Source organism: Euphorbia lathyris, chromosome 7 (assembly GCF_963576675.1).
Source record: "Euphorbia lathyris chromosome 7, ddEupLath1.1, whole genome shotgun sequence".
NCBI lineage: Eukaryota > Viridiplantae > Streptophyta > Magnoliopsida > Malpighiales > Euphorbiaceae > Euphorbia > Euphorbia lathyris.
In genome coordinates this window covers 24905983-24966930 of record NC_088916.1, presented here as the reverse complement: position 1 = coordinate 24966930, position 60948 = coordinate 24905983, and the positions used below count along the sequence as shown (strand labels likewise).

The 60948-nt window shown below is 37.4% G+C and overlaps 2 protein-coding genes across 3 annotated transcripts; both read left to right on the top strand.

The window, feature by feature from the left end:
- The first annotated feature begins 19197 nt into the window (after window positions 1–19197).
- Window positions 19198–27583, top strand: LOC136235827 (histidinol-phosphate aminotransferase, chloroplastic-like). The gene is made up of 11 exons (XM_066025876.1): window positions 19198–19559; window positions 20119–20367; window positions 21613–21696; window positions 21882–22036; window positions 22144–22241; window positions 22614–22722; window positions 23570–23727; window positions 26489–26631; window positions 26724–26864; window positions 27011–27148; window positions 27267–27583. Exons 2-10 carry the CDS (start codon window positions 20125–20127, stop codon window positions 27140–27142), a joined length of 1263 nt encoding a protein of 420 aa, XP_065881948.1. The 5' UTR covers window positions 19198–19559; window positions 20119–20124; the 3' UTR covers window positions 27143–27148; window positions 27267–27583.
- A 21985-nt stretch (window positions 27584–49568) lies between these two features.
- On the top strand, window positions 49569–51499 carry LOC136234907 (uncharacterized). Of its 2 annotated transcripts, none has more exons than XM_066024407.1 (5): window positions 49569–49811; window positions 50093–50170; window positions 50434–50516; window positions 50601–50806; window positions 51191–51499. In XM_066024407.1, exons 2-5 carry the CDS (start codon window positions 50106–50108, stop codon window positions 51251–51253), a joined length of 417 nt encoding a protein of 138 aa, XP_065880479.1. In that variant the 5' UTR covers window positions 49569–49811; window positions 50093–50105; the 3' UTR covers window positions 51254–51499. The 2 variants fall into 2 exon arrangements, with proteins under 2 accessions (XP_065880479.1, XP_065880480.1); XM_066024408.1 differs by having other exon boundaries at window positions 49570–49811; window positions 50604–50806.
- The last annotated feature ends 9449 nt before the right edge of the window (window positions 51500–60948 follow it).

Below are 60948 nucleotides of genomic sequence, written 5' to 3'. Positions count from 1 at the left end.
CAGGACTGCTTCTGTTCCGTATACCAAGGAGAATGGCGTTGCCCCAGTCGAGGTTCTGACTGTCGTGCGATAAGCCCACAACGCGAGTGGGAGGTGCTCATGCCAATTCCGATGTGATTCCACCGTCTTTACGAGGATCCTTTTAAGGTTCTTATTAGCTGCTTCTACTGCCCCATTAGCCTGTGGACGGTACGGAGAAGACCTGTGATGTTCAATGTCATATTCTCGGAAAAGATTCCTTACTTCCCCCTGAAACTGGACCCCATTATCCGTGATCATATGATGAGGCACTCCGAACCTGGTGATCAAGTGTTTTTCAATGAACTTTCTCATCTGCTTGGATCCCAGTTTGCTAAACGACTCTGCTTCTACCCATTTGGTGAAATAATCGATGGCGATTGCAATAAACTTATGTCCATTTGAAGCATTAGGCCTTACTTCGCCGACGATGTCAATGCCCCAGGCAGCGAATGGCCAAATAGGTGCTAGCACATGTAGTTCCATGGCCGGAAGATGACTGCAATCGCCGTGGATTTGACAATCGTGACATTTCTTCGCATACTCGTTACAATCTCTTTCCATGGTGAGCCAATAAAAGCCTTGCCTAATAATTTTCTTAGCTAGTATTGCTCCTCCCATATGGGCTCCACAAATTCCCGAATGTACTGATTCCATCGCCTCGCGGGCTTCTCCAGCATCCAAGCATCTTAGTTGTAATCCGTCAATGTGCCTTTTGTAAAGCAAGTCGTTATGGATGACGAACTGACGAGCTAGCCTTCTAATCACAGCTTGATCCCTAGGTTCTGACTCTGCCGGATATGTTCCATCTTTCATGAAGTTCACGATATCGAAATACCACGGTTTTTCATCTGCCCCTAACAGCATTACGTCTTCGTAGCACGGTTTGTGAGATCTTCTCAATACCAATGGTTTCGAAGCAAGGTTCCGGGGGTTGTCCCAAACTGACACCAAAGTGGCCAAGGCATCCGCGGCCTGATTCTGAGCTCGAGGAATGTGATAGAAGCGACATTCTTGGAATCTCAATGCCAACCCTTCTAGCTGATCTAGATACGGACGTAGCCTTTCTTCTCTCACTTCCCAGTTTCCTTGTGCCTGTTCGATGATCAACTTGGAGTCACCCCAAATTTTGACATATGACGCTCCCAGTGCTGCTAATGACTCCAAACCATAAATGCATGCTTCGTATTCGGCCATATTGTTGGTAAGGGGGAAGGATAACTTCTTCGCCATCGGGATTCTTTCTCCTTCCGAGGAGATAAGTAGTACTCCTACTCCAGCTCCATTCGAATTAACTGCTCCGTCGAAGAACATTTTCCACGGTATAACTTCGATTGCATTCAAATGTTCATCGGGGAAATCATAGCTTATCTCTTCTTCTTCTGTATTCAGGGGTTGATTAGCCAAAAATTCTGCCACGGCTTTTCCTTTGATAACCTTCTTCGTCACATATTCAATGTCAAACTCGGACAAAAGCAACAACCATCTGGCTAACTTCCCCGTCAAGGATGGAGTTCGGTATAGATACTTCACGGGGTCCATCCGAGAAATAATGATCACTTTATACGATTGGAAATAGTGCCGCAGTTTCTTCGTCAACCACACCACTGCCACACATGTCTTTTCGATCATGTTGTATTTGAGCTCATACTCTAGGAACTTCTTACTTAAATAATACACCGCGTGTTCCACACCGATGTCTCCCTCTTGAGCTAACATTGCTCCGATAGATCGCTCCTCAATTGCTACATAGAGGAGAAGTGGCTTTCCCAGTTTAGGCGGTCTCAACACTGGCGGATTAGACAAGTAACTTCGGACACTCTCCAATGCCTGTTGACACTTATCATTCCAAACGACGGGTTGGTCTTTCCTTAACAACTTAAAGATTGGCTCGCAGATTATGGTGAGTCTTGCTATGAACCGACTGATATACTGAACTTGCCCCAGAAACCCCCTCACTTCCTTCTCATTTCTCAGCGCTGGCATTTCCTTTATAACCTTCACTTTATCGGGATCCACCTCAATTCCCTTATTTCCGATTACATAGCCTAAGATTTTCCCCGACGAAACGCCGAAAAAGCACTTCTTCGGGTTTAACCTTAGCTTGAATTCTGCAATTCGGGCCAAAAACTTCTCGAGTGCGGCAAAATGCCCTTCTCTTGTCTCTGATTTGACCATCATGTCATCCACGTAGACTTCTACCTCCTTATGTATCATGTCATGGAACAGGGCTGTGGCCATTCGCTGGTAGGTTGCCCCGACATTTTTCAAACCAAATGGCATCACTCTGTAACAGTATGTTCCCCACTCTGTTATGAACGAGGTTTTCGCTTTGTGCTTTTCGGCCATCTGAACTTGCATGTAGCCCATGAAACCATCCACATTTGTGTGTAAGACGCTTGATGCTGCACTGTCGATCAATACATCGATATGAGGCAAGGCGAACTCATCCTTGGGGCATGCCTTGTTAAGATCTCTGTAATCCACGCACATCCTCACTTTGCCATCCTTTTTCGCAATGGGCACTACATTTGCGACCCAAGGGGGATAGTCGATCACTTCGATGAATCCTGCTTCTAACTGCTTCTTCACCTCCTCTCTGATCTTATCTGCCCATTCGGGTCTCATACATCGGAGCTTCTGCTTTACGGGCCTCGCCTCGGGATATGTTGGAATACGGTGAGTTACGATTGATTGATCGATTCTAGGCATGTCTTCGTATGTCCACGCGAATACAATTTCGTATTTTTTAATTATTCTCTCAAATTCTTTTCTCTCTTCAATAGTTAATTCTTGAGCAATTTGTATAAGTTTAGGATTTTCATCCGTACCAAGATTGAAAGTTGACATTTCTATTGTATTGATTTCAAATGTAGGCATGTTATATGAATGAGAATGCATGGAATGATCATGATCAACATCAAGCAAGTAAGCAAAATCAGAATTCATTTCATTCATAGCATGGGTGATTACATCATCGGACTCAAACAAAGCAGTAATACAATTTTCATCCTCAATATCTTCGGACTTCTCATATACTCTCGAGGTACTAGGCTCAATTTCAGCTCCTGTAGCCGCTTCAATGGTAATGACCTGCTCCTCGGCATTTGAATCCAGCATCATGATCTCCTCGACAAAGCAGCTTGCCTTTCCTTTGCCCCAGTCGACGACATCATTGAAGATTTCAAACCCTGGCAAAATCTTTCCTTCCGTGCTAGTCCACGACTCGGAGGTTCCCGAATATGGCTTTCCATGCCCCTCCCTTACAAAATGCTTCCTCAAGCCTATTTTTCCTTCTGCACTCATGTTGGATGGACTCCCCTGCTCATATCCCAAACCCCTCCGGGTTTTCTGACTTTTAAAATCCGGAAACTCCGACAACCCTTGATGGTGTGCTCCTAATCCCATTCCCGGGATGAAACCTCCTTTCATCATCTTCACCACATCGGTGGTCATGCTCGACTCGTAAATCCCAGAGACTTGGAATCCGGAGAAGAGTTGAGGCTCAATTCCCAATGCTGCCACCGAGCTCAATTTCTCAGCTCTAATTGTTACTATCTCCTCCCCGAAAGGGAACTTGATCATTTGGTGGAGCGTGGAGGGCACACCTCCCAGCTTGTGGAACCAAGGGCGTCCCAACAACACAGCAAAAGTTACCGGGATGTCCAACACTGTGAATTCAGTCTCTTCCTCATGCGACCCTACTTTCAATTTGGCCTTGAAGACTCCTTCAATATGCCTACAACTGTCATCGTATGCTCTGATCACTGTTTCAGAAGCTGTCAAGTCTCCTCTCTCCACTCCCAACTTCGACAAGAGTTTCAACGGACAAACATTAATGGCCGATCCATCATCGACCATCACACAGCTAGTCTTCTTCCCGTTAATTTCCGCTCGGATATACAATGGCTTGTTGTGAGCCTTCCCCTCTTCTGGGAGATCCTCGTCGGTAAATGTGATCTCAGTCTTCTTTCGGGCCATTATTGCCCCTACTAGCGCTGCCGGCTCAGTGTCGGTGGAGATCACCAAATTCTGCAACTCCTTCATCAGGTTCTCACGATGGTACTTAGAGTGGCATAAAACTTCCCAGACCATAGACTTAGCTTGCGTCTTCTTCAACTGTTCAAGAACTTGGTCGTCGGGCTTAGGAGCCGAACCTTCTCCAATCTCAGTCTCTACCATTGGTGCCTTTCCCTCGGCCACATGACCTGATCTCGTCATCACCGCAACTTCCGGCTCGTCATCCGACTCATCCCAAATGTTAATAGGAACCCTTCGATTGGCATCCTCCTCGTCCGAGGAACTCGCCCAAATGTCTACGACCATTAAATCCATGACGTGAGGAACACTCGGATTCAGGAAAAAGGGATCCGCCGATCCATACAAGGCCCAACCTATCAACTCATCATAGTCACGGAGGGACACTCTACTCATCCTTCTTGCGGCCAACGGAATAGCGCCTCGTTGTATGCACATAAGCTGCACCTTATCACTCATTGTCTCATTACACCGCTCATAACGGTGCCTCCACCTCCTAGCATAATCCACAAAATGTTCCTCGGGGAATTGCCTAATCCTGTCCAAATCATCTAGGGATCCCGTCCACGGAATGTACATTTCGTATCTCACCACAAAGGCATTTCTGAGTGGTACCCAATGACACATCTCTTCCTCCGACAGACCCTGATGCCACAATAAGGCTTCACCCATCAAGGTTTCCGGAAAATGTTCATGCAACTCACACTGTGGAAATCCAGCGTTATACATATGATCGCGGAATATCCTTGTATGCTCCACAGGATCCCGATATCCACCATACCTAGGCATCGTTAACACCGCATCGGGTGTTTGGTAAGATGGGGAATCAGGGGTTTGCTCTGCTAACATCCATACCGTATATTCCTCGATAAATCTCTTCGTCATAGCTGCCCAATCGGTCTTAACATACATCGGCAGCGACATGTACCACATCAGCGGTTCACCCATCAATGAATTACAAAACAAGCTAGTGATCTCTTCCTCTTTGAAACTCAAGGCTGTCATAGCCGACAAATAGAAGTGAAGGTGCTCCATAGGGTCCTTATTGCCGTTATACTTGCTCACCCTTGGCAATGGACGCTTGATGGGTCCAATCTGCATTGCAAAGTGCTCCGCGGTTCTATCCTCTACTCTCTGATATTTTTCAAGAAACAAATCCGACAACCGATCCCAATCATGCTTGCAAGAGTCGGGCAATGAATGGAACCATTGCAAAGGCTCACCTACCAGCGAATGGTGGAACCACTGAGCAATTTCATCTACCCCGAAGGATTCAATAAACATGTCGTGCATATACTCACGCAAGTGCATTTCGGGATCCCTTCCTCCACTGAACAAACCCAAATTTGGCACGATAGTCCGAGACGCCCCTTCAACGGTCTCTTCGGCACTATCCTCGTCATATGGTGCTCCACCATCTGATCCCTCCTCCATTGGTTCTTCCTCTTGTTCCTCACCCAAGAAGGACACATACAAACCATTTCCCACATTGCTTCTTTCGACGGAGTCCAACAACTCCTCTACATCTTCCTCAAAAGATTCCATCACTACAGTTTCCGTCAAACCAACTCCGATCATGCTCACCCTATGATTAGGCAATGGATTGCGCCTAACGGAAGGGTTTGCTGACGAAGGATCAGCTATCTTCTTCTCCTCAATCAAATCTTGGATTTCGTGTTTCAGCCTCTCGCAATTCTCAATCGTATGTCCATAACTGCTGTGGAATTCACAATACCCTCTAGCCTGAATCTGCGGAGTAGGTTGAGCTTTGTTATACGGGGTAAGGGCTTTCAACAACCCCTTCTTCTGCAGACGTTCAAAAACTTTCGCATAGGTCTGATCGAACTTGGCGAACCGCCTCTTTTCGATAGCATTAAGATCAACCACTTTCACTGTCGCAGATTCCATACTCGCGCTAGGCCCTCCGGCACTATATCCAGACTTCGTCCACTTGGTATAAGCTTTCTTCGGCTCCCCATCGCCTTCGACAGTCAAGGCACAACTATACATCTGATTGAAATCTGTGAACGACATATATCTCAACTCATTCTTAATATACGGCAACGTATTGCCAATCACCATTCGGATCTGATCTTGCTCAAGCGGCTTCTGTTTCATGACCGCGGCCTTAGCCCTCCATCTCTTCACGAAGTCTGAAAGGGATTCCCCAGTCTACTGCTTAGTGCTCTCTAACTCTTTCAAAGTGACTTCCAACATGGTGTTAAAACTATACTGAGCGATGAATGACTTCGCTAACTCCTTCCAATCCTTCTTTGTCACCATTGGCAGCGCATGGAACCATGTGAGGGCAGCCCCCTCCAGGTAAGTGTTAAACAGCCCCAAGACTTGATCCTCGGTCAGGATCGTGTGCTTCATTACCGCAACGTACTGATTCATGTGAGCGGTGGGATCTCCAGTTCCATCGAACTTTTTCATGTCAGGGAGCCGGAATTTCAGAGGCAAAGCTGTTGCTGTCAAGCAATTCTTCAAGTTATAGAAATCCTGACTTCCGGAGCTTCCTCCGTGCAAGTCCTGCACTTCCTGTGTGATGTGTTGCCTCCACTCCTCTTCCTTAGCTTTCTCCTTCTCTAACTGTTTTCGGACATAATCCTGATAATCCTCCTCATTCCCAAAGCGAGGGCCATCGTTCACCTCATTCTCAGCACGCTTACTACCACTCTTGTTGTCCTTCAGTGCTAACTCAGCTAGCTGGGCCAAGATTGCGGCCAGCTGGTCGTTGATATTGTTCACAGAATTCTCCAATTCAGCCACCTTCTCGTCGGTTGCAGACATACTGACGGAAGACTGAGTATACTCGGATGAAGATGATTCAAAAGCCGCAACTACTGATTCGGGACTGTCTACTCGCGACTGATCAAACTGTCTGACAAGCCGATTACTCTCGCGAAACCACAACCGCTTAATGATGACGTCTGCGCGAACGGTATCCATTAGTATGTATGTATGATTTCATATGCATGATTCGTGGTGTGTGCGTTTATTTATTTGCGATTATAAGATAAGAAGAACAAACGTTAGTTCTAATTACACGTATCACAACATCTCTCTTCCACCCTTATTCCTCCACACACTCGTTGGTCCAGGTCTCTTTCCTAGGATTTTGGTTTTTTTGGCTCACATTGCGGTCCAGGGGACGCGTGATGCCGTCGATTATTGCGGGAAAGTAAATCAACCATCAGAAAATACAGTTCGTTTCGACGTATCCATATTCAGTGACTAAGAAATCGACCAAGTTGGATTGTCCTTTCGGAATAACTCGTCTTTTGTCCTTTCGCGAGATGCGTTAATTCGGGTTTTGACTCCCTTTGAGCGCATCTCGGTTTTTAGACATGGTTCAAGTTATTCTTCTAGTCCAATCGTTCGTTATTGTCAATGACTCATTCCCTTTTATTCGCGTGGGTTCATGTCTCGATTTTTGGGTTACAATGGGGATTTTATCGAGAACATAACCATGCGTTTGTTTAGTGATGGAATCACTTTTGGATTTATTTTAGGGAACGGATTCATTGCGTAACGTGTTTGTTTTTAGCGTTGAGATTCCGTTTGCTCATTTTGCTACATGAAAAGACGGCGAGTCTTATTTGAGCGCACGATAATCTTTCGGCTAATTACAACTCTTTGTTCCTCCCAATCCACGGGATATATCATCTCAGTGTGGTTATAGAAAATCAACGTTTCGTTGAATCGCATGTTTATTCGAAGCGAGGATATCACCGTTTTCCTTCCTTTAGGCGCGAATTTAAGCAAACACGTATATCGGGCCATATTTCTTGCAGTTTTGGTAACGGTCGAAATGATCGAGTCGTTAGCCAAAACCCGCAGTCTCGTCCATATGGCGCAATTATATGGTTTGGCTTAATTCGGCTTCGAGATTTTAAACGGGGTATACTCTCGTCCGAGGCACGTATTCAACGATATTGGTTTATTTTCTTTAACTACTCGCGGGATTAACATATATCGTAGATTCAGAATGATTTTGGTCGATTAGTTCCTTTTTGTCTTTTTATTTTCTTAGTCACCTTTTGCGGACACGTCCATTTCTCTTAAGAATGACACCACGCATAACGTAAAAGCTCGTCTTTTATTCGGAAGGGACGGGCTAATTGTGCGAAACTTTTCACGTTACAACAAGGTCGTTCGAAACAGAAATGTTCTTCGTTTTCGTTTCGTCGTGATCTCGTTTTATCCCAATTTATTTAAAGAATGTGAATAACGGCTACCGTTAATATAGTCTTTTGTATCGAAATGTAACTATCCTTAACACCGAACCGATTAATACTAATACGTGCTTACGTCATAACGTATTTCCTGAACACGTGCCTTCGTCGGGACACCGAAAGGGACAAGGCGGGTCGCACATGTTCATTCATATGAGATGACTAAGTCGTCTTTAGTTCCAATCGTTTCGATGTTTTAGGGTAATTAGTATGTCGATTCATGAGTATATATTAACGCATCGTCTCATTTTCTTTACATAATTTAGGATTAGACACGTATCATGGCGGTTTGAAAACACGAACTGATTCATTTATCACATCAAAAATAGTAACGGGTAATCCTATGGAAACTTCTAAGGCTACTATATGCTGACATGGCTGACCGCGGGACCTCACAGGACCGCACAGATTCGCCCCTAACGAATGGATGGGGACCCTCTGGCGCCTTACTGTAAGGGGGAACTTACGCTAGCCTCTTTCGAGCAACGAATGGAATCTCGCTAGAGGTTTCGCGGAAATTACCCAAAGGGTTTGCAATAATGCTCGTGAATGCATACGAAAAGAAGTAAAACGATCTGTCCCCGTTAAGGGCTTAGTGCATGCCTTCCGGAATCAAATTTCTCGCTTCCCCAGCAGAGTCGCCACTTGTTAGACGAGGTGCCGCGGCCTAATCTCCCGGGCGGACCGGGGGGTGGACAACCTCATGGCGACGTAAGCGGTGATTGGCGCCGAAAGCAACCAATCGTGGAATCAAGCTGCTCGGCAGGACCGGAGCTCGAAGATATGGAAGAGTCGCCACCCACGAATGGGAAAATGAACACCGATCCCTTGCGGGAGACCGGTGTGGGTTCGGGAAACTTAGGTACGAGCCGAGAAGGCTAGCTCCTTTCCGGAGAAAGGCTACTAGGCACCCCGACATCGCCCGGTTATGAACCACCGGCCTCCTACTCAGCATGTTAGGCGATAACGGACTAATCGTATACTTTTTTAAGTTTAAAATTCATTTGAAACCCTTTTCTTTCTCTTTTTAGAAACCGTTTTGAGCATATGATATTGAAAAGCCACATCAGTAAAGAATCACCCATTTATGTTTATACATACACAGAGAGGGGGAAGAAAGAAGTGATTTATTTACAACCGTATTAAATATTATATCGTGTGTTTATTCTACACTAACTTATTTCCCAAAAACGGATTTATTTACATGGTTCGCACCTTAATCGCCGTTGGAACGATTCATGTGCGTTTTAAAACCCCGTTTGAAGAAGTTTACCCGAATCGCCGTTGGAACGACTCGAGTATTTGAAAACGTTTGAGATAAAAAACCTTTTAATGAGAAAACATGGTTAAACATACAAGTCAATTTTATTTTGTACAAATTCTTTAAGAAAATGGTTCAAAACTCTATTATTCGCAAAGAAAACGATTTTAATTAAAATGATCCTTTAATCCGCCTTTGGAACGGATTAGGGTTTTAAAACTTGGTATTTTGAAGACGATTTGAAATATTAACAAGAATGACTCCATTTATTTACATTACAAATCTAAAAAAAACATTAGTTTAAATAATTCAATTGAAAACTCTCTTTTTGGTGATTTATTTTCCCCACTTACTTTAATGGACTCTTTAACTATTATAATTACAATAAACTAACATTTACACTCAAATGAAGCCCTTTTGAAACATGGACCCTATGAATGAGCCAAAAGAATAAAGAAAATGGTTTTAGACCATATATATATATGTATACATTTAAATAAAAAAGGAAGATAAGAAAATAAGATTTAACCAAAAATCACTATATGTATATGAAGATAATAAACACAATATATCTTATACTTTGAAATGTGAAAATAATAAGTAAATCCTATAACTAAGAAAGTAATACTTATCTAAAAATAATTTAACTCAATAATCACTAAAATAACCCAAATATTCTAAAAAAAACTATACATATATATACATAATTAATATAGTTTAAATATCAAAAATACCATATGCTAATGTCTATTCATTATTTCTCAAAATATCAAGTAACTAATATTTAAATATAACCTAAGTTAATAAAAAAGGGAAATACATATATATATATATATATATTTATACTTATATTACAAAATAGAATAAAAAGAGATATACAAATATTCTAAAATAGATATATATACTAAAGTTCTAAAATAAGTTGAAAAACATGTATTACATAATCATATATATATATACTAAGGATTAAAAGTCTAAAAGTTAAGAAAAATGGACTGAAATGACATTTTTTACATTTTGGCAGATTTACCGACGGAAAATCCGTCGGTAAACAGCCTTTAGTGACAGAATTGGCAAATTACAGCAGCACTCCAATATTTTCCAGATTTGTTCAAAAGCCTTAAATTAAATCTAATTCAATCGTTTTGGACTTCCGAACTACCGAAAATGGATCATAGTTGAAAACGGAAATTCCTAAAACGATGTTTTTATTTTAAAACATTATTTGGAAATATCTTTTAAATTAAAAAACTTATAATTACAACGTTTTCGACACCCGAACTACCTTTTTATCGGATCACGGTTCGTATTGGGATGTCAAAACGAGGTTTTTATTTTAAAACAAAACCGAATTTTATTTAACACGAAACGAAAATTAAATAAATATGCTAACTAAATAAAACGTGACAAAATAAATAAATGACTAAAGGAATAAAAAACTATAACATAAAAAAAAAATAGAAGGAGAGAAATAAATTAAATAAAGAGTCTAGTCCTCGGATAATACCTTTAATTCGGTATCTGACAGTCGAAGCCGATTGATTCCCGAACCGCGAGCTTCCGTTTTTTAATGAAAATTTAGTAAAAATTGAACTTAGGAAATTTGGAATTTTTGAGAAAAAAAATATTTTTCTCAAAAAAATCCACACTCTCTCTCTAAAAATGTTTAGAGTGAGAAAGTTTTCCTCTTCTAAAATCCCTCTTTTTTCACCTTGGGATCCGTGCCCTTATATAGGGAAACGGATCCCGGAACAATGGGCGACGCCCAAAAAAAATTGGGCGTCGCCCATTGTGGTTGGGCGGCCGCCCAACCTAGTGTTGGGCTACCGCCCACTTTCGTTGGGCGATCGCCCAACGGCGTTGGGCGAGCGCCCAACGCGAGGTTGGGCGCCCGCGCCCAACCCTCGTCGGGCGTCGGCCCGACGCGTTGGGCGTTCGCCCGACGTGGTTGGGTGCCCGCCCGGTGACCCTCGGGGCGTGCCCCGCGCCGTCGGACGCGTGCACTCCGTGGCCGTCGAGCGCGCGTTCCGCGCAGCTAGACGCTCGCACGTCGCGGCCGCCGAACGCGCGCCTCGCGCTGCCAGGCACGTGTGCTCAACGGCCCACGAGGGCGCGCACCGCCAGCGGTCCCAGGCATTGCTCGGGCGTCGAGAGCGTGCCACTCGCGGTGCGTCCGATGGACGCCGCGCGCATGTCTCGAGCCGTCAAGCGGGCGTTCGACCATCGTCGTCCGTGTGCGGGATGCCGTTGTGTGCCCGCGCCGTGCCGTTAATTTTCCTCAGCTTATTATTCTTTATATATTTTTTCAAAACTCCCGGAATCAATCGCTTCGACCGTCTTGTTTCAGGTAGCTTGAATTTATTTGGTAGACCACCTTGGGCCAAACGACCTCTCAGATTGAAGACCTCATCGTGAGTTGAACCATCTCCGTTCAGGTTTCGAACCTCATTCAATATTTCTTCTTTTAGGGCTTTATCCCTTGCAGCCGCATTCCTATTGATCAAGTAATCATCCATGTCTTCCTCATCTTCGATCTCAGGTCCATCACGTTGGGGACCCGTGTTATTTTTCACAACCAGAGCAGCAAGGGCCTCAATCTGTGCCCCTAGGGTGTTGAACCGATCTTCCATCTGTTTCATTCTTTCCTCTATTGTGGGATCAGCCATCTGATTGATAGAGTTTTCTGAGTCTGAATGATAAACTGACGTGGTTGATCGGACTAAGCGAGAGCCTTCACGAACCCAACGAGAATCTATGATGGCTGCAACCACAAAGTATTAGATATACACATGATGCATGACTTAATGCATGATTCGTGGTGTGTGCGTTTTTATTTTTATTTTTATAGAAAGAAAGAAACAGAAAACAAAATGAACAAACAGTTAGTCATAACACACGTAACACATATCACAACATTATTCCTTCCAACCTTATTCCTCCCATACACGTAGTGGTTTAGGTCCTTTCCTAGGATTTTTGGCTTTGGTTCGTTTTGCATCAACGAGGGATGCACGAAACCGACGACATGCATAACTCTCAAAGCGATGTAAATCAATCATCATACAAGGTTGGCCTTTAGTTCGCCTTTAGGATAGACCGTATCAGTTTTTTAGGTCACGTGGGACCATGGGATACGATGTGGGCTATCTTATCGGTTAGGGTCTTGTTTAGGACAAACTATACCAATCTAGTCTGTAGAATTCACCCGTTTTAACATTTGGAGTTTTAAGTCTCCTTAGGGTGATTTCCAAAACTTGGATATAGCAAAGGTAGTCCTAGACAAGTCGATGTCTTTTAAAATGGGTTATGTCAGACTTATTTCAAAAGTACCCTTAAGATAGAGTTGAAATCTCTATTGGGGTTTTCTCTCGTTTCAAGTATGACACGTACTAACTTTAAATGACATGTTCGTTTCGTTTACTATAGGTTGTACCAACCTTGATCTCCACCACCATTTTGATTTGAAAGAGGTAAAAAGCTCTTTTGAGTAAATGGAGACTTCGGGTGTAGTACACACTATATTAAAAGACACGAAACCCTATTCTTTTGACATAGATTATAACAAACCGAAATTTCAATTCTAATATGACATGACTTGAACAAAAGATGTCAAAGTGTCTGTTTGAATCATGGTTTGTACCGACCTTAGATTTCATTTTTCCCTTATTGACGAAAGAGGTAAAATCTCTTTTTGGAAAACATGAAATTTTTGGGTCTAGTATAAGTCATGGTTAAAGAGACTACTTAGAATTTTGCTCCTTCTTTCGGGTTTCAACAAAGAGGTAAAATCTCTATGAAAGAGGTATGAAACTTCAGGTATGTCATAGGCTATAGCAAAAGACAAACAAAAGGCCAAAATACAATGGAAAATCAAAATCATTATTAGGGTCATGCTTTATCCTAGGGGAAGTAACTAAAGCCATTACATGAGGTTTGGTTGAGACATGGGGACCATTGCAAAAAGATCAAACTATTCCTTTCGAATGGAGTTAGAATAGTCCAAAACTTTTTACAAGGGGGCATTGACACTAGGCAATCTCCAAGTATCGAATGGATCTTGGAGCACTTTCGTGAGAATTGCCCAAAAGGGTTTTCTTTATGCAAATGCTATGCGATCTTAAAAGAGAATAAGAATAGTTCCAAGTGTACAGAAGAAAATGCTTTTCGGAATCAACTTCTCTGCATCCCCAACAGAGTCGCCACTGTAGATGAAGCCTACCTCGCGGCTTTCACCCATGGGAGGTCCGCCATGACTACTACGGTGCTGTTTGGACTCGAGGTCCACTAGAGAAGACGACTAGCTCGGCAGGGCCGGTGTCGGAGAAAGAGTCGCCACCCGGATTTTAGGTCCGAGAATGTTACTGAGATTCCTTACGGGAAGCAAGTGGGTTCGGGAAGTTAGGTACGCTTGGGGAAGGTTAATATCTCCTCGGAAGGAAATATTAAGCACCCCCAAAATCGCCCGGTGAAACCACCGGCCTCCTACTTAGCATTTCTAAATACAATCAGCCTATTAATAACTCTTTTAAGCTTTTTAAATTCGTTTTGAATATGATTTGTATGAAAAAATCATCTTTTCGTGTCATATTGCATAGTTGTATACAAAAGAAAACAAACAACAAAATATTACAATCCCAAAAGCAATGATATAGGTGCAAAATTAAATACAATTACATCCGGGCATTCCCGGGTCTTCAATCCGCTCCAAAACAATATCCTCACATACTCATATCCACCAAAATAAAAGGTTAGAAGCAAATAATATAGTTGCACTATTAGTTATTGTGTAAAAATGGACAAAGCACTAAACTGAAAAAACTTAAAAAGTTTATTTAGGGACTCAATTGAAAGAAAGTGGAAAACTTTAAATTAAGGACCTAAGTGAATAAAATATAAAGTTTCAAAATAGGGACTAGAATGAATAAAAGTAAAAGTTCTAAATTAGGGACTAGAGTGAATAAAACGAAAAGTTCTAAATTAGGGATTAGAACGAATAAAACAAGAAGTTCTAAATTAGGGACTAAAACGAATAAATAAAAAATTATTAGGATAGGAATCAAAGAAATAGAAAAGAAAGTTTTATTATAACTATTGGTGTCTGAACGATCGTGAGATAAAATTTATCTCGAATTGATTCGTTTATCCCAAATCATTGTTATGAACAAAAAGAATTAATTAGATCAATAATATTAACTTGTAATATTATTAATATCAGATTCAAAAATAAAAGTATAAAAAACAGATTAATTGAAATAAAGAAAAAAAGCTCAAAACAAATGATTTAACTGGTAAATCATTGCTTTAGGGTTAAATTAAATCAATTTAGGGATCAAATATATACATAAAATATATTTGATAGCCTATTGACAATAAAAATCAACAATGAAAATCAACAATGAAAAATAAAATCAGAAAGGAGGAGAACAATCTATATTTCAGAGTACCAAATATAAAATAATAGACAAGATTTGTCCCTTAGAAACCTTTACTTAGGTTGTGGGATGATTGGAAAAATCACAAATAATGGAACCGGATGATGAACGCAAAAAACTAGAATTTATTCGGAGTGATTTGGTAGAATTTCGGCTATCTATCAGTGTATTTTCGTCCTATTTTCGTCCTCTCTTTTCTCCTCCTTAAAACTGTGTAAAGGCTGCTATTTATAGCCTAGAATTAGGGTTTCGGATCAATTTTGAGATTAATTAAATGAGGCAGGGGTTAAAAGGGAATTTTGGGCATTAGGTTTGTGAAAAAACCCCAAAAATGAGCAAGGGGGCGAGCTGGGCCCTGCGCGCGGCCCAGCGGCCAGCAGCAAGAGCCCAGCCGCACCAACGGATTACCGACGGCATTTCCGTCGGTAATCCGTCCTAACATTTGTTTTATATGAAAAATGATCTTATCGATCTCCGATTTTGACGATTCTTGTTCCGTTGGACTCGTTTTGATGAGACAGACATTTTTGTGTCTAATGGGCTAAGGCTAAAAATGAACCGAACTAAGGTTATTGTCCATTTTATCCCGAATTTCACCTAAAAACTTCAACTAGTCACAGATTCTTCGTTAGACCTCCGAATTGAGTCCGGAAAAGTGCGTTATGACACTCTCGGGGGACATGACTCACTAAGATATCCTAAAATTCAAATTGGTTCTCTGAAAACTTTGGTTTTGGATGAAAGATGGTTGACTTTGACTTTCTAACGAGGGATTTTTCCGTGATCCATTTCTGATCATATTTCCAATCATCTTTAAAAGGTTTTCATCACAGGGCTACGACTCTAGTGTCTACAGTCGGCTTCGCCTTCAAGCGTTATTCTGAAGAAGACTTTCTTTTAACAAGACCGAGTTACATTTTACTCAGCTTCTGCTGTGCATCTTTGCTCATGCTGACTTCGTTTTGTCTTTTCTTTTTTATTGAACACTTAGTTCCTGTTCTCATTAGTTAATATACTCAACATTGCAAAAACATTAATACAATTAAATCAAAGCACTTAAATTTAATTGTCTTAATCATGGGATTAATTTAAATAATTTTGTCAAATTAAAATCATGTGGAAAAGTGTTTCAACAATTCGTTCAAATCCCTAACCCATAATTGATTGATAACTTCTTCCACATCACAAGCATTTTCATGGAACAATGGATTTGAATGATCTACATACACACCAAATATATCTCCATCCTTAAAATCCTTAACATACATCATCACCCCAACATCATGATGTAGCAATACAAACTGGTTATCAATTGGTTGATAATAAACGACATTTACCCTCTCATATATTATGTCCTTTGGATATGATCGTATATTTGGAAATGACAATAAATCAACATCCAAATGTGAGTTAAGAACATTTGTTTTCCCACCCACATACTAAATATTTTGATTAATACCAACCATAAACTTCCTAGAGTGAACACCACTTAAACAAATGTAGGTATTTATCATTCTGAAAAATGGACAATGAAAATAAATATAAGTATACATAGACATATAGACAAACTTAAACATTTTATTTCATTTAAACATGATAAATTCTTTAGGTAAGTCGTTGATTTCACTATTTTTCATTTATTAGTTGCTACGAAGCACAAAGGCAATCATTAAGAAGAAAATAAATTAAATCATTTAACATGTATTTTATTCACATACCACTGAATTCAAGTAATAAAAAAGAATATATGACATAAATATACTTATATAATTCTTTAATTTTTTTTTTATTTTTTTTAATGTAAATCAAAGTACAAAGCAGGACAAATAAAATCTGGTGGTCCACCTGATCATTCCATAAGTTATGACATAGAATAGACAAATCTAGCTAGTCCGTGAACCACATAATTCACAGAAAGACTAACAAACTTGACACTAATTTCATTAAAGGAAGAAAGTAAAAATTTGTAGTTCTCTAAAATAAACCCATATGCTGACCGAAAAAGAGCTTATCTAAGATGCTCAACTACAATTGTTGCATCAGTCTCAACCAAACAATTATCCAAGCCATATTTTTGAGCCAACTAAAAACCTCACTAATCACTGCAACCTCTCCATCTTTAGCCAAATAAAATGTTCTATATAAACTTATCAAAATGATTCAATAATAAAAAATAACAGGTATCTTCATCCAAATAATAAAAGAAACAAAGTGGATCTCTTCAAACTAAGTAATAGAATTGAATTCCTTGAATCAACACCACTTATTTAACATGTAATTTAGTTTAAAACAAGACCTACATGAACCTTGAAAAAAAGACAATCAAATTTCATTGATTAAAATAAAAGAAACACATTATTAATTAAATAAAGCAACCAATACAACAGACTCTTTATCATCAAAAGAAAACAAATATATCCTTGAAAAAAAATTTAATTTCGAGATAGCAACAATTGACACTTACTTTGTTTTGAGAAACAACACACGTTACATACAGATTGGATGATTTGTTTTTATCAACAACAAAAAGATTTCCTTTTATGCCATTCGAGCTTGAAAATTGTTTCACCAAATCCAAACGTAATAAATTTCATTCAATATATAATTATCCGCCATAATTTTCTCTTATTGGTTTGTAGGGGTTCTTTTTATTTGGATCGTGAAATAAGAAAAAGGGGGAGAAGAATGTCTTTTGTATTGAATAAAAGTATATTGATTCAGATTGAAATCATGTGAATAATTAAAAAGAGTATTTCTTTCTCATCTATGTGTCACCTTACTTATCGTTGAGGTGTAAAAAAACCCAACACACGTACATTAGATAAAGAGTGAGAAACCTTTTTATTGGCTATACACCCAAATATAAAAGATCAAATATATATAAATGACATTTATATGAAAAATAGGATTAATACGCAAACCCTTAATATTCGGAATATTTTTTTCCGTTAATATATTTCATTATCATTAAGAAATTAAATAAGTATTATTATTAAAAAAGAGATGGAATAATTATTTATTTATGGGATAAGGTGCAATAATACCCCTAACATTGTCAATCAAGAACAATATTACCCCTAACGTTGGAAATGATACAATTAAGAGTCCAAGGTTAGTCATTTGGTCCAATTTTGGACACCCCTAACAAATTCACTAACGTTGTTAATGTTCTCATCCCTAATCTATGTGGCTGCTATATCTGATGATTTTTTTTTTTTTATAGAAATCAGTATCATAATTCATCCTCATAATCCTCTCTGTATCTTGATTACTGTTATTTCTCATTAATGATTAATGCACTTAAATTCTTTTCTCATTTCATCTTTTCTAGTTTATCCTCTTCTTTTTATGCGGCTGCTTCTTTTTTTTCTTTTTGTTCTAACCGGCTTTTGGCCGAAGGAGGAACAACGCTATATAAGGAACAAAGCATTGAGTGGAGAAGGAACAAAACTATTTCATTTTGGTAAACTATAAACCATTTCGAGAACAGTTCTTGAATCCTCATTCCCATATCTTCCCTCTGCTCTAGCTTCATTTGGATTATCTGCCTCTTCTAATTCCTCATCTAATTCACTATTATCATCTGAAGTAATATCCGACTAAGTAATCGACTTGAAACATAAAAAAAAAAAAAAATCTGATGTTTCTCAAACATATTAAAAATTGTAGAGACATACACGATTTAAACTTTAGGGGAACAAAACTTTTAACAGTGTTAATGAAACTGTTAGTAATGTCTAAAATTGGACCAATTTGATAACGTTAGGTCTTTAGTTGTACTATTTTTAACGTTAAGAGCAATATTGCTACTGGTTGACAACGTTAAGGGTATTTTTGCACCTTATCTCTTTATTTATTATTGCACAACTTTTGATAGAGTATAATATAACGGAGATTCTGAAATGAAGTGAAAACTGTGGATACGTTTGATAGACAAAAAAAAAAACAAAACTTTGTTAAATCCAATTGCTGACAATATATACAGAAAATTCAAAATTCCGGATCAAAGTCCAACAATCTTAGGGTTCTCCCTTTTTTTTTTATTACAATTTCAACACACATTTCTCGATTCTCCACAAGATCCTTTCCATTCGTTCTCATTTCAAGGTACCCAGGGGCGGAATCAGGGGGGGGCTTGCCTGGGCTGGAGTCCCGGCAGCCACCGGAAAGTTTAAGTAATATATTTTTTTTACCTGTGTTCTGAAAACCAGAAAACCTAGTGGCTAGCCCCCATTGCAGCTGCTGTTTGGAGAAGATGAAGGGGAATGAGGGTCTATTTTGTAATTTTGATTCTTATTCTTTAAATCAAAACGACGTCGTTTTACTTAATGATCAAAACAGCGTCGTTTCATTAAATGAAAACTGAACAACCTTCTACACGCACACCTGCAGCCCTGTTCTCCTCCTAATCTAATCCCTAATTGCTGCGAATTGGGGAAATCGCAGAGAAAGAGAGTCGGCCAGCCACTCTGCCGTCCGGTCAGTCTCCACCGCCGGCGCTGCTCCTTCCGCCACCGACCGCAACCTTCTCTCTTCTTCAACTAAAACGGAATCAACTTCGACATATAACAGGTACCATCCACAATGCAAACTAAATCGGTAGTTCTCATTTTTCTGTTTCCTAGCAAAAGATACAGAATTATCATATCAAATAGATCAATTATCTTCAATCCTTACTTAATGAGCTGGTAAGTTATTACATAGATATAAAATTGATATCAACACCATCTGACTTTGAAATTTTATATATATATGTGTTGTACTGTTGGTTTGGTTTGTTGTTTTGTTTAAGCATAAAAGCTTAATTGAAGGAAGCTACTGTTGGTTTTTTTTTTGTTGTTGGTAACATTTGCTTAAAAGCTTAATTGAATATTTTGGTGTTTTTCTTTACTTCATCAAAAAATTTTTTTGTTCAATATTTAAGCTCCTGATCATCTAAGACTCTGGTTCCGCCACTGAAGGTACCCACTAAGCTTCTCACTCTCTACTCCTGTCTATCATATTCTTTCTGCCATTTCCAATGTCTGCCCTTTAATTTGGTATTCTTTTATAGGTTTCACTATTGCTGCTTTCTGTCTGCCTGAGATTGAACTTTGTTGCTTTTGATTATTTTGCACTTCTTTATTTGCAGATATTAATGGGTGTGATTTCCATTGACAACACTGCCTCTTTCTGCTTTATCAAATCCAGAAGCAATCCTCCCCAATTTCATAGCCCCATTAACACTTTCCAAGTAAATAATCAAAGAAGAGTCATTTCCATGTCTTCTACTTTGCCTGTGGAACATGTCAATGAAGGTCAGCTGAATTTGACTGGCGACTCGTTTATACGTTCCCATTTGAGGAAATTGTCCCCTTATCAACCAATTTTGCCCTTTGAGGTTATATTCTGATTCAGGTTTTTTTTTGAAATTTATTGTTTTCATTAACGTTTTACTTTCTAGTTATTGAATCTTTGTTGCAGTTTGTGAATAGTTAAATGGGTAATCTCTTGCAGTTATTATATTGTTTCAATTTGTTTTTCTCCTCATGCATGATATCTCTTAATTCAACTCAAATGTTCGGGTCATATTCTGTTACCATGTGTTGAAATGATCATACATTTGACAATTGGGCCATTAACTGTTTGCATTTTTATAATGTTCATTTTTATTGTGTGAGTTCCTGCTTTATACATTATGTTAATTGTCAATGGTGTACTTCTTTGCAACTTTTTGATGTTTTTGACATTAGTCTAATGATTATCTGTAATGTTTAATGGTTTGAATTGTTTTATCCATTTGAAAACTTATGTTCGCTTCTGCTAGATCAGGCTGTATGATGTGTTTGATTGGTTTTGTGATAAACTTTATCTTATAAGCATTTGTAGAAATGGAATTTAATCCAATAATTAGCATTATGCTGGTTAAAAGCTCTGGTATGAACTTTGAGCTTGTAATTGATCTTAGGCCCTGTTTGATAACCAGTTTCAGCACTTAAAATTAATATGTTAAGTGCTTATTGAGTTTAAGATTGTTTGATAACACAACTTAAATATTTCAGTTAAGTCACATAATCACTTGTTCTTGTAAGTTAAAAGATTTAACTTAAAATTTTAAGTTGAACATTATTAACTAATATTTTTAAATTCAGTACTTATTTTTAGTATTTATCAAACATTTATATCATTTACTACTTTCAGCATTTATAATATTCAGCACTTAAAATTCAGTACTTATTTTTTTAGCACTTAATTTTAAGTTTTATCAAATGCCACCTTAGTCTAACATTGTCGATCAGTACTTTTTAGATCCTTGAATTCAAGTGGTTTTACATACTTTCAGCATTTATAATATTCAGCACTTAAAATTCAGTACTTATTTTTTTAGCACTTAATTTTAAGTTCTATCAAATGCCACCTTAGTCTAATATTGTCGATCAGTACTCATTCGATCCTTGAATTCAAGTGGTTTTACATGTGAGAACTTTAACTTCAAATTTTTTTCTTTATTTTTTTTGGGCAACGGTGAAGTTCAATAGACATGAATTTGATCAGCTACATACTGAATGGTTATTATAGAATGATTTACAGTAATTTTAATTACTAATCCACTATTCATTATAATTATTGACATTCTTGAATACAGGTTTTGTCAGCTAAACTTGGAAGGAAGCCTGAGGATATTGTTAAGTTAGATGCAAATGAAAACCCTTATGGTCCGCCTCCCGAGGCATGTTTGACATCGTACAATTTTATGAGAAGTTAATCATTCAGTTTCAATTAGTTTTGAAAATAGCACTAAGTTTATGTCCTGTTCCTTAGAAATTAAAATAGTTAAACTCTAAAGACCAGTTGATTTAATGGCTGTCATGAGTTTCTTTTTTTCCCCCACTTATGATTTCATATTGTTTTTAGGTAATGGAAGCTTTAGGTTCTTTGAAATTCCCTTACATTTATCCTGATCCTGAAAGCCGTCGATTACGTGAGGCCCTTGCTAAAGATTCTGGCCTTGAATCTGATTACATTCTCGTGGGATGCGGTGCAGATGAGCTCATTGATCTAATTATGCGGTAAATATGTGAAACCTTGTATTGTAGATTGAAGTACCCACCTAACTATAATCAATAGCAGTATTCTGACAGTTCATTGTGTCATGTGTCATTCATGCCTTTGGCAGATGCACACTGGATCCTGGTGACAAGATCATAGACTGTCCTCCAACCTTCACTATGTATCAATTTGATGCTGCAGTTAATGGAGCACAAGTTATTAAAGGTAAAATTGTTGGGCTTTTGGAGACTAATATATATAGGCCCAACTGAAGCGATGGGCCCAACATCTCTTTCATTATAGTGAAATATCCTGGCTTGGTAGTGCCCCCAGACGTAGTCATTCATATTGAGTGGCGAACTGGGTTAACAATTCTTGTGTGTTTGCTTATTTTTCGTTTATCGTAATCGCATTTATTCCTAACAAAAATAACTCAATAATATGTTTCAACCGTCCTTTTGTAAGAATAATCTAATTTCTTCAGCATCTTTACTGATGGGTTACAAGATTTCTCCTTTATATTAGCAACATAGAGTCTGGAATGTGCTTTTCACTTCTTTCTAATAGTTATGAGATTACATTTCATCATTGTTGTAGTTCTCAGGAAGCCAGACTTTAGCTTGAATGTTGAGGGCATCATTGATGCTGTTCTAGAAGAGAAGCCCAAATGCATATTCTTAACATCACCAAACAACCCTGATGGGAGGTGATTTCCATTTCTTTTTTTATTATCCATTTCATGCGTTTTTCCAAGCACAATACGTCTAAGTCTGATGTATCCCCTTCTATTTGATAATTGGTTTATCAAGTATCAAAAGATTTACCTGTGAGTACAAGTTCTTTTACATTCTGTTTCCTTTATGCACTACTAGATTAATTTGTTTTGCCAAATCTCTAAAGATCTCGGGCACTGTCATTGCAAAATATATTTCATATAGACATTTGTTGACTAAGTTGTTTATGCTTAGGAAGATTTAGGGTCATAATGAACCTAAAAATAATTCCATACAAGTGCATTCTTTTTGAGATAGCGACATCAGTTATTTCCTGCCACAGTGGAATAATATTTCCTATTTATTCATGGAGCCAAGTGATACTTCAGATTTTTTATTGTTCAAAAGAAAAGGTGATACTCAGATTTTTTTTTCTTATGAAATGGAATGCAATAGAAAGTAATGTCATGTATAAGGACGTTTTAAGATGAAATGGAGTCTAATGGGTGTAAAACTTCTTATAATTTTATATACACTTTTTAACCCCACAATTCAGAGGTTAGGAGGTTCATGTATGTAAAGTTTTAACTCCCATTAACCTCCAGTTACATTAATAATGAACTGTGAAAGGGCTTGGATATTTAACAACCATATACATTCTCCTTATTAACCTTCTTCAATAGCCGCCCATGTATAACCTTCATATCATATCATTGGGTATCCTTGTTCATTTGTTAAATTTTATAGTATTATATATCTTGAAACTGTTTGCAACTATGTTGCGACCCTCTACTTTCTATTCTGACTCTTTTCATTTGGCATTCTCCTATTTCATGACAGCATAATCAACGATGAAGATCTCTTGAGGATCCTTAAGCTCCCAATTTTGGTGGTATTGGATGAAGCATATATTGAGTTTTCTGGATTAGAATCTCGGATGAAATGGGTGAAGATGCATGAAAATTTGATTGTCTTACGGACGTTTAGCAAGAGAGCTGGTATGTCTGTGGTGTTTTGTTTCTACTAGCTCTATCACTTTCTCGATACAATCAAACCCATCTTTGAATAACGTGAAATATAATTGAGAAATTTTATTTCTCATGTTATACATTTTCTTTGCCTTCCTTAAATTAGCAGTATTAACAATGAAAGGGAGTTAAATCTTGAATTACATAGGTGGATACTTTAATTATGCAATTTCAAATTGTTTAATTTATGAATGTTACAATATGGATTTCCTTGCCTGTAGATAGTGAATCTACGAGTTCTATGTGGTATGGTATTTCAAAAGTGCGTCTAGCAAGGACAATAAGGTTTCAAGTAGGAAAATACTGTTCATTACCTGACATAACTATGTAAATTACGTGAGCATATTAGAAACCATTACTCAAGTCTGCTATAGAATTATGCCCAGGCCTTGTCTGTTGATGCTAGGCATAATAGACTATGGTCTAGAACTTATACTAACCAATAGGTTCGGCAAAATAAAGCCCCACAAAAAAAAAGTCATGCCAGAAAATCAGAGATTTTTTAACCTCAAAGCTTGTCTTGTTGAGGATTATTGTGTCTGGAGAGATTGATTGAAATTAGATCTCTAGAATATGTGAAACTTGATTGCTGTTCTTTGTTTTTATAGCTGATGAGGTGTTAGAACTTAGAAAATAACTTTTGATGTAATTTATTAATATATATCTCATATCAGTGTCACTATTATAATTCTCATTTGAATCATAATATTATCTGGTCTTGATTGGTATTGCTTTTTTTCATAATTGGATAGAAGATCACATTAGGTTCACATTGATGACACCTGCTACCTAATTTGATACATTTTGTTTACTATGCATTTGTTTTGGAAGTTATTGTCACCCTTAACTTCACTTTTTTCTGTTGTGCTTTTTATCCTAATGTTTTTTTGGATGAGAGGCAAAGGGTAGTCGACTTATCGTACCTTTTGCTGGGCCTGGGTCCAAAGTCTTTTAGAGGCATACGTTGAAACTTTGCCCTTCAACTCATGCACTTGATCTGATATGGTCCCTGAAAAATGATTTGATTGATACTATTTTGTGCTCAAATATATCTGTCATGGAACCATTTGAACTAAAAGCTCAAGTTTATAGTTCAAGGTCCACTTCATATCAATATCTGACACACCCCCGCCAGGAATCGAACCCTAGACCACTTGGTCAAACTGTCTCTGATACCATGTCACGAAACCATTTGAACTAAAAGCTCAAGCTAATAGTTAAAGGTCCACTTCATATTAATAGCTGACACACCCCCACACGCGAATACCTACTAGGCTTGAAGCGTGCACAACACAAGCCCACTTGGTCAAACTAGCTCTGATACGATGTCATGGAACCATTTGAACTAAAAGCTCAAGCTTATAGTTCAAGGTCCACTTCATATTAATATATCATTGTTGACTATTTGTACCTTAGGCTGCATTAGCTTGTTTCTTGATATTGAATTGAAGGGTGTGACAGTCCCATTGTTGAGGAATCCTTCAAATTTTTTTATTTTTTATTAGGAGGACTGAAGAGTGGCAAAGGGATGTAGGGGTGAAAGGTAGGGGGAAGACCTGACAAGACTTGATTTCATGGTTTTATATGATGGTTCATGTTAGCCGACCCCGAATCATTTCGGGACTAAGGCTTTGTTGTTGTTGTATTGGAGCAATATAGCAATGATCAGAGTGTTATTCCTGTATTAGGATCTATGTAAGCAGTGGCGCAACTGGCATTATCAGCCTTTATTCACCATCTGTTTCAACATTTAAGCCTGCAATTAATTGTTAAATTGTAGCTCAAACTCATGTAGAAAGTGTATTATCTAGAGAAGATAAAAATTTACATTTACTGCAATTTTGATTAAAGGGCTTCATAGTTTTACTTTTCTCTTCATTTTTATTTGAGTACGTGCTTCATATAATATATAAATGTTAGTTAATATGTTGCTTTTGCCAATATTCAAGACATTGCTCATGATGCTGAATACATCAGCGGCCCCTGTACAAGTACAGATTATGCAATTGCCCCCTGAACTTTGGAGATGTCTCATTAGCCCTCTAAGTCCACGTGGCAGGACAAAGAGAGATTTGGACAAATTAAAACGTGTATCACTTTAAGCAAACTTAGGGGAGTAATAGATCATTGTAACTACTTCAGGGGGCAATAAGTCACTTTAAGCAAGTTTAGGGGCTGATAGGTCATTAAAAGCAAGTTCAGGGGGCTAATGAAGCATCTTCAATGTTCAGGGGGACAATCGGATAATCTGGACAAGTTCAGGGAGCCTGATGTATTAAGCCGATAGAATTTGTTTAATTTTTCTATCCATGCTGAAACAGTATTTCACGATTTGTTTTCTGATGCATTTGCAATTTTATGTTACTCCATGCTTATTAAAAGAGACATTGGTCATGCTATTTTATGACAACATACACTTCATTCATTGTGTAATAACAGCTCTATTCCTTTCACTGGTGTGAAGGCCGTCAACAAATAGTACAGTCTGATCAGTCAAAATCTTTCAGTTTTATGGTTTGACCTGTGGCGTGTTCATGAACAACTCTTTATAGTAATATCATTTACCATTTGGAAGGGCCTTAAATTGCACATGCAGAAAGCAGCTTAGATTCAAGAGATAGGACTTGTTGTATACATTATAATCCTATTTTGAATCACTTATTTTTTTGGAAATTTTGCATTTCTTTAATAGTTTAAAGTGTGATTTAGAACTATCAGAACAATATTACAGGCTTAGCTGGTCTCCGAGTTGGATATGGAGCATTTCCTTCTAGCATCATTCAATACCTTTGGAGAGCTAAGCAACCGTATAATGTCTCAGTTGCTGCTGAAGTTTCTGCATGTGCAGCATTGCAGAATCCGATCTACCTAGAGGTTGAAATATTTATTTAAATCTATGGTTTCATCTAAGGTTTATGCTATAAAATGCTTCAAAACTTTGTCTAATACTGTCACTATCTCAACAGAAGGTGAAGGATGCTTTGGTACAAGAGCGAAATAGGCTATATAAGCTACTCAAAGAAATGCCTTTCCTTAATCCATTTCCAAGCTATGCTAATTTCATTCTTTGCGAGGTCAAATCTGGAATGGACGCAAAGAATCTTAAGGTGAAATTTCTTCTCAGAATGGCTGATAAACTTGGAATCTTTATTTATCTGCATTTTTTAGAATACAACTCGGTGATTAGTGGAAGTAGAAACTATTGTATAGTTTTGCTTGTGAAAGTCATATGGTGAACTTGCGTTTACTGCAGGATAATCTTGCGGATAAGGGTGTAATGGTTCGACACTACAACAGCAAAGAACTGAAAGGGTACATTCGTGTATCTGTTGGGAAGCCGGAGCAGACAGATGCTCTGATGCAGTGTCTCAATAGCATTTCTTGATTCAGTGTGGGCTCTCTTTCACTAATTTGCAGGGCCATAAACGAACGAACTATGTTTTCGTTTTTTTTTTTTAATTTATTTTTTACTGTAATTATAACATTGTATCAGAATTGCACATGTACAGGTTCCAAAGTATGACCTGAGAGGAGATAGAGCAACAATCACTTTCTGCAGAAGGGAATCCCAGCTCCTGTCTTATTGCTTCTGCTGTGAAATTTGAGCTACCGGTTAGTGCATCGAAGCAAGTAATGATATGAGATGAACACTGGTTAGAAACTGAGATTTTTAGTGATTATGAACCAGATAGTCTGAACGGTAAAGTAAAAAAAAAAATGTGGTTTGATCTTTTTGAAAATGTAATTTTCTGATTTAAAAACTTGCAAACATGTGTCTACGGTTTTGCAAACTAAGACATTCCGTATAAAATTATTGGTGTGACTATTTAGTCGGGAAGGGAGAGATTTGGAGCAATTAAAAAGAGTGACTTTGTAGATTGTTTTAACTTTACAAATTAATTAAATCATAAATATTTTTTTTGATGGAAAAATTGACTTTGGCTCTTTTAATTGTAAACTACACATGTTTGTGCAATTTTTTTATTGCGGCAAAATTTTATAGGCCAATCTTTTCCTTTATGCGACTAATTGTAGATATATTTTGATTAAAAGTTTAAATTGGGGTTTCTACCGTGGAAAAAATAATAATGAAATAATATATGGATTGCTTATAATCTAGTTGCATGGATGAAATGTTAATGTGGATTAATAGGTACAATAGTCTATAATAGAAAATGACTTGATCAAAAGGAATTTTACCTCAATATAAAATAGTTTTGTTATTCCAAAAATATTAAACAATGTGCATGATTTCTTAAATATTAAAAAATCAAAACCAACATTTTTAAAATATCGTTTTTTTCAACATTCTTAAAAGGCTTAATATATCATTTGCCTCCTGAACTTGTCCAAAATGATTGATTGACTTCTTGAACTTTCAAAGTGTCTTGTGATAACCCCCTGAACTTGCATAAAATGTTCAGTTAGTCATCTGAACTTGCATAAAATGTAATCAATTAATCATTCGGTTGTAAAAAAGTAGGTCAAATGCGGAAGATATGTTGCACGTGTCTTAGAATGTTATTGCATACTTCACAAAATAGATTAAAACATGTTAAAAAAGAATTTGTTACTTTTCAACTATAAAAAAATTTCTTCTCTAATATTATAATCATATATACTGACCTTGGTCGTTTTACTTTTTTAAGATGTGTGCAATATATCTTCCGCATTTAACTTACTTTTTTTACAACCGAGTGATTAATTGATTACATTTTATGCAAGTTCAGGCGGCTAACTGAACATTTTATGCAAGTTCAGGGGGCTATCGAGACACTTTGAAAATTCAGAGGGCTAATCAACTATTTTGGACAAGTTCAGGGGGCAAATGATGTATTAAGCCTTCTTAAAATATAAAAAACTATATAAATGCTACATAAGAAAAATAATCTCATATTTTTTTCATAACAAAATTCTATCTCCATGCGAACTCTCAATTTATTGCTAAAAATGCAGAATTTAAACGATGATCTCTCTATTCCAACTCCGAACTCTATATCCTGATAACAATTTTCATTCACCAACTTGTTACGTTTCGAAGACAAATATTCTCGCAAATAAAGACATAAAAATTGGAAAAATCGCAATTTTGATCCATAAAATGTACCTAAAATGAAGAAAATGAATTCATCAAATTTCTGATCACCAGGTTTCTGATTATGAGGAATTGCACATTCAAAAAATTCTTTATTCATCAAATGTTAAGAAAACATACTTCAGAAATACCAACAAATTATAAGAAACTCATTTGACACGAATATAAATGAAGTTACATGATTTACACCAAATTTCAAATCATGACAAACTGACTGAAATTAGCTGAAAGTTAACAGAAGTCGGGTATAACTGAAACAAATTATTCTAAACAACTAAATAAAATGTTTAATAAAAACATATTTGAGTAAAGACATATCTAAATGTAGCAACACATATGTTAAAACCAATTTCATACACTTTAACGCAACCAAATGTTACTAATTAAAAGAAATTGAAATTGAATGAAATCTAATAAAAGTGATTGAAAGTAAATAAAATGAACTAAACATGTTTAAATTGAATTCAATTAAAATACATGCATTAATTGAGAGTGAATGAAATTGTCCGAAACTCAAAATGTAAGAAATTCAGTGAAATTATTTGAAAGTGATATTGAGTAAGCTAAAACAAGCTTAAATAAAATTCAACTTAAATACGTACTTTAACATAATTGAGGTCAAACATTTTAATTTCATTTGCAAAAGAAACTACAAATATCAATAATATTCATAAACAACAGTTCAATACTTTATACACAAAAAAAAATTAGGGCTAATTACAAATCTAGCCCAATTAAGAGGGGTCATTTACATATCTAACCCACTTTGCTTCCATCTTACCACATTAGACCATTTCATCCATTTTGGACAAAATTACCCTTAGTTCTATTGATCGATGGATCTGCTCCTACTTCTTCTTTCGCTTCATCATCATCATCATCATCATCATCATCATCATCATCTTCTTCTTCTTCTGGTTCTGGTTTTGGTTCTTCTTCTGGTTTTGGTTATTCTTCTTCTTCGGTTCATCTTCTACGATTTCTGATATCAATCGTTAGCGATTTTGAAATTTTTAAAGTATTATGTTCAATTTTCCGTAGAAATTGTATGTTTTTAGCTTATACGCCTGCTTTTCTCACTGGTCTTGCCTCTTTCTTCATCTGTAATGGTATCGTTTCAATTTTCTATATTTTCCACCATTTTCCGCCATTGTTGTCGCATTTGTGACGAAATTTGTCACATTTCGTCACAAATGCGACAAGAGTTGTCGCATTTGCGACGAAATGCGACAAATGTTGTCGCATTTGTGACGATATGTAAAAAATTTCGTCACAAATGCGACAACAATGGAGAAAAATGGTGGAAAATTGAGAAAATTGAAACGATACCATTATAGATGAAGAAAGAAGCAAGACCAGCGAGAAAAGCAGGCGTATAAGCTAAAAACATACCATTTTTACGAAAAATTGAACATAATACTTCAAAAATCTCAAAAATCGCTAACGATTGATATCAGAAATCGATTCATCGATCAATAGAACTAAAGGTAATTTTGTCCAAAGTGGATGAAATGGTCTAATTTGGTAAAATGGAAGCAAAGTGGGTTAGATATATAAATGATCCCTCTTAATTGGGCTAGATTTGTAACTATCCCCAAAAAATTATTTACAATGACCATTAATCTAATAATTATTAGAATTAGGATCACTTAATAATTTAACAGATTCATTCTCACACTCGTCCATCCTTATGCTTCTTCTTGGAATAATGGTAGAACAAAAGTTGGCAACCTCAACATATTGAACCCTCGAATTAAACTACTCCTCATTTAGCTTATCAATTCTAGTATTATACCTCTTAGCGAAAAGCAATTTTACTTTTATTGGGTTCTCTAAATTGGATTCTTTTTACCTTATTAATTTTGTATAAAAATATATATTTACAGAGTCATCATCCGGTCAGCCGAAAAATTAGTCGATCGGATCGACTGTTAAAACAAATATTCTAAGTTTATAAATACGACTTATTAGTTTAACATCTTTATTTTTTAAAATTTTCTTTTAACTTATATTATTCATTTCAGTTATTTTATTAGTGAGGATGTTAACTCAACATACATTAAATCATAAAAGTAGTTTTCACCTGGTCAGTGACTGACCAAGTGAATTTGGCCAGTCACCATTAGATCCAGGCTTGTTAAAATCATATGGTGAAGATTAAAACAATCGTATGGATTAAATTTACACATCCTAAATCTAATAGTGACTGACCAAATTCACCTGGTCAGTCACTGACCATTTGAGCAGTTACTGACCAGGTGAAAATCACTGTAAATCATAAATAAATCTGAAAAGTAACTATTGAAACTATTACAACCTTCAAATGGATTAGTCCATAAATATGTATGCTTAAAAGATTTATTAGTCCATAAATATATATGCTTAAAAGAATGAATGCATGGATTTTAAAAAGTATAATGAATAAATACATTTTCAAGTCCCAAAACCAGGAAAGATGATTGCCTAAGGCAAGTAAAAGATTCTTATTCTTACCCATGGTTAAAAAAACATGACTGTGATATATATGAAACTAGAGAGTGGCAGATATGCTTTTATCATCGGCCCACGACTCTATAAGAGTGTCGTATGGCTAAAAAGCCCAGATCTTCTGTTTGAAATTCATTTGGTATGCTTTATAAAACAACAGTTGTTAGATGTTTTGATGGAAACGATAACTTTTTAGAGCGTTTCATAAAAGACTTCTTTTTAGAAATCCAAATAAATTTACGGGTAATCGAGTTACCTCTTATAGTGCAGATTGCTCACGTATTATAAAGCTAAGGAAATCAAACCGCGATCTTGTATTACCGATCACACAATTCTTACGACAAACGAATTCAGGAGGAGATCTGAAAAATCTACGAACTAAATGTTATTCAGTTATGGTATGCGTGATGTGAGGGAATTGAGTTGAGATTTTTTCATTTATAGAATGCTCAACCTAATCCTTAAGATAATGTTGGATTTCTAACGTATTTGTTAACTGCAAATACATATCATCCATATTCATTAGTATGATTAGAACCACAAATCATTTATCTTTGTTAATTATGAGGATTAGGTTATGTAAAGGGTATTTTGGTCTTTATTAAAATACCTGGAATCTTACCCAATTCATAATTCGATCTTAACCTAATTATGTTTAGAATTTTATCCGATCCATTTTAGTTACAAGCGGATACCAACTCTAACCAGACTATAGTTCCAACATCTCCCACTCGCACGTAATGTAACACACTCCTTACCCCATTTCATTAATAATTGCAATTAGTTCGTGCGACCAACATACTATGAACTCTAATGCTATACACTTGTTGAACATATACAACCTTAGACGAAAATCTCATACCACGTTGAATCTTTCTTTTCAGATTAAGGTCCCTGTTCCTGAGGTAAACCTTGGATTGATGTTGAAGGAGACTGCTTAATAATTTAGTTTTGGTTTATTTGTTGGAAACTTTTGTTTATTGAGGTTTAGACTTGCGCATTTGATCCCTTTAAGGGTTATTGATGTAATTGAGACGAGTTGATATTTTATTAGTTGATTTTGGACTTCTTATTAGTTTAGAATTAAGGCTAGCATAGATTAAAGTTAAGTTAATTTATGTGCCGGTCATGGCCTGGGTTGGGTCGTGACAAAGGTGGTATCAGAGACTAGGTTTAGGTTCTTATAGACTTACGGTATAGGATTCACATGTTCTGTTCGTATTCCTTATTATGCATATCTATCTGGGTCTTCCTATTTACTCATTTCTAATATCTCCTTTGCTAAAATACTTAATTCTGCTGCATGGATAGGTAATCATGCCTCCTAAAGGAAGAGGAAGAGGCAGGAATATAGTTAATGTTAGTACTAGGAGTAGGGTGACCGTTGAGAATTCATCCTAACTTGATGGGGGGAGCTTCACACCCTATTGGAGGAGCAGCTCCATCATCTGAACCAATATCGCAACCAGCTAGAGGGTCATCTCAGCCCACTCGTACAGCTTCAACCTCTCAGCCTGCTCAAATGTGGTAGGGGAAAACAGACAACCAAGAACTACATGATCTGCTATACCTAATGATAGAGCTCAATTCCAAGATCTCAGTGACTTCTTGAGGTTACAACCTCCAACGTTTTCGGGTGAGGATTCTGCAACAGATCCTATAGATTTTCTGGATGCTATGGACAAATGTTATGAGGTCTTGGGATGCACCAGTGCTAGGATGGTATTGTTATCAGGGAATCAGTTACAAGGAGTGGCGTGTAGTTGGTATCTTTCCAAGAGAGGGAATGGACTTGATAACGCTTTCCTTTGGCCGCAGTTTCGTGATTCTTTCTTAGAGAGGTTCCTTCCTCCTAGTGTTAAGGAGGCTAAAGCTTTAGAGTTTGAAGTGCTGAAGCAGGGTGGTATGACTATGAGTGAATATGAAATGAAATTCACTCGACTTGCTCGTTTTGGTGAGCATCTTATTCCAACCGAGGAGAGAAAGGCAAGGAGGTTTGAGAGGGGACTTCAGGACAGACTGTTAGACCGAATTGCTCCTCTACGATTGTCTAGCTTTGAGGAAGTGGTGGATCGATCTGTTGGTCCCGTGTGATTAGTTCCAGGGGGGGTTAGGAACTAATGTAGCTTTTTCGTTTAATTATGCTGACTTAATCGATTCTTTAAGTTACTTAACTTAGGTTAGGTCAGCACGGCCGAGAGATGTAAGACAGCTTTAGTCAGATGCTGACTAGAACTATTTTACATGTGAGTTGGGAATTAGCACTTGAGGTCAGCTTCCAACTCAGCACCAAAATTACTCAGTGTCAGCTTTTACAATTTATATCCTGAGCAATTTAATCAAGCAACACATACATATATATTGAGAAAGAGGGTTAGAAATTACTCAACAAGATTTATCCTAGTTCGGCCTCACCGCCTACGTCCAGTCCCCAGAGTCCCTCCGGGCTTTTTCAATCCAATACTGAGCTCTTTAAAGGTAGAGCACAAACCGTTTACAAGGCAGTTGAATATGCAAGAGTACCTTCCTCTATTCGTCTACTCAACTCATACTGAGTGCTATAACGAAACACTCAGATTCTCTACCACTGAGTACTTAAAACCGAGTACTCAGCACCACTCTCTCAATTTTACAATTGATACAAACTTGTTCTTTCCAAATGAAGAACACTTTAGATGAATACAAATTCAATCTAGCTTTTACACAGAAATAGAAGTTTGGTGTAAGATCTTTTTCTTGTTTGAATGTGCTTTGTATGTATATCTTTTTCTCGTGTATTTTTTCGGCAATCGGCAAAGGATCCAAGAATGAACTTGTCCTTTTATAGTTGAAATCTGAAGTCTCAATCATTTGAATCTGGATCTATCCGTTGAATTCAAACGGCTCTTTCTTGCATCATTGTTCTGGTCAGCTTCAGATTTGCAGGCCAATCCTGTCGTCTGAAATTAGCAGGCGTCAGGTTTGTCTTCTTCCGGCAGGTTCATCTTCTAGTGCCAGTTCGTCTTTTAGCTAACGGACGGTTGACCCATACATCTCGAAATTGACTCTGTGCGTAATTCCAAGGCTTCTGTTATTGGTGCAGACAGTTGTCGGATCTTGTCTTCTAGCAAACGGATCATTCGCGCTGTCTTGACGAACACTCAGCTTGGCTTTATTGATGTTGCTTTTGTTCTTTGTTTCTGAGTCATATTCTTACTCAGCTTCCGTGGTCAGCTTCGTCTGCAAACTTTAGTTTAGAAGAAGACTTCTCTTCTTTGATACCGAGTTGCGTTCCACTCAGCTTCTTTGGTCAGCTTCATCTTCAAGCGTTTGTTCTGAAGATGACTTTTCTTCTGTTATGCTGAGTTGCACTCCACTCAGCTTGTGCTGTGTTCTCATGCTGACTTTGTCCTGTCTTACTTTTTATTTCTATTTTTCATTTATACTTATGCTCAACATTGAACAAACATATTAGTACAATTAAATTAAAGCACTTAAATTTAATTGCCTCTTAATCATGGATTAACTTAAATAATTTTGTCAAATCAAGATCATGTGGAAAGGTGTTTCAACAAACTCCTCCATTTTGATGTTGGAAAAATATTTAATTGTGGAACTCAGCATTGAGATTCCCCATGATTGAAATTCTTTTTATACTTCTGAAATTACTCCCCCGTAAAAGTTGCATCTATTGACTTAAATTAACTCTAAACCTTCTAAGATTTAATCGAGTAAAATTAAGACATGCATATACTGACTTAGTTCAATTCTAGACCTTCCAAGATCTAATTCAGATGAGCCTAGGTCAGTTTTCAGAAGAGTTCAATGCTTGACACATATGTTTACTCAGTTTGATACATAGTCAGTTTAGGTATCAGAGTTATGAAAGGATGTATCAGAGCTAATGTGTACTGAGTATGTTCCTTTTTAATTCTGTTTGTTTGTTCATTTAAGGCAGATCAGCACAAAGCACAATAAGTAAGTAAGCATCACATAAGATTTGTCAATTTGAATAAAGGATGCATAAATATACATAGCTGGTCAGCATTAACAAAATAGAACACGCCAGATAAAACTACAAGTCGAAAACTAAGACTAGCCAATCTATTTTTTCCTGTTGACTTGAGCTTGGTTAAATAGTCCTTTGCCTTTGGCGTTTCTTTGTTGCTGACTCTGAGTTGTAGAACCAGATGCCTCCCCCGTTTTCTGCTGAGTTCCAGCAGCTTGCTTTTCTTTCTCCCCCGTTTTGCCATCATTAGATAAAGGAGGGATAAATGTCTCGCGAAGAACAACACGAGTCAGTTTTGATGAGTACGCTTGGAGTTGACTCGTACTCTCCCGAAGACCGTCGAAGACAGCCAAGCCATGCCATCATCTAGAGTGGCAGCGGGTATTCTAATGGTGGCACTGAGCATACTAAGAAGATACTCCTGTGATTTCACGATCCAAGTAATAGAGTCTGTCAGCTTGGCATATGATTGATGGTACATTTTGAGCAACACAGCATCATAGAACTGACGTTGAGCGTTGGTATGCCGGACATGTTTAAGTGTGGCTTGAGAGTACTGAAGAATCTCATTTGTCTTTACTTGGTTAGTATCCATTTCTTCTTTACTCAAGTTGAGTAGGCGGACAACTTCACTAATTTGCTCAATGGAGCACTGGGAGGAGGAGGAGGAGATTAATTCACGAGTCCCGGTCAGCTCAGAAGTTAGCTGGGTAAAAAGTTGATGAACCTCATCAGAGGTTGCATAGATTGAGTTCGCAGCTGACAAAGTATTGAGTTGCCCCTGGATAGAATTTATATGATGTACCATTGTCAGCTGGAGTTCAGCCAGCTTTACTATTGAATCTTGCCTGGGTTGTTGAGATGCGAAGGATGTCATGACACTCATCAAGTCCTTGAGACCCTTGATTTCAGTTAAAAGTTGAGTGACAGAGGAAAGCTGTGTTGGCTCAACATTAGCAGACCCAGCAGCATCGACATGAGGTTGATGAATATCCTGAAGTAGGGCTTGGGCTGAGTCGATGATTCTTTGTCCAGACTCAATGGCATGCAAGAAGGCATAGGATTCATCAGTTTGTGGTTCAGAGGCCGGTATTGGAATAGCACCAGATGGAGGAGGTGTTTGGTGCTGTCCAGAATTAGATGTGCTAGCGTGGTCAGCAGTTGGTCTTTTATTCAGGTCAGCAGCAGGAACTGACTGGTTTTCATTCTGCAATGAAGGATTTGGAAGAGGTGGATCGGCAGAGATATTGACCTGCTCAACGTCATTCTGTGTTGGAGTAGTTTGTGAAGGTTGAGGTAGTTCAGTGCTGACCTGAGCAGGATTTTCCTTTGCTAACTCTTTCTCTTGAGTAGTAGGAACTTCGAGCACTTGCTCGGCAGAGGTAGGATATTGAGAAGCTTTGGGGTCGACTTGTTCCTCAGCTTGAGAAACAGAGGCTTGCTTTTCCTTAAGTTGATCTAGGGTTGGCTCAATGACGGTGGAGAAGAATTGGAACTGGAGTGTGGTAAGGTCAGTGATTGGTTTCCTTAGTGGAGAGTCGTTCAGAAGATCGATGATGGGAGATTTTTGAGCTTTTCGTTTGAGTCGTTTGCCTGTGTTGTCCTTTTTGGTTTGAGGTGAGGGATCGGAAAGAATGGAGTTAAGAGACTTAGAAGATGAGTTCAGTCTAAGGTCAGCATTGAGACCTTCCACAACTTTTTCTTGCACAAGCTGCACAGTTTGAGTCTCAGTCTGCTCAGCATCAACTGTTTGATTTTGCTCAGCAGCAATTTTCTCATTTGGCTCAGCAGAGCCTGTCTTATCAGTAGGAAACTGACCTTCAAGATCACCCAATTTTTCTTCTTGGTCAGCAGGAGTTTTCTCAAGATCAATCTCTTGACTTCTCACAAAGTGTGAGTCTTTGGAGATTACAAAATCAAGAGGAGGAGCATCAATTGGCTTTAACCCAGAATTTTTCTTCTTCATTTGCAAAGGTTGCTCAGGGGTTTTCTCACTCTCTTCCTCAGGCTCAACTTGCCTTTTTCATTTCTCTACTGACTTAGGTTCCTCCTGACCTTGCTCAACATCAGATTTCTTCGCACTTGATACTATTCTTAGATTTTTCGGAACTATGTTGACATCCATTGCTGACTGGTCAGCTTTACGCTTCGTGTCTTGCCTAGTGCGGCCAGTAGGTTTTACCATCACTTTCTTCCCTTTCTTGGTTGGCACATCCTGTGCTTCTTCAACTGCGGCCCCCTTTCCTTTCTTGGGTAAGATGGGTTGGTCGTAGGCCAAACCGAATAGTATGCCAGCAGTAATTTCCGTACCCCAAACTTTAATTTCCTCTACCAAGCTTACCTTGTAGTCCACAAGTATCCGGGTGATAAGCGATCCCAGCCTGAGTGTGCTGGTACTTCGTTGAAATGCACCGATAAGAAAAACGGGCATGTTGAGTGGCTTGTAGGTCAGCATGTGCCAGATAAAGCACTGTTCAAAGTTAGATGCAGAGGATTGGGAGTTGACCTTAGGAAATATGAAATTGGTCAGAATATAGTGGGCCATTTTCTGATTTTGACCCATACAGGTGCTGGCAATTTCTCCTTTGTGACCAGGGGGTTTACAGAATTCAACAGGGTAGTCGATTTTGTTGGAGTCATTTGTGCATCTGAGTTTGGCTCCCTCATTCTTCAGTTTGAGTAGTGTAGCGAGATAGGGAGGATTGATGAAGATTTCCTTTCCCTTGACCGTGGTAACCATGTAGTCACTGTCATCATCAGCAAATTTTAAATTGGTGTAGAATTCCCTTACCAATTCTGGATAGGTGGCTTCACGAATAGAAAATAGCTCGGTCCAGCCATTTTTGGCGATCCATTCGCAAAAGGGTTGTTCAGCTTCTACAAGCCCCTTAGAAAACCAGCTGGAACGATCGACCTTGCATCTCCTTACGCTATTGTAAACCAGAGAATAGGTTCTTTTCCGAGGTTGCTTGTCTTTCTTTTCTTTCTTATTTTTCGAAGAGGTTGCTTGGTCAGCGTGAAGGTTCTTGCTCGGAGTGTTGACCTTGGATTGGTCATGCTGACCATGTCCTTGAGACTCAGTAGAAGTCTCTACGTAGTCCTACTGAGCAGGAGACAGAGGGTTTTTTATCGGAGCGATTTTGGTCATAATCGGCACTAGAGATATTCTGGGAATCATCAGACATGATTTTTGAGAAAATTTTCGAGAGGATTTTGGGATTTAAAAGAGAGAGAGATTTTGAATGCCAGAAATTTCAGATGTAAAGAGAGACAAGTGGGAATTCTTCCACTATTTATAGAAATGCCGAGTTGATCTGATACATTGGAGAGGCGGTTTGACCTCGAGATGATCAATCGACAATTATCCTGGCATTTATGACACATTCGGCGCATGTGTTTTCTAATTGTTGCGCCTACGTCATCCTAGGTGGCTATTAATGCGCGTGCTAGCATTTATTGTGCATGAGAGTTTTACTCAGTTTCGAGAATACTAATCGTTTGAGATTCTAGGAAGTCAGTTTTACGTAGAAAGAATGTTCGTGTGCTTAGTAACTCAGTTTGTGATAATCACTCAATATGTATATCTACTCAGCATGGGGTGATATAATTCATATTTAGCTCAGCATGCAATAGTTACTAATTTAGCACAAATCACTCAGCATGGTAATCACTCAACATTCAATTTAAACATAGAATTTTAGTGAAGAGGATTAGACATACCGATAGCTTCCCTTAGTATGTTAAATTCCTCACAAGCCAGAGGCTTCGTAAAGATATCCGTAAGCTGTTCGTCTGTTGGTATATAGGTCAGCTTTATCTCCCTTTTGAGTACATGATCTCTAATGAAGTGATGTCGAATGCTGACATGCTTCATCCTGCTGTGTTGGATTGGATTTTTGGACAAGTCAATAGCACTCTTATTGTCGCATTTGACTTCAATTATGTCAGTTTGTACTCCTTAATCCTCCAGCTGTTGCTTAATCCATAGGACTTGGGCCGCACAGCTTCCAGCAGCAATGTACTCAGCTTTAGTTATTGACAGGGCCACTGATGATTGCTTCTTGCTGAACCAAGATACTAGACAGCTTCCAAGGAAGTGACACCCTCCTGAAGTACTCTTACGCTCTAGCTTATCTCGTCCATAGTCAGCATCAGTGTATCCAATGAGTGTGAAGTCATTTGTGTTTGGATACCATAAACCTGCATTAACTGAGCTTTGCAAATATCTAAAAATTCTTTTCACAGCTATAAGATGAGATTCCCTAGGGTCAGCTTGATATCTTGCGCAATAACATACTGAGCACTGAATGTCAGGTCTACTAGCAGTAAGATAAAGTAGAGAGCCAATCATACCTCGATATAACTTACTGTCTACTAACTTACCTTTCTCGTCAGCACAAAGGACAGTGTCAGTACCCATTGGGGTAGATATGGGCTTACATTCTTCCATATAGAATTTCTTTAACATTTCTTTGGCATACTTAGACTGACTGATGAAGATGCCGTTCTTCCCTTGCTTTATTTGTAGCCCGAGGAAGAAGTTGAGTTCTCCCATCATTGACATCTCGAACTCAGTTTGCATCTGTTTACTAAATTCTTTGCACATAGATTCATCAGTAGCACCAAAGATAATATCATCTACGTAAATTTGTACCAGTAGAGTATTTTTACCCTTTTTCTTAATGAATAAGGTTGTGTCTGTTTTGCCTATGACATAGTTCCTGGTCAGTAGGAAACTGGTCAACCTCTCGTACCAAGCACGTGGTGCTTGTTTCAGGCCATACAGGGCCTTCTTAAGTTTATAAACGTGGTTTGGAAATTTTGGATCTTCAAACCCTGGAGGTTGACTAACATATACCTCTTCGTTTATAAATCCATTAAAAAAGGAACTTTTGACATCCATTTGATATAGTTTGAAGTTCATGAAACTAGTATATGCACATAGAATTCTTGTAGCCTCTAACCTAGCAACGGGAGCAAAGGTCTCACCATAGTCAATGCCCTCTTGCTGACTATAGCCTTGGGCTACAAGTCGGGCTTTGTTCCTGACTACATTGCCTTGCTCATCTAGTTTGTTTCTAAAGACCCACTTAGTTCCTATGGTCTTTTGATTCCTAGGTTTTGTTATTAAATCTCATACCTCATTTCTCTTGAATTGATCCAGCTCTTCTTGCATAACGTTGATCCAGAATTCGTCGTGCTCAGCATCAGCAAAATTCTTTGGTTCATGGACTGAGACGAATGCAACATTGCTAAGATATCTCCTAAGTTGATTTCTTATCATCAGGCTATTCTCAGTAGCATCAAGAATGGACTTCTTCGAATGTCCTCTTGGAATTTTAATTTCTTTGGGTAATGTTGAGTTGTCAGCAGCAGGTGTTTCAACAATCTCTGCAGTTTTAGATTGGTCAGCAAAGGTAATTTCAGGTTCATTTTTACCTTTGGTTAGCTCTTGTGGTGATGACACATCAGCTCCATTTTGGTCAGCGGAAGCTGAGCCTGGGTCATCTTCGGGGGACTGAGTTGTCTTTCCTGCAGGGCCAGTTTCGTCGAACTCAACATGTACAGATTCTTCTACAACCTGAGTTCGTTTATTATACACCCTATATGTTTTACTGTTAGTTGAGTACCCTAGAAAGATCGCTTCGTCAGCTTTAGCATCAAATTTAGCAAGGTTTTCTTTTGTGTTGAGTATAAAACATTTACACCCAAAGGCACGAAAGTAGCCAATGTTGGGCTTTCGTCCTTTCCAAAGTTCATAAGAGGTTTTCTTGAGTATAGGTCTAACTAAAGCCCTATTGAGTATATAACATGCTGTGTGGATAGCTTCACCCCAGAAATACTTTGGAAGCCTATTTTCGCTCAGCATTGTCCTTGCAATTTCAACTATTGTTCTGTTCTTCCTTTCAACAACCCCATTTTGTTGAGAAGTCCTACGAGTAGAAAAATTATGGTCAATGCCACTGACTTCACAGAATTTGTCAAACTATTGGTTTTTGAATTCTCCGCCATTATCACTTCTAATATGAGCTACTTTTAGGTCTTTGTCAGTTTCAAGCCTTTTGACTAATGTGGAGAACATCTCAAATGTTTCATCCTTGCTACTCAGCAAGATGATCCAAGTATACCGAGAGAAATCATCTACAATGACTAAGAAAAATTTCTTACTGCCCAAGCTGAGTGGCTGGACAGGTCTGAAAAGGTCCAAATGTAGTAATTCCAATGGACGCTTGGTTGAGACAATATTTTTATTTTGAAAGGACTTTTTAGTTTGTTTACCTTGCTGACAAACATTACATAATTGATCTTTCTCAAATTTAAGTTTGGGCAATACCTCAACTAATTGCTTTCTTGCTAATTTGGCAAGGAGATCCATGCTTACATGACCAAGTCTCCTATGACATAGCCAGGAGTTATCCTCCTTTGACACTAAGCATATGTTTTTCAAAAAATTCTTTTCTAAACTCAACATGTACACATTGTCAACACGAGGGGCAGTTAAAATCAAATTGTTTGTTTTTCCCTCGAGTATCCGATACTCAGTAGCATCAAATACAACCTTTCTACCGCTGTCACACAGCTGAGCCACACTCAATGGGTTATATTTGAGGCCGCTGACTAAGGAGACTGACTCAATAGTAGGGTTACCTCCGATAGTACCTGAACCTACTATCTTACCCTTCTTGTTGTCTCCAAAGCTTACACTTCCACCTCGTTTACACATTCCTTTGTTTCGCCTTGTTTTTCTATGAAATTTGGTGTACCACCCACTATGTTAGATTGTCCTTTATCTGTGGCAACACCTATGGGAGATGTCCTAGACACAAATCTAACTTTTAAGAATTGCTTAGTAAAAGTAGGGGAAAGAGAACTCTTATAGCTGATCTTGTATTACTTGAAATGTTAGATTTTGATGTGATTTTGGGAATGGATTGGTTAGCCTCATATCATGCCTCTTTAAACTGTTATAGCAAGTTAGTAACTTTCAAAATTCATGGGGAGATAGAATTTCAATTTCAAGGAGATCGTAGCATGGCTCCTCATAGTCTTATTTCTGCTATTACTGCAAGAAGATTGTTGTATAAGAACTGTGAAGGGTTTCTAGCTTATGTTAAGGATACTCAAGCAAAGGGTGTCGAGTTGGAGAATATTGATGTGGTGAATGAGTTTGTTGATGTTTTTCCTGAAGATTTGGCAGGTTTGCCACCTGAAAGAGTAATCGATTTCTGTGTTGACTTAGCACCCGAAACAAAACCTATATCTATGCCTCCTTACCGAATGGCTCCTGTTGAACTAAATGAGTTGAAGGAACAACTAGGAGACTTGCTTGACAAGGGGTTTATTCGCCCTAGTGTCTCTCCTTGGGGTGCTCTTGTGTTGTTTGTAAAGAAGAAGGATGGATCAATGAGGTTGTGCATTGATTATTGACAGTTGAACAAAGTCACAATACATAACAAATATCCTGTTCCTCGAATTAATGATTTGTTTGATCAACTCCATGGTGCAAAGTACTTTTCTAAGATCGATCTGAGGTCCGGTTATCATCAGTTGAGGGTTAAAAATGTGGACATACCTAAAACAACTTTCAGGATGAGGTATGGTCACTATGAATTTCTGGTAATGCCTTTTGGTCTCACTAATGCTCCTGCAGCTTTTATGGATCTGATGAATAGGGTGTTTAAGCTATTTCTTGATCGTTTTGTGATAGTGTTCATAGATGGCATTCTGGTGTATTCTAAAAGTAAAGAAGAACATGAGCAACATTTGAGGCTTGTTCTTCAGACCCTAAGAGAGAACCAGTTGTATGCCAAGTTCTCAAAATGTGAATTCTGGTTGGATAGTGTCGCATTCTTAGGGCATGTGGTATCCAAAGATGGTGTGATTGTTGATCAGAAGAAGGTTGATGTTGTTCTTCAATGGCCAAGGCCTAGTTCGGTGTTGGAGATTCGAAGTTTCCTTGGGTTAGCGGGTTACTATAGACGTTTTGTGCAAGAATTTTCTCGAATAACTTCTCCTTTAACTAAGTTAACCCAGAAGAATGTGTAGTTTCAGTGCTTAGAAGCGTGTGAGAAGAGTTTTGAAGAATTGAAAGTTCGTTTGACTTCAGCGCTAGTGTTAGCCCTTCCATCTGGATCTGGGGGCTACACAGTGTTTTGTGATGCTTCAAGGGTTGGTCTGGGTTATGTATTGATGCAACATGGTCATGTGATTGCATATGCTTCTCGCCAATTAAAGCAGCATGAACAGAATTATCCAACTCATGATTTGGAAATGGCAGCAGTGATCTTTGCCCTGAAGATATGGAGACATTACTTGTATGGGGACACATGTGAGATTTTCACTGACCATAAAAGTCTCAAATACATATTTGATCAGCGTGATTTGAATTTGAGACAGAGAAGATGGGTGGAGTTCCTCAAAGATTATGATTGCACAATTTAGTACCATCCAGGGAAAGCAAATGTTGTAGCAGATGCTTTAAGTAGGAAATCTCTAGGTAGCTTAGCTTATCTTTCTATAGTGAGGAGACCTTTGATTGGTGATATTAATGAATTGATTGATCAATGAGTAGAATTTGAGGCAACATCTAAAGCGTTGGTAGCTCATTTCCGTGTTAGACTTATTCTATTAGATAGAATCAAGGCAGCCTAACAAGAAGATCCTCAATTGTTTAAAGTTAGGGATGGTGTTTGTCAGGGTAAGGTTCAAGACTTCGTGATCGGTGATGATGGAGTTCTTCGTTATGGGACTAGACTGTGTGTTCCTGATGTTGATGATTTAAAAAGGGAAATTTTGGAGGAAGCACACTGTTCAGCTTATACAGTTCATCCTGGTTCCACTAAGATGTATAGAGATTTAAGGGAGTTATACTGGTGGAGTGGAATAAAGAGAGATGTTGCAGACATTGTTGCTAAATGCCTTACTTGCCAGCAAGTCAAGGCAGAACACCAGAGACCATCTGGGTTGCTACAACAGTTACCTATTCCTGAGTGGAAGTGGGAGAATATTGCTATGGACTTCGTGGTAGGATTGCCTCATACTAGGGGAGGGTACGATTCCATTTAGGTGATAGTCGACCGTTTAACTAAGTCTGCTCATTTTCTTCATGTGAAGATAACTTATGATTTCTCTAAGCTTGCTCAGTTATACATTGATGAGATCGTTAGACTTCATGGAGTCTCAGTCTCTATTGTATCGGATCGTGGTGCTCAATTCACTTCTCAGTTCTGGAAGAAATTTCAAGAAGCACTAGGTACAAGACTTTAGTTTAGCACCACGTTTCATCCTCAGACCGACGGTCAGTCAGAGAGGACTATTCAAACTTTAGAGGATATGCTTCGAGCTTGTATTTTTGATTTTGGTCAAAATTGGGATCATCACTTACCTTTGGTAGAGTTTGCCTATAACAATAGCTATCAAGCTAGTATTGAGATGGCACCTTATGAAGCTTTGTATGGTCGTAAGTGTCGGTCGCCGATTTGTTGGGGATGAGGTTGGAGAAAGGAGACTCACTAGACCCGAATTGATACAGTTGACTTCAAACAAAGTTCGTGTTATCCGTGAGATCTTGACAGCTCAGAGTAGACAAAAGAGTTATGTTGACCCAAGGCGCAAGAATGTAGAATTTCAGATCGGTGATCATGTATTTCTGAAGGTCTCTCCGATGAAAGGAATCATGCGGTTTGGCAAGAAAGGAAAATTGAGTCCACGTTATGTAGGTCCGTTTGAGATTCTTGAAAGGATTGGTGCAGTTGCATATCAGATAGCTCTTCCACCTGATTTCTCTAAGGTTCATCCGGTATTCCATATATCGATGCTTAGGAGATATATTCTAGATAAGTCTCATGTCTTACAACCTCAAACTTACAAGTTAGAGATGATTTGTCATATGACGAGCAACCAATAAAGATCTTAGATAGCCAAGTCTGCAAGCTGCGATCTAAAGAAGTTCCTTTAATCAAAGTTCTTTGGCGTAATCACTCTTGTAGTGAAGCCACTTGGGAGACTGAATCCGAGATGCGAGTTAGATACCCTCACTTATTCGATTCGCCAGGTTAGTGTCATTGTAAATTAAATTCGGGGACCGATTTCTGTTAGGGGGGGAGAATATAATGACCCTGAATTTTATAATTTATTTTTATTGCTATTATTTCATAAAAAAGTACCCAGTTTTACTGGTATTTATCTTATTTTAAATTAGTTTTCCTAAAACTATCCACTTTTCCGCAAAAAAAAAACCCCTAAAAGATAAAAACAAAAAATCTGCTTATTGTTTTGGTTCAAAGAGTCGCCGTCTCTTTTTCTTTCTCTTCGTCTGCGTAGTTTCTCTTGTGAAGCTCTTTAAGAAAAGCTCGCAGGTCTAGGACTCTATTGATTTGAAAGCTGTCTTTTCAATTACCATCTGCAGAACTTTACGCAGCAATGGTGGAAGTGCTTTTTCTTAATTTAATATTCTTTTTTTCTAGGCTAAGCTTTATAATGATTTAATTTCAAAATCTTCAAGAATTATTTATATATATATATATATATAAAGGAGGTTTTGTCCTTTGCATTATTTTGCGAAATTCCATTTCTTGAACCAAGTGAACGACTTTATTATACTTATATTTTAATATACAATTCATAAAGTGATGCCACAAGTTGCTATGGAATTAATTAATTCTCAATTTCATGTTTTTAATCATTAGTCATTTCATGAACTAATTATGGTTAGTGTTATATTTTTACCTTATCTTCCTTTAATTAGCAACCCATATTTGGAACTCAACCTTCCTTCCCTTTAAAAAAAAAAAAATGTGCGCACATGACCTCTCAAGACATAGGTAAGCTCTCAACCACTAGGCTAGGAGCTTCACCACCACCTTCCTTAAATCCATTACCTTTAATTCAAATCAGTTTAGAGTAATTTATTTGATTCCCATCATTCTTGATGTAGGAACTTCAGAATTTCCCACAGACGCTTAACTGACAGGTAGTCGCGATCTTAGACCAAGCATTCTTTCGGATTTCAGGTGAGTGGTAATTATAGTACATGACACTATTTGATTGAAATATCAGACTTTAAACTGTTTATCAAAAATTAGCATTTGATGGTATTTTCCCTTTCATAAAAGCGTATATTTTGAACCTTATTTTTACTAAATATCCTTAGTATTAGAGCGTATATTCTGGGAACAATCCTTTATATTAATTGTTTGATTGTCAGTTACATTGAAATTTTTAAGATTTTGATTTGATATGATCTGTACTTTCTGATACGCGATTTATCGCAGTTATTACATTTGTTTTAGAAATCTGATAATTCGTTCAATCAGTTATGATTTTCTGATTTATATATTTATACTATATGTTTTCAAACTGGTACAAGTGCTCAGTATATCTGTATCTGTTATCTGGCCTCTCACCGATCTTTATAACATTAGCTCATTGCATTTGTCTTTGAGTCAGGTTGTCAGTTGTCAGTTTGTCGTCAGTTGTGTCAGCATTAGAATCATGCATAAGATCGGTGAAGGCGATTATCTGTTATCTGTAGACCTATCCACGGGCCCGGGTACCCGCCCGGCCCCAGGCCCGTGTCTCTTCTTAAACAACCTATATCCTCCACACTTAATCAGCATTTGATAGATTATCCAACGCCGAGCAATCTTAGTTATTGGTGGGGGTTCGGTTCGTTAGCTGGTATTTGTTTAGTCATTCAGATAGTGACTGGTGTTTTTTTAGCTATGCATTACACACCTCATGTGAATCTAGCTTTCAACAGCGTAGAACACATTATGAGAGATGTTGAAGGGGGCTGGTTGCTCCGTTATATGCATGCTAATGGGGCAAGTATGTTTTTCATTGTGGTTTACCTTCATATTTTTCGCGGTCTATATTATACGAGTTATAGCAGTCCTAGGGCACAGTCTTAAATTTTATAGAGACAACGGCGGAAAGTTACTCACCCTGGCCATTACCAAAGTTAATTAGGAATTGGTTGGCAATTGTTTCTTTACCACACACATTGTATTATCAAGGACTTGAAACATATTGGCATGCTTTTGTTGTGTCTGGTTTTGCATTCATTACTTTTGTCACATTTTCATATGGCTCCAGGTTGTGACATGTGTCCTTCAATTATATACAAAATATTATCCTCCATTTTCTTAATTATAGGAAAATAACATTCCTTTTTGTTTTTATAAATTTCGGTCCTTTAACAGAATTTAACATTTAAACTTATTATTGCACATATCGAATTATAATCATTGATTGATGGGTGTGTTAATTAAATTGAAAACTATAATTAAGAACTTTAGGAAAAGACTCGTTGTACATTTGTCTATATATAAAATGTCTAGAATATCTGCCAACTTGCGTAAAATGCAATTAATTAATAATTCGGTTACAAAAAAAAAAAGTAAGTTACATATAGAGTGTTGCGCGCGTATTGAAAAATAAAAAATGGCCAATGTCGGTAATATTAGATAAGACAAGTTTTATAATTGAACAAGTAACAACTTCTGTTTTGTGAATTATATAATATCATTCCAAGACATGTACAATACATATTTTACATATAGTTTCATTTTTTTTTTGCAACCGAGTGATTAATTGATTACTTCATAAAGTTATTTGTACATTTTATGCAAGTTGAAAAGGCTATTGGGACACTCTGAAAATTCAATGGATCAATCAAACTTATTGAACAAACAAACTTATTGAACAAGTTTAGAGGGTAAATTACACCCATGGCCACTGGACTTTACCATTTTAGCATTATGGTCACTGAACTTCAATTCTTAACAGTGTGGCCACCAAACTTTACATTTTTTAACACTGGTGACTATTCAATACCTCAAAACGACCGTTGACGGTCTCAAAATAAAAAATTCAAAGAGTTAATGATATTCTAATGAGTTTTAATTCTTGAAAATTTTCGTTTTAAGGTCATTTAGGTGTTGTTTGGTTAGGAGAGAGAAAGTAAATTTTTAGAGAGAGAGCTCAAAAAAATATGATTTTGGAAAATAAAAAATGTGGTTTCATGCTAAATGTCGTTCTGAACAACTTTAATTCTTGAATATTTTTAGTTTGAGGTCGTTAACAGTCATTTTGAGGAGTTGATTAAAATTGAGTGGCCACCGATGTTAAAAAGTGTAAAGTTCAGTGACCATACCGTTAAGGCTAGAAGTTCAATGACCATAATGTTAAAATGAGTAAAGTTTAGTGGCCATGAGTGTAATTTATTCCAAGTTTAGATGGCAAAAGATGGAGAGATCCTAGTTGGTACTGTTACATGCATCTCAATTTGATTGATCAATAAATAACTAATTAAATATTAAAATTTAGGGTAAATTTCAAATAAAACCTCTGTGGTTTCACTAATTTTTAGATAAAGAAATCTGGTTTACTTTTTGTCAAAACGAGGATTGAGGTTTCGTACTTGGATTAATGCTATTAAAACCATCTTTAACGACCTGAAAATGAAATTTTTTAAGAATTAAAGTTATTCAATGTCATATTTTTTTATTGAACTACATTTTCGATTTTCGAAAATCATCTTTTTTGGAACTTTCTCTCTCTAAACATTAACTTTCTCTCTTTTTACCAAACATTATCTAAATAATCTCAAAATAAAAAAGTTGAAAAATTAAAGTTGCTTAGAATATTAGTAGTTCTTAAAATATGTCATTATTGAAGTCGTTAAAGGTGATTTTAATAGTATCAATCGAAAAAGTCCTTATTTTGCTAAAGTTGAAAACCTCAATCATCGTTTTGATAAAAAGTAAACCACAGTCCTTTATCTAAAAATTAGTGAAACCACAAGGGTTTTATCTGAAATTTACCCTAAAATTTATCAATTAAATCTCATCCATTAATGCTGCAATTAATGGTTGAGATTACAACTCCACCAACTCTAGAAGCTTTTCGACTACCCGAAATGATGTATATAAAGCAGAGAATATTAATTACTTGTATTTAACTAAATATAGTAATATTCAAGTATGATTTGCGTGTCCAGTTTGATGTTCCTGTAATATAAACAAACAATATATTGAAAAGTCAACTATGATATGATGTGACAGTAGTTGATAAATTTAAATCTATTAAAAACGTGTTGTTGTAATTTTTGCATAATTTTCAATCTAGACAACTTGATAAATTTCAATCTAAGAAAAACGTGTTGCAATAAAAAAGAAAAGTCATGATACCATCTGCATTTTTGCAACCAGGGTTATATATATAAAAAACCAAGCTTTGAATCCTATTCATTATTATATCAAATCAAATCAACCCTTTTTACATTTTGAAACCTTTTCCCTGCCTATTCATTAGATCATATGAATACGAGTTCACCATGCTAATAATAACATCTTCATCTACCCTCTCTATCCCACAATATCCTCTCTCTAATCCCATTTTTCTGTTCAGAAACTCCCACTTTCTGCACATTTCTTGAAGACCCTGCTTTTTGGAACTGCAACATGCAAATAATAACAAAATGTAAGTACAAATATATAGTTACGATTTTCGTTTTTGTAATTAATGACAGGGAAAAGTATAAAAATAAATATAGTGGTTTGAGCTATTTTTAATACCATTAGTCAATTTGGATTGTGTTTGCTAATGAAATCAATCTCAAACTACTTTGTTTGTCAACTTTTAAACCACGTAGTTTATGTTTATGTCTGAGAAAGATTTAAACCACATGATTTATTTTTGTACTTTTAGCCTTTGATGATATGTAATTATATTAACTTGTTGCTTGAATGGTCATGGTGCAGCTGCAGTAGGTATATGGCTGTGCATGCTGGGGTTGATCCCGGACCCGTTGTTTCTCCCGATCTTTCATCTATTCCTTGGTACGTAAAAAAGTATCCAAATGCAAAAATGTTGAGTAAATTACATACATGGTGTAGAATTAGAAAAGTCAAATTGCTGACGTCGCGCATTGACGGTTATATATATATTTTACTACAAAGTCACCAAAAGGTTGTGTAAATTTTGTATGCAAAATTGAAGGTTATACATCACGCCAACAATGTTATATATCATTGTTCAGATCCACCTAAATTGTTATTGTCTTGATTTTCCTAATGTTATGTGCTGATCGTTGCATTTACAGGAAAAATTGGATTATTGGAATGCTAATAGCTGTAATTCTACCCTTTTGGAAAAACAAATTTTGGCCACTAACTAAGCTAAAAGGTATAAAAATGAATTAATTATCTTTTGAGTTAATTAAGGTGAAATAACTGATTTAATTAAAATGGATACAATTAATTAATTAAGCAGATAGAGTTGATTCAATTGTGGAAAACGTAGAAGAAGTGGCTGAAGGAATTGAAAATGTGGCTGAAGGAATTGATAAGGTTGCTGAAGAGCTCGCCGATCATCTGCCGGAAGGTGGTCGCCTTCAAAAAGCTGCAATGTTTGTTGAAGATGCCGCCGAACAAGCAGCTAAGAATGCCCATCTTCTAGACCAGTTCATTGACAAGGTTTTCATTTTTTCAACTTAATCTTTTCTTTATTTAATTATTATTGTTATTAGTTTAACTTAACTTAATCCTATCATATATGTCAACAAGATCTGTTGCATATTCTAATTTAACATTAATTAATCTCATTTATATATATATATATACACACACACATACGGGCACACGTGTATGTAATGTATGTGTTTGGTGTGAGAATACGGTAGCTTTTACTTGGTTAGTGACTAATCAAATTCATTTGGCGAGTCACTTACCAGATGAAAACCATTTAGTGAAAATAATCCTTCCTTAATATGGATGTCAATCGAACAATTACTAATATTTTGTTCATATAATATTTCTGTGTTTGGCAAATTTTAACTCTATTTTGAATTAAAAATGCAGGTGCAAGAATTGGAAAAGGAGGTAGAGTCCTTGAATAAAGAAATAAAGGACCAACCTAATTAGTTAATTAGACAAACAACAAATATAGGTTACACAGTTTAACTGTCCATGTTGAATTAGTTATTTTTTCATATGTTGGAACAATGGCTTGTTGTGAGCTTTTTATTGTATATTTTTTAATTGATTAAAGTATATATTAATTTTAGTAACCGATCATTTATTATGGTAAAGGTTTAGTATTTAGAATAGGTTTTTAAATATGTATTTAATTCTCTTCCTATAAATAAATCTTCTTATTTTCATTTCTAAGAGAGAATAAAATCTTTTCTTTTAGATTTATTTATTCCTAAAAAATTGTGTATTTTACTAGACATTTTCAAGTTTAGAGTTCTAACATCGAATGCACGAGTTTAGAGCTTGTTGTGTTAACCTTAGGGAGCGACCATTGGTTGAGATTTCACATATGTCTACCAGAAAAACCGCTTTTAAGGCAGTGGCTCATCCACAGTGCAACAATTTTTTGATAAGTTCTTATTATTTTTTTCTTTATCTCCAACAATTTAAAAGCGATTTTAATTGAATAATAAAGACTAATATATAGTTTTGTTGGATGGTGAATGAGTTTATTTGTAGGGAATATTTCATTGTGAAATTTCCTATTGATAAGCATGGAGAAATTACACTACACGTAAACTATGTAACGGGTCAAGTGGATGGACTCTCATAGAATGACATGAGCTAAGTATATGAACTTGTGTTGGTTCGAATAACCATTGGAAATCAGATCTCGCCTTGTAACGGAAATATTAATTTTATCTCTGATGTATATTTATGAAGTATGATTGAATATATATTATATTTGGTCCATCATGTGCATTCCATTATAGTTTAGTGTTCTAATTCCAATTTAGAACTCTTTTTATTGGCCTCCTACTAAAGTTCTATTCTCTTTCCAATTTATTAACGGTTATTAGAGAGGGCAAAACAAACAAGTTACAAAGATAATTATTAGTATGACTTTAGATGACAATACTCTTTATAGGTCTATTTAAAATTCTATCATTTAAAAGCAAGAGAAACAGATAACAAGTATAATAAAGATGCAAATTGCAAAATATATATTAAAATTATAAAGATAGATTGATGAAATACAACCACACACCTAACACTTAGAAAGAGTGCAAGCAAGTTAACAAGTGTAAGAGAAGAGATGTCCCCATTTAGAACTAGCTAACCGAACTCAAGTCGTCACTTCGGGATTGGAGGTGGAACTCTCGAGCTTAGCGATGAATGATGGAGTTAAGACTTCTTCAATGAAGATGGAGGATGGTTGGAATACATAAGTACTTAAGGGGGAAGGATGCATAAAAATATGAAAAATCTGAATATCTCAAAGTCAGATTCTAAGCTAGTTTATATAGAGGAAATTACAAGCCATAGTGGTAAAATTGAAATTGCATAATGTAAGAAGACTTTGAAAGGTTGCAAGAAGACTTTGAATTTGCATCAAGGTTGAAAGAAGACTTTGAATTTGATCTAGAAAATGGAGCATGCACGAATGAGGAAGCACATGACATTATGGAGAAAAAGATGCATTTTTGCTGAAGCTGCACTCAGCACGACGTGCTAAGTTCCAGCACGGAATGCTAGGTGCCAACACGGTGTATTGGGCCAAATTTCAGCTAATTGTTGCATTTAGTCTCCCTTTTACATTGTGACCCCTTCTTCCTTGTCTTTTCTCCTTTGACTGAAATAATACAAGAAAGCTCAAATTAGACATTTTAAAGAGTAAGGGATGTGGTCGAGCGGTAATGGCTCTTCCACCTTTAACTAAGTGTGAGGGTTCGAACCTCACTTTGGGCATGAAGGAATATTAAATCCTTGGGCCAGTTGTCCCACCCATATGAGGCACCTACCAATAAATGAATGGGGGTTCGTCTGGATGTGGACATGGCTTAAATATAGTGATGCGGACCCTCCCTTTATTTTCACTTAGTTTTAATTGTAAAGCTAGTTAAGTCATAAAGTGTGTTAGCTCAAGTTTATTAGGTCGTTAATTTTGGTGGAAATGTTGTTAGATCAGTTAATTTGTCTAAACGAACACAATAAACCTTTTATCGAGTATTTGTTGGAGTTTAGTGTCCTAAAGATAATTGTTTTAGGATATTAATATTAATGAATAAATTGTTTATTTGATCATTTGTTTAATCAGATATATAGCATTAAAATGTAACTATATATAAAGGCACAAATCTTTCATAAAGAAAGTAACCCTAGGTTTATTTAAGTAGTTATAAAGTGTTCATACAAGCATGAAGTGAGACTGTAATTTATAATAGACCAATAGACTTAAAGTTAACCCAAGTCAAGTAATATGTTATAGGGGTTGGCATATTACTGTTGAGACTTGCATGTAACAGTGTTTTCTGTCGAGATAGAAAGCTGATCTCACAAGTTTGAGATATTCAGATATCTAGACAGTTACATGGATCTGGTGAAGGAGTTCATTAGGATTGGGACTCGACTTGAGATAACAAAATGGATTGATTTATCTAATGTGTCAACTGTTCATCTCATTAGTATTAGTAGGTATAACTAATCCTCAGACTCAAACATTCATTAATTAGTGATTCTGGATTATGGAGTCTGATACTTTGATTCTATGCGAGCACGATCCAATAGGTGAGAGCCTGGGGTGTGTGAGAGCAGGGTTGGGTATCACACAAAGTAATTGCAGAATAGTTAATGTCAGATTGAGCATTCGTCACTCCCGATAAGTGGGAGATATATCCAAATGGCCGCTTGTGGTGAATTGACTGAAATCCTTGCAAGGTGATAGAGTTAAGAGTAGAAATGAACATTTCACTTAACTTATCTTTTCAGAGTAAATTCAACCTGTACAAGTAAAACTGGACTCTTCGTTATATGTAACCTTGACACGTTCCATGGTTATAAGGAATTGACCGACAAGATATAGTTGATGAAGGATCGTATTATACTGTACCTAATGCAGAAAGGTTAACGTCAGTTATCAACCTGACTTCTTAATTGCTCTGGGGAATATCATGTGTTCTGCTAGTAACAGCTCGCGACGGTATTCCGTTATATATATGTTGGAATTAATCGTGATGAATAATTTCAAAGGATATATACGGCTAGTGGCAATAAAGAACCTAATGGGTCGCATATGGGACTTGGAAATCGGAGGACGGAAATGTAATTAGTGAGACAAGTATATATGAGCCGAAATTTATATATTAATTAGGGGATGAATTAATTTGATTAATAATTATAATTTGATTATGGTTATGAATTAAATTAAAGAAATATCTGATAATATTAATTAGAAGGTTTTATGTGATTGAAACTCTAATTAATTATCCCTAACATTAATTAATTATTAATTTGATTAATAATAATTATCTAGATATAATTAATTATTATTTAGATAATAGTAAAGTGTGTTGGTCCCGTGTGATTAATTCCAATGGGGGTTAGGAACTAATATAACTTTTTCGTTTAATTAATATGCTGACTTAGTTATTTGGTGAGTTTGTCAACTCAGCTTTTGGTCAGTTTGGCCAGATATGTTACAAGACAGCTTCGGCCAGATATTGACTAAGGCTGTTTTATTTGTAAGTTAGATATTGACACTCTTGGAGGTCAGTTTCTAACTCAGCACTTGAAATAACTTAGAATCAACTTTAAAACAATTTTGTATGCTGAATAAACTTAACACACAACACATACAAATATATATATCGAGAGAGAGTTTAGAGATTACTCAGTATCACTTATCCTGGTTCGGCCTCTCCGCCTACGTCCAGTCCCCAGAGTCCTCCGGGCTTTTAGAATCCAATACTGAGCTCTTTAAAGGTAGAGCACAAACCGATTACAAGGCAGTTGAATATGCAAGAGTACCTTCCTCTATTCGTCTACTCAACTCCTACTAAGTGCTACAACCCAGCACCTAGATTTCTCTACCACTGAATGTTTACAACCAAACACTCAGCACAACACTCTCAATGTTACAATTGATAAACACTTGTTCATTTTCAAATGAAGAACACTTTAGAAGATTACAAGTAATCACTCTAGCATTTACACAAAGAATGGAAGATGGGTGTAAGATCTCTTTTTGTATCTTTTCTCTTCTTGTACTTTTCTTTTTGTAAAAACGGCTTATGATCCAAGAAGTTCGATTGTCCTTATATAGGGAAAATCTGTGATGGATCATTTTGAAATGATTTCGCCGTTGCTGTTAAAACGGCTCTTTTAGGGGACAGATTCTGGTCAGCTTCAGACTGTTCCGGCCATTCCCTTCCTCTGCTTTCCTTCAGACGTCAGGTTTGTCTTCTTGCGTCTGGCTTGTCTTTTTGTGCCAGTCGTCCTTTACCAATAATCCATTGACCCATACATCTCGGAATGTGTCTTCTGCGTATTTTCAAGGATTCAATTATTGGTACAGAGGGGCGGTAATCATTGTCTTTTAGCAAACGACTTTTTCATGCTGTCCTGAAGAATCACTCAGCTTCTACTGCGTAAATCATTGTCTTTGGCAATTCCTAGGCTAAGTATGTTTTTAGTCAGCTCAGCTTCGTAAGACAGTTGTTGTTGCTGTTTCTTATGCTGAGTTGCATTTCGCTTCTCTTTGTTGGACTTTTATGTTTTAGTCTCTTGATGCTAAGGTTGATTCCACTCAGCTTGATACTTTAGGCTTCTATGCTGACCTTCATTCTACTTAGCTTGTTCTGTTCATCTCATGCTGACTGCTTCCTATCTTACTTTTTATATTTATCTTTATTTGTATTCATACTCAACATTGAACAAACGGATTAGTACAATTAAAATAAAGCACTTAAATTTAATTGTCTTTTAATCATGGATGATTTTGTCAAATCAAAATCTTGTGGAAAAGTGTTTCAACAAACTCCCCCATTTTGATGTTGGCAAAATGCATAATTATGGAACTCAGTTTTGAAATTCCCCATGATTGATTTATTTTTCATGTTTCTGAAATTTCTCCCCCGTAAGGGTTGCATCTGTTAATTTACCTCTTAAACCTTCCAAGATTTTATTTTGAGACAAACTAAGGATGTGTGTACTGACTAGATTCAGTTCTAATTTATTTTGAGTCTAGGTCAGCTTTCAGAAATGCTTGAATACTCAGTTTGATTTACTCGTTATTATGTATACTGAGTATTTGTTTGTTCAATTTGCTTATGTTAATGTGCATTGACAAGCATGGCATTTGAACAGAATGAAAAACACAGTTCATTGGAACTCAAAATAAAACATACAAATACAAAATACTTGTGCCCACACAAAATAGAATCATAAAAAAAATTTCACTAGTCTCTCTTCTTAGTCTCTCTTCTTAAGCCTTACCTTTTCCTTTCTCACCCTTGCCTTTCTCTTTGCTCCCTGATGTTCCTGTCCCTTGTTGAGTTCCATCTTGAGTTCTCTCCCCCGTTTTGCCAGCATCGGGTTTATAAACAAAGGTGTCATTTCTCGCAGCAGAGGATAGAAAATTTGAATAGCGTTGTAATCTCTTTGTGCTTTCACTCACGCCATCTATCACAGGAACACAATCATCTCGAACGTTTCGAGGAACTGGGATGGACCCAGTGATCAGGTTGATAATACACTCATGGGACTTACTAAGCCAAGTAAGGGAGCTGGTAATCTGAGCAAAGGATTGATGATACATCTTCAGTAGAGCAGAGTCATAGAAGATGCGTTGAGCATTGTCGTAGCGAATGGCTTGCAAAATACCTTTTGACAGATTATCATTGATGGGGTCAACATCCATCTGAGCTTTGTTGACACTGAGAAGACTCACGGCTTCACTGAGTTGATCAATTGTACATTAAGAAGTGGAGGAAACGAGCTCTCGTGTACATGTGAGATCAACAGTCAGCTTGGCAAAGCAGTCATGCAGCTCAGCAGATGTGGCATACGCAGGATTGGCCGTTGTCCCAAGGTTGGGTAGTTCTGTTCTCAGTTTGGAAAATTGTTGATCTAACTCAGCCGAAGTTGCATATCCTGGATTAGGTGCAGAGAGATTGTTGATTTTACCTTCAAGGGAGTTCATGTGGTTTATCATCAGAAGGAATAGCTCAGTCAGTTTGGCAATGTGATCTTGTTTAGGTTGCTGTGATTGGACAATGGTCATAACACTGATAAGATCCTTGAGTCCCTTAATTTCAGTAAGAAGTTGAGTGATGGCAGAGATATTTGTTGACTCGGGATGAGCAGACCTAGCAGCATCAGAAGTGGTGAACTCCTGGAGAAGAGATTGAGCCGATTCTATGATTCGACGGCCAGACTGAGTTGCACTAAGATATGCAAGTTGATCAGTGGAATTTGGCTCAAACGCAGGAATGGAGGTGGAGCTGGATGGTGGTGGAGTTGGGTGCTTACTAGCTTGAGTAATTGGTTCTTGATGAGGTGCAATACCAGGATGTTGAGGTTGAACAGGTGGATCCATAGCTTTCTCCCCGTGCTGAGTGGCTGGATCTTCGAGCTCTTGCTCGGCAGGATTTGGATTCTGTGGAGTCTTGGCATGTTCCTCAGTGCGAGTAACAGAGGCTTGATTTTGCTCTAGTTCCTTAGGAGGAGACTCAACATGGTGGGAAAAATACTCGAACTGGATATTGGATGGATCCGTAGTTTGCTCCAAAGATGGAGAATCTGCCAAGAGATCAATGAGAGGAGTTTTAACAGCTTTCTTTTTCAGTCTTTTTAGGGACTTAGTTTTTGGAGGTGATGGGTCAGTTTGAACATTTATATCCTCAACCTCGGCTTCAACATTCAGATCCTCTCTTTGATTATCTTCTTCTTCTTATTCAACATGTGCTTCCTGATGTTGCTCAACATTATCCGGCTCAGCATGATCTTTCTCTTCAGTATTAGGCTGAGTATCAACCTGTCTTTGTTCTTCCCCTTCATCAGCTTGCTCAACTGGAGTTTTCTCAAGATCAATCCCAATGTTCTGAGTGCAGTGAGATTTAGGTGTCACAACCCAATCAATGGGATCAGCTTCAACAACTTTCAACCCAGAACTTTTACTTTTCTTCTTTAGAGGTTGTTCAGGGGATTCTTCATTTTCTGCTTCGGGCTGAGCTTGCCCTTTCATTTTCTCTGCTGACTTAGGTGTAACCTGAGGTAGGTCAGCATCAATATTCTTTCCTCTGGTCATAGCCCGTTTCTTCCTAGGCACAGCTTCAATATCCTTAGCACATTTTGCAAGTGCTTTTCTCTTCTTCTTTGCCTTAGGGGACTCAGCAGGAACTTCCTCTGGTTCAACTTCTGGCTCAGCATCATCTGCTGCTAGCTCAGTTTCGATTTCTTGTTCAACATCGTTTTCTTCCTCATCTTCCTCAGCATCTTCAACTCCCTTTAAAGCTTGGTTGAATAACAACCCAAATAACAGAGCCGCAGTTATTTCTGATCCCAAACTTTTAGTCTCAGAGATTGTCTCGATCTTGTGATCTTCAAGGATTTTGTTGATTAGAGAACCTAGTCGAAGTTTCTTACCTCCACGTTGGAGTGCACCAACCAGAAACACAGGCATATTGAGTGGGCAATAGGTTAGCATGTGCCATATAAAGCACTGCTCGAAGTTGGAGGCAGACGAGGCTGAGTTGAGTTTAGGGAAGATGAAGTTGGTGAATATGTAGTGCGCCATCTTCTGGTTTTGCCCCATACTAGTGCTGGGTATTTCTCCTTTGTGATTTTTGGGTTTGCAAAATCCCTTCATCTGGTCAAGCTTTTCTGTTGATACCTTTTCCTTTGTTGTTCTAAACTTGGTTCCTTTGTTAGGCAAGTTGAGTAAGGTTGCCAAGTAGAATGGAGTGATTACAATCTTGTGACCCTTAACGTGCGTCTCCAGATAGTCAGCATCGTCCTTATCAACATGGAGACCGGAGTAGAATTCCTTAACCAACCGAGGATAGGTGGTTCCGGGGAGAGAGAAGAGGCATGTCCACTCGTTCTTCTCAATCCATTCACAGAATGGCTTTTCGGTGGTAATGAAGCTGGGAAAGAACCAGCGGCATTTTAGGACTTTTAGGTTTTTGACTTTCGTGTGAACTTTTACCATGGTTCTAGCCTTGGGTTTTTGATTTGAGGAGCTTGCTGGGTCATATTGACGGCGTTTGCTCGGAGTTAGAGTAGATTTAGGAGTAGATCTGGGGCTTTCATCGGTGATTATTTTGCCAGAATTTTCACCGGAGATGTTTTGAGTGTTGGACATTTTCAGAGATTTTTCAGGAAGTTTTGAGAGAGAGAGAGAGATTCTGAATACCAAAGGATTTACACGTGAGAAGTTTTGAGGAGTAATTCTTCCATTTTATATAGATCTAAAACGACCCTATTTATTGAACTAGCCGTTTTTCCTTGGGGCGTTCAACCGACAGAGATTCTGTTATTTATGACATTTTCGGCGCATGGGTTGTCTCATAATTGTTTGCCTTTTCCAGGTGCCAATTATTTACATGTGTTGGCATTTAATGGTGCAAGTGGGTTTTGGCGCAGTTTTTCTAGAAAATGAACCGTTTGTGATACTGAGAACCTAGTTCTTATCAAGGTGAATTCCTAACTTAGTATATGATAGTTCCTCAGTATATGTACCTACTCAGGATAATCACTCAATATGTATGTCAACTCAGTATAGGATGATGTTTCTACATTATAAGCTCAGTAGGTAGTATTTACTTAATTTACTCAGCATGGCATTTGCACAACGTTCTAATTTTCACTCAGCATGGCAATCATTCAACATTCACTAGAGAATTATTGAAGGGGATTAGACATACCGATAGCTTCCCTTAGTATGTTGAATTTTTCACGTGCCAAAGGCTTGGTGAAGATATCTGCAAGCTGTTCATTTGTTGGCACATAGGTCAGATTGATCTCATCTTTTAGTACGTGATCTCTGATGAAGTGATGCCTTATGCTGACATGTTTCATCTTGCTATGTTGGATTGGATTTTTGGACAGATCAATGGCACTCTTGTTGTCACATTTGATCTCTATTGTTTCAGTCTTCACTCCATAATCCTCAAGCTGTTGCTTTATCCATAGAACTTGAGCAACACAGCTTCCGACAGCCACGTACTCAGCTTCAGTTGTAGACAGGGCTACAGATGATTGCTTCTTGCTGAACCAAGATACTAGACAGCTTCCAAGGAAATGACATCCTCCCGAAGTGCTCTTACGTTCTAGGTTATCTCGTCCATAGTCAGCATCAGTATATCTAATGAGTGTGAAGTCATTTGAAGTTGGATACCATAGACTTGCATCAATTGAGCTCTGCAAATATCTAAAAATTCTTTTTACAGCCGTTAGATGAGATTCTCTGGGGTCAGCTTGATATCTCGCACAATAACATACTGAGTATTGTATATCAGGTCTACTCGTTGTGAGAGAAAGTAGGGAACCTATCATACCTCGATAGAGTTTACTATCTATTAACTTACTTTTCTCATCTTTGCATAGGACAGTATCAGTACCCATAGGGGTTGATATTGGTTTGCAATCTACCATGCTGAATTTCTTTAGCATCTCTTTGGTGTACTTGGACTGACTTATGAAGATACCATTCTTACCTTGCTTGATTTGGAGTCCGAGGAAGAAGTTGAGTTCCCCCCATCATGGACATCTCGAACTCAGTTTGCATCTGTTTGCTAAATTCTTTGCACAAAGATTCGTCAGTAGCACCAAATATTATATCATCTACATATATTTGTGCAAGT

What these genes read in the sequence shown, in the direction of transcription:
- LOC136235827 (XM_066025876.1), top strand. Translation starts at nt 20,125, where the DNA reads ATGGGTGTGATTTCCATTGACAACACTGCCTCTTTCTGCTTTATCAAA. An exon ending in AACCAATTTTGCCCTTTGAG is followed by an intron (nt 20,368 to 21,612) that starts GTTATATTCTGA and finishes TCTTGAATACAG; the next exon opens with GTTTTGTCAGCTAAACTTGG. An exon ending in AGAATCCGATCTACCTAGAG is followed by an intron (nt 26,632 to 26,723) that starts GTTGAAATATTT and finishes CTATCTCAACAG; the next exon opens with AAGGTGAAGGATGCTTTGGT.
- LOC136234907 (XM_066024407.1), top strand. Translation starts at nt 50,106, where the DNA reads ATGGCTGTGCATGCTGGGGTTGATCCCGGACCCGTTGTTTCTCCCGAT. An exon ending in GATCTTTCATCTATTCCTTG is followed by an intron (nt 50,171 to 50,433) that starts GTACGTAAAAAA and finishes TTGCATTTACAG; the next exon opens with GAAAAATTGGATTATTGGAA. An exon ending in TAGACCAGTTCATTGACAAG is followed by an intron (nt 50,807 to 51,190) that starts GTTTTCATTTTT and finishes TTAAAAATGCAG; the next exon opens with GTGCAAGAATTGGAAAAGGA.